Source organism: Gymnoscopelus braueri (genome assembly GCF_963280865.1).
Source record: "Gymnoscopelus braueri genome assembly, chromosome: 3".
NCBI classification, from domain to species: Eukaryota; Metazoa; Chordata; class Actinopteri; order Myctophiformes; family Myctophidae; genus Gymnoscopelus; species Gymnoscopelus braueri.
The window spans coordinates 3,186,264-3,258,352 of record NC_137612.1 but is presented as its reverse complement, the minus strand read 5'-3'; the positions used below and the strand labels follow the sequence as shown (position 1 = coordinate 3,258,352).

The 72,089-nt window shown below is 40.4% G+C and overlaps 7 protein-coding genes across 7 annotated transcripts in view; all 7 read left to right on the top strand.

The window, feature by feature from the left end:
• The window catches only part of LOC308082965 (sodium- and chloride-dependent GABA transporter 2-like), a gene marked incomplete at both ends in the record, with an annotated part of 21,295 nt that extends 7,018 nt beyond the window's left edge, over positions 1-14,277 (top strand). The window contains 14 exons of the mRNA XM_080425044.1: positions 6,206-6,412; positions 7,001-7,135; positions 7,948-8,088; positions 8,207-8,306; positions 8,405-8,537; positions 9,422-9,556; positions 9,820-9,923; positions 10,067-10,191; positions 10,289-10,401; positions 10,981-11,118; positions 11,388-11,490; positions 11,615-11,715; positions 13,358-13,528; positions 14,116-14,277. Of these exons, the coding sequence (XP_080281170.1) occupies positions 6,206-6,412; positions 7,001-7,135; positions 7,948-8,088; positions 8,207-8,306; positions 8,405-8,537; positions 9,422-9,556; positions 9,820-9,923; positions 10,067-10,191; positions 10,289-10,401; positions 10,981-11,118; positions 11,388-11,490; positions 11,615-11,715; positions 13,358-13,528; positions 14,116-14,277 (1,868 nt within the window). The remainder of the gene's footprint in view (positions 1-6,205; positions 6,413-7,000; positions 7,136-7,947; positions 8,089-8,206; positions 8,307-8,404; positions 8,538-9,421; positions 9,557-9,819; positions 9,924-10,066; positions 10,192-10,288; positions 10,402-10,980; positions 11,119-11,387; positions 11,491-11,614; positions 11,716-13,357; positions 13,529-14,115) is intronic.
• Positions 14,278-34,719: 20,442 nt separating this feature from the next.
• LOC308083092 (green-sensitive opsin-like) lies at positions 34,720-37,471 on the top strand (the record flags this gene model as incomplete). Its single annotated transcript, XM_080425227.1, has 5 exons — positions 34,720-35,083; positions 35,237-35,405; positions 35,507-35,672; positions 36,626-36,865; positions 37,376-37,471. The coding sequence occupies 5 exons, from the start codon at positions 34,720-34,722 to the stop codon at positions 37,469-37,471; spliced, it is 1,035 nt and encodes a 344-aa protein (XP_080281353.1).
• A 1,693-nt stretch (positions 37,472-39,164) lies between these two features.
• On the top strand, positions 39,165-41,904 carry LOC308083091 (green-sensitive opsin-like; the record flags this gene model as incomplete). The annotated part of the gene is made up of 5 exons (XM_080425226.1): positions 39,165-39,528; positions 39,681-39,849; positions 39,948-40,113; positions 41,076-41,315; positions 41,809-41,904. The coding sequence occupies 5 exons, from the start codon at positions 39,165-39,167 to the stop codon at positions 41,902-41,904; spliced, it is 1,035 nt and encodes a 344-aa protein (XP_080281352.1).
• Positions 41,905-45,933: 4,029 nt separating this feature from the next.
• Positions 45,934-48,678, top strand: LOC308083088 (green-sensitive opsin-like; the record flags this gene model as incomplete). The annotated part of the gene is made up of 5 exons (XM_080425223.1): positions 45,934-46,297; positions 46,450-46,618; positions 46,717-46,882; positions 47,845-48,084; positions 48,580-48,678. The coding sequence occupies 5 exons, from the start codon at positions 45,934-45,936 to the stop codon at positions 48,676-48,678; spliced, it is 1,038 nt and encodes a 345-aa protein (XP_080281349.1).
• Positions 48,679-50,603: 1,925 nt separating this feature from the next.
• LOC308083089 (green-sensitive opsin-like) lies at positions 50,604-52,719 on the top strand (the record flags this gene model as incomplete). Its single annotated transcript, XM_080425224.1, has 5 exons — positions 50,604-50,967; positions 51,091-51,259; positions 51,359-51,524; positions 51,751-51,990; positions 52,621-52,719. The coding sequence occupies 5 exons, from the start codon at positions 50,604-50,606 to the stop codon at positions 52,717-52,719; spliced, it is 1,038 nt and encodes a 345-aa protein (XP_080281350.1).
• Positions 52,720-60,814: 8,095 nt separating this feature from the next.
• On the top strand, positions 60,815-63,196 carry LOC308083090 (green-sensitive opsin-like; the record flags this gene model as incomplete). The annotated part of the gene is made up of 5 exons (XM_080425225.1): positions 60,815-61,178; positions 61,362-61,530; positions 61,634-61,799; positions 61,980-62,219; positions 63,098-63,196. 5 exons carry the CDS (start codon positions 60,815-60,817, stop codon positions 63,194-63,196), a joined length of 1,038 nt encoding a protein of 345 aa, XP_080281351.1.
• Positions 63,197-68,932: 5,736 nt separating this feature from the next.
• LOC308083085 (green-sensitive opsin-like) lies at positions 68,933-71,048 on the top strand (the record flags this gene model as incomplete). Its single annotated transcript, XM_080425220.1, has 5 exons — positions 68,933-69,296; positions 69,420-69,588; positions 69,688-69,853; positions 70,080-70,319; positions 70,950-71,048. 5 exons carry the CDS (start codon positions 68,933-68,935, stop codon positions 71,046-71,048), a joined length of 1,038 nt encoding a protein of 345 aa, XP_080281346.1.
• Positions 71,049-72,089: the final 1,041 nt, after the last annotated feature.

Below are 72,089 nucleotides of genomic sequence, written 5' to 3'. Positions count from 1 at the left end.
CCTAACCTAAAAGGTCTTCCCACGGCTATGCTCCCCATCTCTCTCTCTCCCCAGTTCCTGTCAGACTACTGTATAATATCAATAAAGGCAGAAAAAGCCAAAACAATTTAAATAAATCATATGATGTCAATCTCAACCAATCAGGATAGAATATAAAAAATCAAACAGATCTGTCTTGATCACATGACTATAGAGATCATGTCTACCGATTTGCGTGAAATTTGGATAAAATCTGAAGGAGTAATATTGAAGAAATTGTTTTACAGAAGTCGGCGCTATAACAGGCGCTATAACAGGCCCATGTGAAAGTTTGTGGCAGAGGTTCTGCTCTGGCATCCAGGGAGTGTGTGTGCACAGTTTCGCTGCGATCAAGCCAACGGTGCCAGAGATTAGCTGTACACTGTCAGATGGACACACACACACACACACACACACACACACACACACACACACACACACACACACACACACACACACACACACACACACACACACACACACACACACACGGACGGACGGACGGACGGACGGACGGACGGACGGACGGACGGACGGACGGACGGACGGACGGACGGACAGGTTGCAAAACATAATGCAGTGTTTCTCAACCTGTGAATTGGGATCCGCAGGGGGTCCCCATATGATTGTGGGGGTCCCCAGATGACAGTAAAGCGACAATGTAAGGACTTTTAAGACCTTTTTAAACAAAAAAAATATGATAAATCAAATGAAAAAAGACCATTACTGCATCAAAAGTAATCAACAAACTCTACTATAAAAACTGGTCAAACATTGGCAAAATTGTCAAATAAATATATTTTCAGCAATATTTATCTGTGGAACCAAGTCAAACTAAATGTAATGCCTCAACTCCTATGATTCCAAGTGCTTGTCAGGGTGGGGGGTCCCCAGTTCAAATATGATTTTTTGGGGGGATCACAGCCTGAAAAGGTTGAGAACCACTGACTAATGTGCCCATTCAATAGGTGTTTTTACCCACGGTTTTACCAGTTTTACGTGTGTGGAGGAACCTCCTCCTTCCAAGGTGTACCACCCCACCCTTTCCTTTCAAAGGAATACCTTGTGTTGGTTTCAATGGGGCATTTTAGTATCACATGGTCTAACTCTAGAGTTTCACTGCAACTTTAGATAGCCTGCACCATTTGAATGAATGAATGAATAAATACATAAATATAGCTGTTTTTATCTGAAATAAATATGAGCGAAGTAGTAGTAGTAGTAGTAGTAGTAGTAGTAGTAGTAGTAGTAGTAGTAGTAGTAGTAGTAGTAGTAGTAGTAGTAGTAGTGGTGGTGGTAGTAATAGTAGTAACAAAATGTGCAAGTTGAAGTTGATTCATCCTAATCCTGTACATGCATGTGCAGTGAAATGTTGGGGTGGAAAGACGATTCACAAAAATCGAGACCAGTGGTTCTCAACCTTTTCAGGCCACGACCCCCCAAAATAATCATATGTGAACTGGGGACCCCCCACCCCACCTTGACAAACACTTGGAATTGTGGGCATTACATTTAGTTTATACAGATACAGATAAATATTGTGAAAATAGCCAAACTACAAGCTGACAACGCTTGTAGATCGGCTATTTTCACAATATTTGCCTCTTACTTATGTAATATTTGACAATTTGGTATTAAAAAGGTCTTAAAAGTCATTCGATTGTCACTTTAGAAATGTGCAGATACCTTGTATACACTTATACTGTATGTTAGTTTGTTTACTTTTGAGTATCAAAACAATGTTGAAAATTAAGCTAATCATCTGGGGACCCCCCCAAAAATCATTTGGGGACCCCCCCCTGGGGTCCCGACCCACAGGTTGAGAACCACTGATCTAGACCACTACAACGCAGTGAGAAACCTAATCCAGTATTTGCGTGCTTTGTCCATCATGAAACGTAATGCCATGGGGGTGTCAACGAGAGAAGAAAACCTGTTTGCTGTCCCTCAACTTCCGCAGACCAAACTCTGTTTTAACCTTTAACCACTTAAACCCCATACGTTGTTGATCGGAGTCCCTCAGGGCTCAGTACTAGTGACTTTTCTGTTTTCGCTCTACATCTACATGCGTTGTGAGCTTGTCGATCTGCTATTTTCTGCCAAGGTTTTCCCAGAATATGCTGGGGTTTAATTTGTACCGTTAAAGGCAGTGTAAAGTGATATTCTTTGGTTAAAAACATTCATTCATTCATTTGTTTATTTGGACAGGACAATGCATATTAATGAACGTCAAGACGTAAATACACCGGATTTAGCAAAGATGCTAGTTTTCATCCGCAGTCCTCACAAAGAAACAGACATACAAACAGAGGGATACATTTGCAGGAATACATAACATTACATTGGGAAACATTACATTGGGAGACAGTGAATTCATTGGGGACATTATAGACAGACAAACATTAAATACATTAAAGGAAAAAAAGGGGGAGGTAAGTTGTGGGGGGAGGAGGGAGGGGATGGGCAAAAAGCACTTCTCGATGCCATGCCTCATTGTGAGGCATTGTATGGAGCGAGTGAAAAAAAAACGCCCTGGGTTGGAAGGGGGGGATGGGGGAGGGGGGCGGGAGTGGGGATAGGGGCAAGGGGGCGAAGGCGTGTGTTGCAGGATATGTTACTGTGTGTCTGTGTGTGTGCAGACATGTGTGTGTGTGTGTGTGTGTGTGTGTAACTCTGTGACATGTCCTTGGGCTTTCACCCATTTCAGAGCAGTCTCTAGCTGATGGCAGAGCTTATCGCATGTTGTTGTTGTGCGATAGCAGCGAATTTGAGGCTGCGTGAGACGTCCTTGAATGGCTTCCAAAAAAACAAAAGGTTTTTAGTTAAAAAGTTAAAACTCTATTTTCTGATAGTAATCAATGTTAGAGTGATTGTTCATTAACAGGGGTCTCCCTGTCTCTGATACACAGGGAAAACAATTCAGGTGGGTTCCCAACTTCAGCCAATCAGGAGAGGGTATACCCCCATTTATCAGCTTAAATGTTATAGTCTTCCAATTTCAATTCTGTCTGCTCACTTCCTTATGTCATCACTTTCAATTTCATTTATTTATCCTGTGTCCTGTAAAGGTCACACACCGACGATTATGCGAATATACGCAAAATTCGGACTCGTTCCGAATAATTAAAAGACGCTTTTTCACTTCGCTTTTTCGCTCCATGGAAGCTTGCATTGACTTTATAAGGTTTTAAAAAAAAACGTATTATTCGCATGAAAAAAATACGCCCCTGGTGTGTAAGGAGCTTAAGAGTTCTCTCTCCTGATTGAATAAAATTGGTACGCCACCTGAAACGTATGTAATTTAAATGTGGGGATACTGTTGTGTTCTTGAACAAACACTCTAGTCTACAGAGCATATAGAATATAGAGCTATTTAACACTTACTTTAATTTTTATCAGTTACGTATTGAAACTTCCCAACTCTATATAACAATATTGGATGATCTAATGCCATTATGTTTTTCAGGCAACTTGTCTTTTACCTTTAACAACTAGAGCCCTCCCATGTTGTGTATAATAGAAGCCGTTAACCCCATAGTGGTTATCTCCTTTATCTCAGCTAACATGAAAATACACTGAGGCTCTGCAAGAGAGAGAGAGAGAGAGAGAGAGAGAGAGAGAGACACACACACACACACACACACACACACACACACACACACACACACACACACACACACACACACACACACACACACACACACACACACACACACACACACACACACACACACACACACAGAGAGACACACAGAGACAGACAGACAGACAGACAGACAGACAGACAGACAGACAGACAGACAGACAGACAGACAGACAGCGAGAAAGTGGGTGTGTGTGTTTGTGTTTGTGTGTGTGTGTCTTTCAGTGTGCTTTTGTCATTCTCTATTTTGGGTTCAAGTGAAGACTTGGGAGGCCTCTATAGCTGCACCTCACAGAGATAGTACCGGCCAGCCATCACAGTTTCACTCTTGTTTGCTTGGAGTATCTTGCACACCATTTCTGAAGAGGACTCTCCAGTTACATGAGGTAAAGTAAAGAAGCGTTTGTCCGTTTGAGATCTAATCAAGTAAATTATAAAGTAAAAACAGTTGCTTGCTTGTCTAAAGTAGGCAGAGTTGTTCTTTGTATTTATATTTTACAATCATGTTAGACAAGCAAATGTTAATGAGCACATGCAGGCTTTTGCAAGCTAGATTAGAATTTGCAAACTCCCTGTGCACCTGCAATGTTGAAAATTGAGCACATAAATGTAGAGAAAAGCCTGAGGATGCAAATCAGGACATGCAAAGATAGAATGTCATTAGCTAAAACATGTGTAGCTATCGGAGGGCAGAGTAAGAAGTAACACATTTTTAAAACACATCATGAGATTCATTTTCATAGAGGAAATAAAGCCCACTTGTCACAGCCACAATAGTCCTCATACTGCTATCAAATATGTTTTAATGTAGCTTAGATGTAGGTGGTTTGCCATTACATTTTAGAACAACCTTCACATCACATCATGACAATATGGCAAAGAAGGGCCTTAAAGGGTTGTTTCACTTTCAAAAAAACTTTTGGTCATTTTATCGTCTACTCAGGCCTTTGTGATCCCCCCAGACAGTTTTTAAGTTGCTCGATTCAGTATTTAGATATTTGATATTCATTTTATCAGACACGCCCCCTTCCTATACAAACCCATTGTAACTTCAAACTCCACTTTAACCATGTTAGATTAATAAAAAACACCCGTCCTTGGTTCTGGTGACTCATAGCGCCCCCCTAATACGCGAGGGGGCCGTGTTTTTTCAATTACTTTTTTCATTTATTAAAAAAATAATAATTGGAAAATGAAAAAAATTAAATACAATAAAAAAAAAAAAAAAAAAAAATGAAAGAATGTATCGGAAAAACACGGCCCCCTCACGTATTAGGAGGGCAGGGTGAGTCACCAGAACCAAGGACGTGTCTGATAAAATGAATATCAAATATCTAAATACTGAATCGAGCAACTTAAAAACTGTCTGGGGGGTTCACAAAGGCCTGAGTAGATGATTAAAACGACCAAAAGTTTTTTTGAAAGTGAAATAACCCTTTAAGGCTTATTATGTGGGCCACTTATTACTAGGAAAAACACTGGGGAGAGGGCTTCCAAACTGAACTGAACAAAAATGTTTATTAGTGCTATTAACATAGTGCACAGAGTTCAAACAGGCAGTTTGACCTCAGCAAACTAATCTAATAGCAATAATAAACATAATCCCAATTCAATATATTTTTTCTACTGATTACTCAAACACCAAAAGTATAGAATATTATGCATTATTTGCTGAGAGACAGTTGAGAAGGAAATTACTTCAAGACTAATCTCGTCTTCGACTCTCAAACTGCAGACAGTGATAGAACATTGAGGATACACAAGCCCTAAATATCTAGGTATTTCAGCATTGTGGGTTCAAATTTGAAAGCCGACATTGGTAAGAATTACGCAGAGAAGAATTATATTAGATTTTCATATATTTGATTTTATTACTGCATACTGTACCACTTTGTAACACTGCTCTAAAGAGATACCGACTAAATTCGTCGAGGTGATAATATCTGTCTAGGTCAGGAAAACCTTTAACCCTGCTTATGAAACTGGGTGGAGAGTGATGGTACAGTTGAGTGGAGGGTGAGCTTGGATCCAGTGGTGTAAAGTAACATTTACATTACAGTAACATAACTAAGTACATTTACTCAAGTACTGCACTTAAGTACAATTTTGAGGTACTTTTACTTTACTGGAGTACTTCTACTCCACTACATCTCAGAGGCAAATATTATACTTTTACTCCACTACAATTATTTGAAAACTTTAGTTTCTACTAGTTACTTTGCAGATTTGGATTATTATTACAAAACATACATTACCCACTTCAGCCCTATATAAAATACATTTCGGCCATTTGAAAATAGCCGATTTACAAGCTCACAATTCGTCGCGATGCGACCCATTGTGAGCTTGTAGATCTGCTATTTTCTAAAGATTTTTATACATTTGAAAACTTGTGAAATGGGACATTCTGCATAATGAGTACTTTTACTTTTGTACTGCAGAACGCTGGGCATGAAAAAAGATTGCAATGAATAAATAATTTATACATAACAGAAAAAAATATATAGCACATTTTGTAAATCCTGACCCAATCCTTCCCTCCAGCTATGGCTGACATGGAGAAGAGTGACTCACAGCAGGTGAGCATGAAGCTGATGAACCCTGGCAGTGGTGTGGGCCATCCTCAGCCCAAACCTCAGGAGAGAGACCAATGGGCCAACAAAACGGAATTCTACCTGGCAGTAGCTGGACACATCGTTGGTTTGGGAAATGTCTGGAGGTTTCCATATCTTTGCTACAAAAATGGAGGAGGTATATTATTATAATTGTCTCAATGCTATTACTATCCCCAGTTCCCCAGTTCAAATAAGATTATTTTTGGGGGTCCCCAGTTCAAATAAGATAATTTTTGGGGGTCCCCAGTTCAAATATGATTATTTTGGGGGGTCACGGCCTGAAAAGGTTGAGAACCACTGATCTGAACTAGTGATTCTCAACAGGTTTGATCCAGGACGCTCAGCACCAATGAAGTGATAAACCAGTGTACTAGATCAGATAGTGTTCACTTATCTAAGTTGCTCTTGGTTCACGACCTTTGAAGAACTTCTCACAACCTATTTTTGGGTCATCATGAGTCATGACTCACTGGTTGGTGTTCTAGATGATAATGTCCTGTCAGTGAGCCCCATTTTAACTAGCCTGGTAAACCAGACCATCAAATGAAATGTGATTTCCGCGACCGGTGTGGTTTAGCAGGCCTCATTTTAACCACTTAAGCCCTACACTTCTTTAGAAAGAATAGTGACTATAGTAAAAAAAATACTGTAGCTATTATTATTATTATTTTTAAATATATTTTTGAAAAGATGTAATGTTTACCGGCTATATGACATTTCCCAGGTGTTTTCTTCATACCTTACATTCTGTTCCTGTTCACCTGTGGCATCCCTCTGTTCTTCTTGGAGACATCACTGGGTCAGTACACCAGTCAGGGTGGAATAACATGCTGGAGGAAAATATGCCCACTCTTTGAAGGTAACATTTCAATCTATTCAGGGTTATAGACTAGCATGACTTCAGATGATACCAGAACAATATAGTAATTTTAATACATAATTGAATGTTAAAGTTATTTACAGACTATTAATGAAAGAGCTTTGTCCCTGCGGCAAGAAATGTATCGCAATTTCCTCTGGTTGACTGCCATTCACCCTGTTTAGCTATCACTATTACCTTTTAAACAGCTCAACCGTAAAATGTGTAGCCTATCAAAACATTTGTTGACATTGTGCTCTAGATCAAAGATCTTTCAGGAGTGTAAGCTGTAACCTACTGAGCAACTACTATATTTCCCGACGTATGGACGTATTTTCCGTCTACGCCAAATCTCTTCACCAAAAAACGTGTAATTGTGAGCTTGTAAATCTGCTGTTTTTGGCTAGTGTTACCCCAAGAATATGGATGCTGGGGTTCAAGTGGTTAAGAACCATTGCCTTTAGACAGACTGTTAGCTCTGGATCATGATGATAATTCACCCGATCCAAGCTGTGATGGTTTATTTCAGTTTGCATTTCCTTTAAAAGTGTTCGGTTTGGGTGTATTTAGTCATTATTTGGGTCCAGGTTTGGGAAGGACTGAGTCAAAATCAGTATATCACTAGGAGGCACATTCTAGCTGTCCTGTATAATTGACCACATTCAAATGACGGCCATAGTGTTGGAATGTCATACAAAACAAGGGGGGTGGGACAGGGTGGCGTTTCCCCACCCCTCTAGTATGACGTAACAGCAAAATGGCTGCAGTGTGAATATGGCCCATGTTGATATGATGTACGTATTTCTCAATAGGCTTGGGATATGGAAGCCAAGTGGTTGTTTTATACACAGGAGTGTATTACATCATCATACTGGCCTGGGCGTTCCTCTTCCTTTTTTTCTCATTCAGTGCCGAGCTGCCTTGGGCAAACTGCCGGAACAGTTGGAACACAGGTAGTCACAATTAATTCCCAAAAACTATGAACAATTAAACTTTTTGTTTTCTTTTTGTTGTCCATCACCAATTCTGCTTAACTTGATCAAAGCATATCCTTTTATTTTGTCATGTAAGACGGCTGTTTCGAGACTGGCAAGAATCAATCAACTAATGAGCACCTCCTTAGAAGTACAGCATCTTCACCCAGAACATCTTCAGTCATAGAATTTTGGGAGTAAGTTAAAATAATGAAAGTAAACTGTATACTTTTGAGGACGGTTCTTCCGTGCTTCAACTGTTTAGGTTGAAATCCTAAACATACTTCTATTGCAGGAGAAGAATACTGGGCTTGTCTGGTGGGATTGAAGAAATTGGCAGTGTTCGATGGGACTTAGCACTTTGTCTACTGCTTGCCTGGATAATCTGTTACTTTTGTGTCTGGAAAGGAGTGAAGTCTACAGGAAAGGTAAGGCAGAATCCTTGCATTGTTTATATTATTATTATTATTATTATTGCTGTTGTTGTTGTTGCTGTTGTTATTATTATTGTCTCCGCCAGGCCAAAAGGCATGGCAGAGACTATGTTTTGCACCCTGTCCGCACCGTTGGCCCGGTTACTGCCAAACTGTGCACACACACTCCCTGGATGCCAATTCAGGACCTCTGCCTCGAACTTTTCAGATTGGCCTGTTATAGCACCACCAGGAGGCAGATTTGCGCAAAACACATTTTTGGATATTACTCCTACCGATTTTGTCCAAACATCACACAAATCGGTACACAGTATCTCTATAGTCATGTGATCAACAGGGATCTGTCTGATTTCCCATATTCTATCCTGATAGCCTAAGATTGGCTTCCGAAGTTTGCAGGATTGGTTTGTTTTGAACAAAATGCCTCAAATCATGAACGCAGCATGCAATTTCTGTGAAATTTTGCACGCAGATTCCCACTAGGTTGAGGAAGAAATGCCACCCTTTTCACATTGGCCTGTTATAGCGCCACCAGCAGGTCTAATTTAGCAAAACACATTTTTCGAACAAAATGCCTCAAATCATGAATGCAGTGAAAAGCCTAAGAAGAAATGGCACCCTTTTCACATTGGCCTCTTATAGCGCCACCAAGAGGCCACAATAACCTACCTGACCTGGCGGAGACCTGTGCTACAACCTATATCATCTGATGTAAGCTTTTATTGTCACATAAATTGGCATACTAAGGGTACAGAACAATGGAAGTCTTGCTTTAAAATAGAAATAAATGATAATGATGATTTAAGCAATGAGCTCAAAATACAAAACAGTGAACCTAAATGTGACACAGACATTAAATGAGATTGTGGTTCTCTCAGGTGGTTTACTTCACTGCAACCTTCCCATACCTGATGTTGGTGGTGTTGCTTATCCGTGGGTGCACGTTGCCAGGAGCCAAAGAAGGGATCATGTTCTACCTGTACCCTGATCCATCCCGCCTCACTGATCCAGAGGTGGTACATACAGTTAAACAAAGATTTTAGAGTTAGTGTGGAAGTGTCCTTGAGCGAGACACTGAACCCCTAATTGCTCCAGATGAGCAGGTTGGTGCCTTGCATGGTTTCCTCCGCCATCGGTGTGTGAATGTGTGTGTGAATGGGTGAACGTAATGCACAATCTATGTAAAGCGATTTAGATAAAAGCGCATATAAATGCACCATTTACCATTTACCACCTATACCATTTTTACGAAACTAACTTCTTCCAACATTTTCAGGTATGGATGGATGCTGGTAGCCAGATATTCTACTCCTATGGAGTTTGCACAGGGGTTTTGACAGCTTTAGGTAGCTACAACAGATACAGCAACAACTGCTACAGGTATTCCCTTTTGGTGTTATTGACATGAAATAAATGATTGTCTAAATAATTCATATAACCTCTACTTTAGTGCAATGTACTTACCTTCCACTTGGTGGACCTTAACGTGGTGATTTACTGATTGTCTTATTTTTCAATTACAGAGACTGTGTTTACTTGTGCCTGCTAAACAGTTTAACTAGTTTCATCGCTGGGTTTGCCATATTCTCCGTTCTTGGCTTCATGGCATATGAGCAGGGTATGGATATCTCAATGGTTGCTGAATCAGGTAGGATTTGACACTAATACACTATATAAACATGACTAGCAAGCAAAAGGGATACAACTGTCATGGTGTAATGGCATAATCTAATCACCCTTTGCAGGACCTGGCCTGGCGTTCATTGCCTACCCTCGTGCAGTGGCTATGATGCCAGTTCCTCAGCTATGGGCAATCTTCTTTTTCGTCATGATCATCCTCCTAGGATTAGACAGTGAGGTAAAACTAGAAATCAAGTCGTTTGAAATTGAATGTAATACTTCCGGTCGCGTATTTTGATTGGACAAATTCATCCCATGAGTGCCGAATATACAGTAAAGCAGCACAGGATTTGTTTACTGTAATGTATTCTAGAGTAGCTTACATTACCTGTAATTTAACCATCTAGTGGGTGCTGAACATTTATACTGTATGTTGCCTAGTGACATGTTGATGGAGTTCTTAAGGAACTACAGCATTTGTTGGTGGAGTCAAGTAAATACAAAAAAATAATGAACCAAATCTTAAAATGTTGTCTCCCATTACATGATAAATACTTTGTAGTAGAAGAACTGTTGTATAAACACAATATCACACTTGAGGTTGTGCTGTTGTACTGAATATCGGCACGGCTCTGATTACCTTTGACCGAATCACAGCTAGCCATGCTGATACACAATACTAAAGTCATGGCCTCCTATGATATTGCTTTTGGTTCAGCAGCATGCACTCCAGTAATGTGACTGGATATATGTTCATCTGTCATGAAGTTGTCATGAAATTGATTTGTAAGCAAAACAACCTCTTTCATTATTACAGTTTGTACAGTTTGAGGCCTTGGTCACAGCGATCTCCGACATGTATCCATCCTTCTTTAAACCCAGCTATCGACGTAAACTTCTTCTTCTTGGTATCAGTGTAGCAAGTTTCCTTATTGGCCTTCTGATGGTGACCGAGGTAAGAACATCAGATGATTTATCATTTATCACAATTCACACAATGACCATTTTTCGGGTATACGTCATACCTGGGAGGAGGGTTTCACACCCCTGAATGTGACGTATAAGAAAACATGGCCGCCATGTGAATATACAGTTATGGTCAATCAGTATTTTGACCATCACATGCAGGGCAGTGTTACAGTTGATACAATGATAACGACAAAGCCCTAGGTTTTTATAAGGGACGTTACTGAAAATACTCTGTATTTCTCTCTCTCTCTACAGGGTGGACTTTATGTGTTTCAGCTGTTCGACTATTATGCCTGCAGTGGAATGACACTACTGGTTTTTGCCATTTTGCAGTCAGCCTGTGTGGGATGGGTATATGGTGAGAAGCAAGATGTTTTTTTGATATGAAATAATGTCAATTACACAACACTATGGCAAAAGTTAATGAGAATGTTAATACAATGAGTGCATGAGACTGACATTACATTCATTACTTCCTCAAGGTGGGGATCGTCACTATGATAATATAAAGGACATGATTGGCTATCGGCCATGGCCTTACATGAAATACTGTTGGAAGTACTTCACGCCAGCTATCTGCATAGTAAGCATTTTTTTATTCGTATTTAAGCTTGGTTACTCAATAAAACTTCACAATCAATGACGCAGATGAATGTATTACCCTTGTTAGAATAAATCCCCATGTAATTCATAAGAATCCCATTGTGTAATGGCAGCCATGAAATGTTACATTTTTGGGGGGAAATCTAATGGGGTTCCCTTTGGAGGATTATAGATAGAGAGATACTTAATAAATTCCCGTAGGAAATTCCAGGGTATCCCGGCCATAGCTCATACGGGCATACAGTAAGCTGGTTAAAAAAAACTGAGAGAAGACAAATACAAAAATATACTATGAATAAGCATAAAGCATTGAAAAGGTGTCACTGGGAATAATAATCCTTTGCTATTGCACATAGCCCATCTGTAACTATAACTAGTCCAGTGCATAGGCCTGGTTGCACAAGCTGGTGCACACAGACCCTTAAATAACAAAAAACTAGTAGTCCAGTTCATAAGCCTATAGTGGCTGGTCGTGGAGTTAAAGAGCCTAGTTGCTGGTGGGACAAAAGTGTTCCTAAAGGGATAGTTCACCCAAATAATTACTTATTTTCTATCAATTACACACCATATGAAGCCTTGAATTCATGGAGATTCTTTAGTTTTTTTTGCATTCCTAAGCCAATAATTTGATGACCAGTGGAAAGATGCTAATGTCTCCGGTAGGAGACACAAAGTTGACACTTTGTGTCTCCTACCGGAGCCGACGCCGGTCATCAAATTATTGGCTTATAGGAATGTGACAAAAACAAAATAATCTCCATGAATTCTCCATGGGGTGTGTAATCGATATAAAAAAAAAATATTACACTTTGAGGATTATGCAAGATTGGGCAAAGCACAGTATAGGGAATACCTAATTTACCTATATATGGTTTAAGTGTTTAAACTGTTAGTTGACCGGAGTCCCGGTCAACTAACAGCTAACTAAAAACTAACTTTGACCAGAATCCCCCAGGGGTCCTTCTATGTCCAACCGTCCCCCCAGAATAGGGACACTTGTTTTTTTACAACCAAGGTTTATGTTTTAGCTTGTAATTAAAGTAAATAAAAGATGAGTGTTACATTTTTTTCATTTACTGCTTTCTATAGTTTTAGCAATTTTTTACAGTGGGCGGGGCATTCGGGTAGGTGGCTAAATATGTATTTTTTTACACAATAACCCGGCAATTTCTTTAATATTATTTACAGTAACTCTTCTAGCCCCTAATAACTCACATCTGGCCATCAAAGACCATGGGACCTTTTTTATTGTGTAAAAAAAGACATATTTACTTTAGCCACCTGCCCGAATGCCCCCGCCCACTGTAAAAAAAAGATCGCAAAAATTGCTAAAACTATAGAAGGCAGTAAATGAAGAAATTTTAACACTCATCTTTTATTTACTTTAATTACAAGCTAAAACATAAACCTTGGTTGTAAAAAAAACAAAGTTGTCCTTTAAGTGAAATAGCAGAATGTATCAAATTAATCTAGCTTATATATTTTTTCCGTTGAATAAACCACAACATAGGCACGAACGCCCTTTTGCAATGTCCTTTGTCACCAGTATGTGATTTCATCTTTGCTTCTCGCTCTTCTTACTCTATGTCTGAATCCCTGTGTATCTTTTGTTATTTCTCCAGTGCATCTTTCTGTTTTCCATGGTCAAATACACCCCTCTGAAATTCAACAACGTGTATGAATACCCCTGGTGGGGCTATGCCATCGGTGGATTCTTTACTCTCTCTTCAACACTTATGGTTCCCCTTTGGATGGTGTACAGTATGAGTGTCACCCCAGGGACCCTGCGACAGGTACTCACTAAAAAAACAACGACAACATTTTATCTGTTTTGTAAAGCAACTTTGAGTATTTAGAAAAGCGCTATATACTCTAAATGGCATTATTATTATCATTATTATTATTATGTTCACAACTAGAAAATGACCATGGCAACACAGAGCAGAGATGAAGTGATGACCATTACAAACCCTTTTAAGGATCCATTGCCAATGAGAGAATACACCTGAATACTGACTTCTGTTAAGAATTAATGTGATAAAAAGTTTAGTTTTATTTCGTGGTCATTTGGTGCCATGACACACCTGCATTGGAGGCTCCCTTAACAGTATGAGGATGTTACACATACTGTGATGCTAATACAACAATGAAAATATAACTCCATTGCAAAAAATGTTGTTGACAATTTGACTAATTAAGCCCTACGGTATACTTTGTCTTATGACAAATTGTGAAAATAGCCGATCTACAAGCATGTAGATGTGCTACTTTCGCTATTTCCGAAATGTTTTTCAAGAAAGAAAATGTAAGTTTAATTATTATTTCAATAATTAATGCAGATGCTAATGGTAAAAAAAAACTTCTTACTCTCCTTTGACAGCGAGTAAAAGCACTGTGCACTCCAGCAAAGGACCTACCTAATCCATCAACAAACAAGGCACTCAATTCTGAGGCATTCCACACTTTCACAGAGATGTGCACGCTGCGCATGTGCGAAACTCCAGTAGGAAACGGAAGTCAGGGAACAACTGACAACAGATAAACTGAGACGGTATTTGAAAAGCAAGTCATTCTGTCATGGTACTGACTTAAGTCTCAAATGCAGGAGAATGCCTGTATGTGAACCTAGAACAAGTTACATATAGCCTACAGCAAGGGTTCTCAAACTTCTTTATACCATGACCCCATATTATGAGGGAAATCTTTTGGCGACCCCATCTCTTTTATCTTTCTTACCGTTTCTTGATAATAAATCAAGTATTTCTTTGGTTGCCAATGCGCGACCCCAACGGCACCTTCACACGACCCCACTTTGGGTCGCGACCTATATTTTGAGATTCACTGGCCTGCAGTATTTAATGGAGAAAATGTGTGTGCTTGCCAAATGGAAATTATACCGTATAAGATAATGTTTTAAATGAAATGTATAAAGCTCAAATAAGCTGGGTATTAAAAAAATGTAAGTGATAATTTACGATTTAGGCATTTAGCAGATGCTCTTATCAAGAGCGGCTCACAATAAGGAAGGTAAATAGTCACGTACATAGGAGGCAGAGAGAGCAGTGTAGTGCCTCAAGAAACCCAGCATCTGTCCAAACAATATGCTATCTAAATCGCTATCTAAATTGATACTGCAGGATACCAGGTACACAAGGAACCTGGTGTCTGCCTAAAGAACGTGCATCTAAAATGCATTCTTAACATTTGTGGTCAAGAAAAACAGACTCTAGAAACAAAACGTGAGAACGAATGACCAAGTTATGCCTGATAGAGGCCATATCTTGGTCGTTCGTTAGCATCGATGGAGAGAGAAGGTGGCAAAAAAGGGGTACCGGAAGAGTGAAGGGCTATAGGTGAGGTGGAGTCTGAAGAGATGAGTCTTCAGATTACGACGGACAATTGTTAGTGAGTCTGCAGTTCTGACTGCAATGGGGAGTTTATTCCACTGTATTCCACTGATAAATAATGCACTGTCTCGAAAACTATAAAGAATATTGCTTAGAAAAGTCAAAGCATCATTCCCCATAATTAGTTGAACGTTTTGATCTGATGTACTGTATGTAATATGAAAACTGTAAGAGGTCATAGCATGAAAACAAATGGAAATATTAATAAGCATTAAACAATGATGAGTAACATGCAACATTTTCCCAGTTGATCAAACAGAACTAATGATACTGATATGCATAGATAGCTACCTGTATGGGGAAACACAGGTAAAGTGTATGACATGCATATGTCAATGTGGAAAGTGCTTTCATGTATGGGAAATGTAACTGATCTAAATGGCATTACTGTTATCGTCATCTGAATCCAAGTTGTTTATTATGGTGTTGTTTTAGAAGTGTGCTTTTTGTGCACACTGTTCCTTGGAATTACAATACATTCTAAGCTTTACATGATATGTTTACAAATTTATGAGAGCTAACCTCACCCAAGGGGATTTATTTTGTTATTTAAATAACGGGCTGAATGTTGAGTGGTTTTGGATTGAACGTTTCTTTTATGCAACTTTCTTTTATAAAGTTTTGTAATTTTGTGATAATTTATTTGTACAATTTCATTTTTTAACTACATCTGCATCAATGTAACATGATTTTAATATTAAAGAAAATACATTTAATTCAAAGTAAAATATTCACATGGTTCTGTACTATTGTAAGCTGCTGCGTGTCCTTGCATGGTTTCACTTTGAGTAATATTTATGATGACTCTTTCTAACATGATATTTGATATTTGATAACATCCTCACATTTTGTACTGAAGTAAAAGCACCAATACCACAATGTAGAAATACTCTGTTACAAGTAAAAGTCCTGAATTCAAAATTTACTTGAGTAAAAGAACATCAAAATGTACTTAAAGTACCAAAAGTAAAAGTACTCATTATGCAGAATGCCCCATTTCATAAGTTTTCTAAATGTATCAAAGTCTTTTTAAAATAGCAGATCTACAAGCTCACATCTACAAGTTGTGAGCTTGTAGATCGGCTATTTTCAAATAGAAGTATATATAGGGCTGAAGTGGTTAATGTGTGTTTTGTAATAATAATCAAAATCAACAAAGTAACTAGTAGGCCTAACTAAAGTCGAGTAAAACTACAATATTTGCCTCTGAGATGTAGTGGAGTAGAAGTAAAAGTGTTGCAAATTGGATATATTAATAATAGTAAAGTAAAAAATACCTGAAAATACTTGAGTACAAGTACTTTCCACCACTGTATTTTTCATTATGTTTGCAATATCATTTCATTAATTCATTTGGATCTTAATAGTTAGGTAGTTGATAAATGTTAGATAATTATGTATAGGTAATAATTAGTTAGTAGTAGACATACTACTACTTAGTAAGTAGAGTCCGTATTAGTAAGTGCTGCTTGTTTCTCAGAATAAAAATAAAAATGCTGGTCAAATTGACAACACTGTACATATTTTTCTTTTTGATTACAACTCGTTTATATGATGTTTTTGCATAGTATTGTATATTTGTCTGTCACTAAATGTTTCTATGAATTGAATACACAGGACCCCAATGGAAACAAGTCAGTGCCTTCTTGGGTTCAATCCTTTTAGCATTGTATTTGTATTAAACTGTACTTTCTGTGCTTTTTGCAAACTATTAATAAAGTATTCAATGAAACAATCAATCACTGCTTCGAAGCTGTAAATTAAAATGTGTTTTTGTCATTGATATCTTGTAAGCACTGGTGATAAGTGTAGTAATATGGCTGCACACAAGAGGGCAGTGCAAACAGTCCTGCAGAAGCCTACCTGCCCTGTAGTAAGGCAGAGGCAAGGAAAGACAAGTTTATTTGTAATGCACATTTCAACAACAATTCAAAGTGCTTAGAAAAAACATGAAGCATTAAGAGGGTGCAATAAAAATAGAAAGTAAAACATTATTATTATTATTTATTTTTTACCAAGAATTACAGTGTAGAAGAAATTATTATATTTAAAAAATTAAGTAAAAGGCAGCGGCAAACATTATTAAAACATTATTTGGCTTTGATTTGGAAGAACTAAAAGTTATTGAAAATATATATAGTTGATGCCTATACTGTGTTTCACTGCTGCTATGACACCTGTCTGTCTGTCTGTCTGTCTGTCTGTCTGTCTGTCTGTCTGCCTGCCTGCCTGCCTGCCTGCCTGCCTGCCTGCCTGCCTGCCTCTCTCTCTCTCTCTCTCTCTCTGTCTGTCTGTCTGTCTGTCTGTCTGTCTGTCTGTCTGTCTGTCTGTCTGTCTGTCTGTCTGTCTGTCTGTCTGTCTGTCTGTCTGTCTGTCTGTCTGTCTGTCTGTCTGTCTGTCTGTCTGTCTGTCTGTCTGTCTGCCTGCCTGTCTCTCTCTCTGTCTGTCTGTCTGCCTGCCTGTCTGCCTGCCTGCCTGCCTGCCTGCCTGCCTGCCTGTCTGCCTGCCTGCCTGCCTGCCTGCCTGTCTCTCAAGGGCTTTATTGGCATGAGAAAACATACGTTTACATTGCCAAAGCAGAAAGCATAATACAACAATACAGCAATACAATCAAAACAAAAAATATGTACATTTGAAAGTCAGAATCTTCAATAGATCAATTTCTATGTACCAAGATCACTGGGTGCAGGTATAGTGCCGGAATATACCCAATGATTAGTCTCTCTGCCTGCCTGCCTGCCTGCCTGCCTGCCTGCCTGCCTGCCTGCCTGCCTGCCTGCCTGCCTGCCTGCCTGCCTGCCTGCCTGCCTGCCTGCCTGCCTCTCTCTCTCTCTCTCTCTGTCTGTCTGTCTGTCTGTCTGTCTGTCTGTCTGTCTGTCTGTCTGTCTGTCTGTCTGTCTGTCTGTCTGTCTGTCTGTCTGTCTGCCTGCCTGCCTGCCTGTCTGTCTGTCTGTCTGTCTGTCTGTCTGTCTGTCTGTCTGTCTGTCTGTCTGTCTGTCTGTCTGTCTGTCTGTCTGTCTGTCTGTCTGTCTGTCTGTCTGTCTATCTATCTGGTCATGCTTATTAGCAATGCATGATGCAAGTACTTTTCAGCCAGAGTTTTTAAGCTTCCTTGTTCATTCCAAGTTGAGTTACAGTAAGTACACTGCCATCAATATAACTGATAGAATGCAGTTTATTATAGGGTCCAATCTTTTACCCCCACCTACTGGCCAAGATAACACATAGCACTTCAAGCGAGTGTACAGACACCAGAGGGTGCTTATCACTGTATTCCATGGTGGGGGAGTTTTCTTCAGTGGATAATATGGTATTTTGCACATGTAGGTCAAACTAGTTACCACAATGAATACATAAATTCCCCCAATGATTTATTTTCTATCAGAAGACTTTTGTTGATATTGTATTGTACAGGTTCTCAGGCAGGTTACTTATCCGGCTGAAGCCTCTTCCTCTGATGTATGAAATGTCTGTCAAGGAGGAACAAAGTGAGACCTGCTGGTCTGTTTACTGCATTTTCTGTCGGTCTGGATGTCATAAGAACTGAGATTAAGCGACATGTTCCCTCTGTTCGGTTCAAAACGTTTGACTGGACATTTATCATTTACAGTATTTGATGCAATCGTCTTTTTTGGGGGGCATGTGATAGTGTTTGTGTGATACCCACAGTGTGTGTGTGTGTGTGAGAGAGAGAGAGAGAGAGAGAGAGAGAGAGAGAGAGAGAGAGAGAGAGAGAGAGAGAGAGAGAGAGAGAGAGAATGTGACCCAACCACCTACCATCACCAAGCCTTAAAATGCCAAGAAGAGAACATCAGCAAGAGTCGCCTCAGTCAGCTGGTCCTGAGACTTACCTCCACCAACCCTCCCCTGACTCAAACAACCTCCACTAACCAAATGATCAAAATGCAACAAGGAAATGATATCACCTATTAGAGAAACACAACAAAAACCCAAAGTAAATTAGAATGCTATTTGTCCCTAAAGCGAGAATACACAGACTACCTGACCACTGATCCAACACTGAGAAAGACTTTGACCATGTACAGACTCAGAGACCATCACCTGGCAGCATAAACAGGCAGACACAACCAGAAGTGGCTGCCTAGAGAAGACAGACTGTGTTCACTCTGCTCTCAAGGCGAGGTGGAGACATGTCAGAGCTACACTTCCTGTTACAATGTGACAAATATAAAGACATCAGAGCATCATTCTGCCCTAAAATTAATGAAAATGTTAAATAATTTTAATCCACCATTAATAAGTCATCACTTCAATATGTTCTAGGAGAACGGTCTAAATGCAACCTTTTGGCTGCACAATATGTGTGGAGTTGTTGAGGGACAGACAGTGGACAGAAGAGCCAAGAACATCTGGCTAAACAAAGTCACCAACTGCTGCATATCACTGTTTATCATTGTCTCATTGTTTGATATTCACTTGTTTGAGAGAGAGAGAGAGAGAGAGAGAGAGAGAGAGAGAGAAGGATAATTCCTTTTAACAGGTCGTTCATGAAAGTCCTTGCGGTCTTGTTTCCAATGAGAACCTGTGAGCAATTAGGGGTTAAGAGTCTTGCTCAGGGACAAATTTCATTTCATCGACACATATGCTGGCCTGGCCTGGAATCGAACCTGGGGCAACCAGGGCCTCTGGCTCCCTAGGCGGACTCACTAACCACTCAGCTATGGCCGCCACGAATAGAAAGGAGAGAGAGAGATAGGAGAGAGAGATAGGAGAGAGCGAGAGAGAGAGCGAGAGCGAGAGCGAGAGCGAGAGAGAGAGAGAGAGAGAGAGAGAGAGAGAGCGAGAGAGAGAGAGAGAGCTGTCAGAGCGTAATCCTCTTGTGCACGAGAGTGTCTACCATGCTCTGGGTGACAGAGGGGGGGTTTACCAGGCTAGGTGACAGAGGGGGGGGGGTTTACCAGGCTAGGTGACAGAGACAGACAGTGATTACACCTGATGGGATAAAGACTCAGAGAAAGCAGTGTGGCTTCAGATTGGCCAGCTTCTTCACAGGTCAAAGGCCACAAGTTGTCACTGTTGCTTCTTCAACAACCTTGTAGAGGTATTTTCTTTTTCGTTCTTTCTTTTTATTCTGCATTTTGTAGATCAAGCACATGTTAAAGAGAGTACACTGGAGCGAGTCGTCTGATCGTAACTATTACTAGGGTCACTTGCAGGTTAATTCATCAGTGAGATTGACCGCATTGGCAGTAAAGGACAGTGGACAGTGCCAAATGAACACTAAAGGCCTATGGCCTCCAGCTCCTGGAGCTCACGTATGCAGTACTACTTTCTCCACCATAGCAATGGGCCCAGGCCCTTAAATAAGGCTGTAGTTCTCGTATTGGGGTCCGAGGGACCCCCGGGGGTTCGTTGAGGGGCTTCCAGGGGGGTCCCCAGCAAAACCAAAGCATCAAAACCAAAAATAAAGCATCAGTTTAACCATTTTATCATTACATATCTTGAAATCTTGAATAAAAAAAATGTGGCCCTCTGTATCAGTCCTGCTTTGCCCTGTCCATGTTTACTTTATAATAAATGACCACTTCACTGTATACATTACAGTATGCCTTATTTATTTACTTTAGCCCCCTATACTTTGTTGTATGACAGACCCCCCCCTACATTGTTTTTTTTCGACTCTGTACATATAGTGTTATTTTTTCTGTATTTTTGTGATGATTTTTGAACTGTTTGGTGCTATTATTATGTCTTTATGAATTGAATACAAGGACCTTAATGGAAACAAGACCGCAAGACGGACCTTTTAGACAAAGTGTTTTAACTGTACTTGTGCTGTTTTACATGTTTGCCTAATAAAATATATACATACATACATACATACATACATACACACACACACACACACACACACACACACACACACACACACACACACACACACACACACACACACACACACACACACACATACACACATACATACATACATACATACATACATACATACATACATACATATATATATATATATATATATAATTTAAAGTATAATTTGCCCTAAATAGGGATGCCTAGGTTGCTGCAAAATGTAATCACTTTACTCTTTTCACTGTAAAGTTTGCCTCCACAAGTGAGAAGAGTAAAAGGAAAATACTAAATACTAGTAATATAAAGTCTTAACTTAAATGGCGAGAAAGGTAAAGTATGATGGAAACATAAATGGCCAGTATAGTTCAGAATACCGTAGTAGTACAATATGTTCTGGCTCAATCACGTTTGTCTGGCTGACCTACTAACAGATTAACTTCAGTTCCTGTGTCTGTCACAGTTCCACCACACGTCCAGCGTTAAGCCCCTGTGTGCTGTAAGTCAAGGCTCTAATCCCTATTAACCTGTGGGTGACGTGTGACTTCAGGCACGCGTCAGACATCCTCTTGATCTTTGCCCCCAGGCATATGTAGGCCTCAAATCTGAATCCCAATTTTAGCTCAGCTAGTAGAGCAGTACCTCGCATCAGAGGCTCCATAATGAACGTTTACTCTTTTCATTCATACTGTAGTGCAATTTCAAAGTTGAAGTAAAGTGTAATAAAAAATAAATAAAGCATATAGTAGTGGCCTCTTTTTGTTGTTGTTAAAAAAAAAAGAGAAGTATTTACAGCGCAGTGATTCCTGCTGATACTGTGTCTTATCAACTTAGTTTAAAAGCTACAGAGAAGTGTTTCTGTACACATTTGTAAATGGAAACAAACTTAATTGTAAGGATAAATCTTTATTTTTTTCAGTCAATCACTACTAAAGAACGTATGGAAAACAATGATTCATTTACAATTGAGGCTGATAAATACAACATAAATGTACATTAGATATTGTATGAATTTTGTGTAATTATGACCATAATGTGCCATAATAAATGGTGCATTTTCTATATAGCGCTTTTATCCAAAGCGCTTTACATTGATTGTGCCATTAACCCATTCACACACACATTCATACACCGATGGCGGAGGAAACCATAATACTGACTTACTTTACTTGAAGGTGGCCTTTTACAGCGCAAAAGTGCAATATTTGCCTTTGAGGTGTAGTGGAGTAGAAGTGCAAAGTGAAAGAAAAAGCTTGTACTTTTACACAGGTAAATGTCGAATGGACTTTTACCTGTAACAGAGTATTTCTACAGATGCGAGTTCCTCTTCACTGTATTCGAGGGAAAACAGGTGTCACCTCCAGCACTGTCTTGACTCTTAATTAACATACTCAATGCCTCTGGTGTGCGTAGAAGGTGTGAATCCAATTTGTGAGGATTGAAGATTAGAAAGGGATAAACGCCCCCGGTTCAACGGCTTGTTACTGCCCGTTTTGGACGCAAAGCGGATAAACACAAGCTACTTGTTGTGGAAATCCCTCTTGGGGGGGGTATTGACATACTTACAGTGTGAAGAACTGTGACAGATGGTTTCCTGGTGCTATACATCCAGGCCATTTCCATCCCATGTCATGATATGATTAATGAACTTTCAGGACTTCAGGATTCAGGACTGGACATGGCCCCTGCTTGGCCAGCCTTCACAAATGGGGCAGTAGCCCAAACCCCCCACTGTGTGCTCGTGGAGAGGAGCAAACTATGGAGCACATCATTGAAGTTTGTTCTCTCCAAAGACTGAAAGGAGGATTAGTCACCTTCCATCCAGCAGACCAGGAGGCGACTGCATGCTTTGTTTAATAGTCAGGGAATAATGTCAAACCTTGGAATAAATTCCTTACCAAGAAATGTTCTTCACCAATGTATTTGTAAAGGTGTCTAGTAACACATCTCACACAGATTGAAATTCAATTTCCCTTGGGGAATTTGTGACAGCTGCTGAAAGTTGGGGTACCCACCATAACCTTATGCGGGAAATATTTAATACATTGAATTGAAGTAGCATGTGAGGAGTCAAACTAGTTGTTTTTTTTCCGATGATTCTGAATCCATTGCAAGCATTTGTTTTGCACCAAAACCACTCCTTGGCAGAAAATATTTCCAGCTCATTGCATAGGCTATGCGGTTTCTTTTGGGGGTTTTCTCTAAAAAAAATCCAATATGCCAAATCAACAAGTCATATCTATATTTCGTGCCCATTTTAGGAAACATTTCACCATTATAGCTACCTTGTTGTAGGCCAGGTCTCCCTTCTTCTCTCTAGAATAATAATAGAATAATTATTAATCTCAATGGGCAAGGCCATGAGTTTTGGAGGGGTTTAAGAAATGGGGTAGCATTGTGCAATAAATAATCCTAAAGGAAGAGTATATCAACAGGTTGAGTTGGAGAGAAGGTCAGACAGAATGATAAGCATGAGCATATTGTCCAGGTAGCTCAGTTGGAGCTCACCTTTAGACCACAAGGTCATAGTTAGGCACGCCAACCCAGTGTATGAGTTGATGAGATGATGGGTAAGGCGAAGAGAGGAGTGGCGATGGCTAGGTAAAGAGGATGAAAGGTTGGACACCAAGAAGGGAGAAAATTAATTACACCGATTGGCTAAACAGAGTTAAAAGGATGGGAAGGTTAAGATTAACATGTTAAGGTGATAAAGGTTAGAGATGGAAATGTTCTAGCAAGCAGTGACAGTGTGTTGAGAAGATGGAAGGAGTTCTTTTAGGGAACGGATGGAGGAAAGTGTCAGGAGCTATTTGTGACAGAAGGGCACCAGTGAGAGGGAAGATGTATAAGACGGTAGTGAGACTAGCCATGCTGTACGCCTTGGAAACGGTGGCACTGAGGAAAAGATGGGCGGCGCAGCTGGAGGTAGCAGAATTGAGGATGCTATGATTCTCATTAGAAGTGAAAAGGAAGGGCACTAAATTAGAGAATCAACCCAGGTTAGAAGGTTTGGGGATAAAGCAAGAGAGGCGAGGTTAAGATGGTTTCGACATCTGAAAAGGAGAGATGAGGGGTACATTGGGAGAAGGATAATGAAGATGTAGCTGCCAGGTAAGGGGCGAAGAGGAAGGCCAAAGAGGAGGTTTAAGGATGCAGTGAGAGAGGGCATGCAGTAACAGAGGAAGACACAGAAAACAAAACCAGATGGGGGGAAAATGTAATACATGAGATTTATTTTGCTTTAATCCCTGAATTTGCCTGCGAGCACAGTTGTATGGCGTGTTTTTGAAATGTTTTAATTTTGATGGTTATAAATGGTAACTCCTGTTTGAAAATGTTTTAAAAAACATACGATGGGAGTGCTATTTGGTGATTTGGTGACTGACCTCACAAAAGTATAGGCAAAGAGATGTTAAAATGCTAAATCAGTCTTAATATCCCTTGACTATAAGGACTTTGCATTCGCTAAGTAAATACATCTAAATAAATAAATGACTCTAAATAAATAAATCCTGACACTTTCTCTCCAAGTGTGGGTACATTTGTTCCATCTGTACAGTATGCAGAGTATAAGCGTGTTCAACAGTCCACAAAAGGTAACTTTCACTGGTATAATCCACAGTCCATGACGAAGAGCAAAAGTCCATCATATACACTATTTTCTAATAATTATTTGTATTATTTTATAAAGCATTATGCTATTTTAAAAGTCACTTCAATTCACATCAATTTTGTCAATTCAGAACCATGGCTTCCAATTATTAGTAATTGATCAGGCTATTTATAGGCCCAAAGAAGGCCATGCATATAAGGGCATATTTACTGCTGATGCAAGAGTGGTTCCCAAACGTTTTAGCTCGAGACTCAAAAGAGAAATGTCTGAGTCGGGACCCAAACTAGTGAAAATAGCATTGATTCGGGATGCATTGTGAACTTGAAGATATGCTATTTTCACTACTTCAGATTTTTTTTGTCTAATTTATGGAACATTTTTGAAAAACATTTGAAATAATAACAAACCAAAAAAAGTAAAGGGATATTTACTCGCAAACCATAAAAATGGGTCCGTTAGAAGAGGGAAACCATCTTTCAGGACCATGCAGATGGATTTGCAGAGAGTGATGAGTACCACTTGGAATGCTTGGGCCACCAAGAACTGTCCTGATGGAACTGGTCAACAGTTTGGTGCCAGCGCTGTAGCCGTCCCACACACCACATTCGCAGCTACTATCCAACTTCCGCTTTGTAGCCACTGGGCATTTTCAGAGGGAGCTTTAAGTTAACCCATTACTGTAAGAGCTGACGCCCAGGGCCAGATTAACCCTTCGTGGTCGGTGCCCCCCCCAGACGGGGGACGGGGGATGGGCTGTGCTTCAGCACCTAAAGCCCTTCCGTTTAGCTGGCACTGCTGAGGCCGATTCTACAAAATGTCTTCTAAATCCTAACAGTTTTTTGAAAAAAAAACTATGTCACTATATCAGTGGTTTTCAAACCTTTTCATGTCCAAGGACCCCCAAAATGATATGTATTTGGCCGTGGACCCCCGTCTCAAAATATTTTATTCTGTTGGACCCACAGAAGCAAAGATTTGAGTTACAAATGTTTGCTTTAAAAATATATACTATATTCAGAGATTTGCACACATTTTCGAGATTTTTCAAAAATAGCAGATATAGAAGCTCATAGCGCGGCACTCTGTGCCGCGCTATGAGCTTGTAGATCTGCTATTTTTGAATAGCCAAAGAAATCTAAAATGACACAGATGCTTTCCCGCTCTTAATAGGTCGAGGTGCTGTATGCACAGGTCCTATTTTTAAATAAATAAATGAATACAAATGTGTGTGTGTGTGTGTGCGTGTGCGTGTGCGTGTGCGTGTGTGTGCGTGTGCGTGTGCGTGTGCGTGTGCGTGTGTGTGTGTGTGTGTGTTAGTAGTAATAGGCAGACAGACAGACAGACAGACAGACAGACAGACAGACAGACAGACAGACAGACAGACAGACAGACAGGCCTTCTCTGTTCATAAGCCTGCCTAGTGTGGAAAAGGCTCTCCCGGAGTCTAGCTGCTCGAGGCCTTGAGGCTGTGCCTATAAGGCTGCCAGAAGGTAGCAGCTGAAAATGTAGTTGGAGTGTCTGGGGTCCTTACTGATTATTTGAAGATGTTTACAACATCATTATGCAGCATAATCATTTTAATTCTTCTAATTGTACACAAATGCTTTGGTACAATTTGACTAATAGCGACATATTGTCTTACTGTATGTTGGATCTCTATAAAAAGAAGAAGAAGGACATCACATCCCAAACCCAAAATTGGGCAGGTGCTGAGGTGCAGGATACAAGAAAACTATATCCTTGCACACTGTAGGGTTCCAATAACAGATGCTTAATTAATTAAGGGGGTTAATTAATTCAAGCTAAGTTAACCATGCTATTCTAACATTAAAGGGTAAGAAAGGTCCTAATTATCTAGACTCATTATTACATGCATTCATGGTAGTTTCTAAACCTATAATGTATAGAGAGGTCTGTGATACAGGAATTCTGTAGCATCACAAAACAGGATGCAAATTTTACCTCAACACCACCTTGAATTTAAAACGTTATGTTGCTTTTGATCATGAAAGTTCATATTGTATTGTAGCCTTTGACATGTTAACTATTCTCATTTATATCATTTCTACAATAACCCACTATAGGCAGCAGCTCAGCAGCAGGACTAAGCATCCATCCACTAAGCATCCACCCTATGCCAGCTATGCTGCCTGGATCTTCATGAACAAGGGAACTGCTTTCACTGCCGTGTCCATGGCTATCCCTGCATTCTTTGCTAAAAGCTCTTCCTTGTTCAACCCAATCATCTATGTACTGTTGAACAAACAGGTCAGTTATCTTACAGAACAGATTACTGCATTCACATACAGATCAGATGTTATTAACTTGTGGCAACTCCCACAGTATAAAAGAAAATAACCCCTTGACTTGTGATGGAAGTCAGCTACACAGTCCCCTTCAGTTAGGGCAAGTTGGAACAGATAACATTCACAATACTTAAGATGTGGCTCTCAATATTGCACACTAAGATTATGTTTACTGTTCTATGACCTGGTCAGATGATGATCATGTAACAGAACAGTTTGATTCATCTCCTCTTATTTGACCTTTTATTGTCTCCGCCGAAGGTGGAGAATATGTTTTCGCTTTGTGTGAGCAAACATTGTTAGCCAAGCTAACATTGGGCAAGCTCCACGTGACACGTGTCAATTCGTTGACACCAATGCCTCTGATTGGCTAGAGGGACGCGTGACGAAATAAAATTCTATAAATAGGTGTGTCACTTCAAAAAGCTCCTACTTTTTGAAGTGAGGTAAAACAGGATCAATCAGACTTGATTGGAACAGTACCTTCAGTAAGTCCAAGTCACCCGTCTGTGCGTGTGTGTTTCCCTCTGAGAACACCTAACATTGGTCAAGCAAAGGCGCAGAAGGCCAAAGCTAAGAAAGCATACTCATCTACAATTGTAACGTAGAAGAGGACTAGAGTTGAAATGATCCCACAACAAAGCCGAACTCTTAATACGTGTCAATATGTTGACATCAATGTCTCTGATTGGCTAGAGGGACGCATGACGAAATACAATCCTATAATAAAAAGGTGTGTCACTTCAAAAAGCCGTTTACGTTTTTGAAGCGAGGTAAGACAGGATCAATCAGTCTTGATTGGAACAGTATCTTCTAGTCCAAATCACCCGTCCGTGCGTGTGTGTGTCCCTTTGAGAACACCTGACATTGGTCAAGCAAAGGCGCAGAAGGCCAAAGCTATGAAAGCATACTCATCTACAACAGTAACACAGAAGAGGACTAGAGTTGAATTGATCCCACAACAAGACCGTAACGATAATATAATATAATTGCTATAGTCTGCTGGCGGAGACTTGTGCTCCGAGGAGCACATTTTCTAGTTAAGCATACATCTATGTAAAGCCTCTATTCACTCAATCAAACATTTTTTGTTTGTCCCATCAATTCTAAAACTGATAGGAGTCCTCCTTAATGTTGTAGTTATTTCATTGTTGCAAATATTAAATCGTTAGGATCTATTTGGTGCATTGTTCTCAGCTACCACTGCATCATTTTCTAAGAAAACTACTATAAACCAACTATTCTATTCTATTCTATTCTATTCTATTCTATCTGACTTCCCCCATTTGCTCTCCTTTCCAGTTCCGTAGCTGCATGCTGAGCACCATTGGAATGGGTGGCATGGTTGATGATGAGAGCTCATGAGTGTCTGCCAGCAAGACAGAAGTGTCCTCTGTGTCCACCGCCGGTTAAGAACAGAGATGTCATGGACATTTTCCTTTACGATATCTTCTTGATGCTGAATGATCGTCTTAATGGATTGAAAGAAATTTCAGTTTGGAAAAAAAGGACAAATGCAAATACCTAATCTCCAATGAATGGACATTATTCACACTTAACCACATGAAAGAGATCAACAGACGAAGCTACGCATTTGCTGTGGGATCAAAAATAATAAAGTATATCTGAAGAAGTGAAAGTGTATGCTGCTAACACTCAGATCCAAACTAATTTAATCCACCATAAACAATACACTTTGAAAATGTTACCAGAGACACTGTAGGGATTTCTAAAGATCAAAATCAAGCATATTAAATTATGTAAACATCTAAAAAAGAAAGACAATGTTCTTTTTTTTAAGGTAACAAATGTTTGGATGAACTTCAGATGTGACAGGCATTTTATCAATCAACTAACAATGAAGGGAAGGGTATAAATAAAAGGTATAACTCTAAAGAAGACTGTCCTTTAGAAACCTCAGTCATTCTTGTTATATGTTTCTGCGTACAATGGAATAGTCCCCACTCCTTTTGGTCACGGTATATTTGCCCTCTGCATTTAACCATCCTATAACAACTAGGAGCATTCTACGGCGCTCTGGGAGCAATTAGGGGTTAAGAGTCTTTCTCAGGGACACACATCACCTCATTGCTAGCCTGGCCTAGAATCAAACCTGGGACAACCAGGGCCTCTGGTTTCCTAAGCTGGCTCACTAACCAGGCAGGCTCACTAGCCACTCAGCTATGGCCGCCCGTCAATTATAAAAGAGTACACATTAATTTATACCTGTATGTGTATGGATGTGTTTAGATAATATATATAGTGTGTGTGTGTGTGTGTGTGTGTGTGTGTGTGTGTGTGTGTGTGTGTGTGTGTGTGTGTGTGTGTGTGTGTGCGTGTGCGTGCGTGCGTGCGCGTGTGCGTGTGCGTGTGTGTGTGTGTGTGTGTGTGTGTGTGCCTCTCTGTCAGCCCTGAGTGCTAAGCTAATTAGCTATCTATTGACTCAATTAGCACTGCAAACATGTCTAGTCAAACAGTGCAGTTTGTGATTGATTGAATAAAACCAATATGGAGAACAGAACCGAAGGCAATTTGGAAAAAAGGGCAAATGCAAATACCTGACCTTTGATCAAAGGACATAGTTATTCACACTTACCCACATGAAAGAGATCAACAGATGAAGCTGCACATTTGGTGGTGCTGGCTGTGGGATCACAGTGGCCCGTTTTGTACAGAATGCCTCAAATCATGAACGCAGCCTTTGATTGCCCTGAAACTTTGCACGCACATTCCCACTACGCCAAGGGAGAAATGTCACCCTACATTTTTCAAATTGGCCTCATGGTGGCGCTATAACAGGCAGATTCACATGGCCGATAACTCTTGAACTGTAGGTTGTACAATAAAAAGGATTTTCCCTTGGATTCCTTGGATCATTACGGAACTCTCCAAAGCCACGCCCATTTCCACTCGACAAGTTTTCCACCATGTTGCTTTTTCTTTGCAAAATACAGTTTTTGCTACTACTGAGGTTTTGTCCAAACCTCACCCAAATTGATACACCTTATCTCTGTAGTCATGTGATCAAGTTGTATCTGTCAGATTTTTCGGATTCTATTTTGATTGACTACGATTAGTTTAGAGGGGCGGCCATAGCTGAGTGGTTAGTGAGCCCGCCTAGGGAGCCAGAGGCCCTGGTTGCCCCCGGTTCGATTCCAGGCCAGGCCAGCATATGTGTCGATGAAATGAAATTTGTCCCTGAGCAAGACTCTTAATTGCTCACAGGCCCTCATTGGAAACAAGACTGCAAGGACTTTCATGAACGACCTGTTAAAAGGAATTATCCTTTTAGCAAGTATGCTGGAGGGGCTTGTTTTGCACAACTACAACCACCACTCTACCGATCGGCGGGAAACTTTGCACACACACTCCAAGTAGGCCAAGACAGAATTTCCACCCAATAGTGTTTCAAATCGGCCTGTTATAGCGCCACCATAAGACTGATTTCTGTGCAACCATTTTTTAAATGTTATTATGATAGATTCTGTCCAAGCAAGTAGGTACACATTATCTCTGTAGTTATGTTATTAAGACGTATTTGTCAGATTTCGTATATTTCATTTTGATCGGCTACAACTGCCTACAACTGCCCCATTTTTGTCAAACCACCTCATTGTGCCACTACACAAACCACTTCACGTATTGTCCTATAACTCTTGAACCGTAGGTTGTATAATCATCATCTTTTCTTCCCTCTATTCCTTGCATCATGATGCAACTCTCCATACAGGCTCCGTGTGATTTATTTTCTGTGCCTGTTTGTCAGTCTGTCTGTGCATCTGTGTGTGTTTGTGAGCAGCTAATGTTATCTACCGTTGGATTGGAAATAAATAGGCCACGCCAGTAACAAAAAAACTCATCTTATACATATGACACTACAACACTTTCATTATGTAAACCATGCACAATAAAAACAACCCAAAAATAACAATGATTTTGAAACAAAACCTCCATGTCAGGGTCCAACTGTGTATATGTCACTCCCCACCCAATCTGGGAACCCACGTGTAGAGACCGGAAGTCGGCCTGTTCACTCTCCTTCAGCCCTCCTCTTTCGGTGGTGCTCCTTTGTTTACATACCTAATAGCAACAAATCTACACGTTGTAATGGGAGTTGCAGACAGAATCAGCTGCGGCGCACTGAATCTGTCTTGAGAGATTACTCCCCACCTAATATCCATCGCAGCTGAACCCATCACCATGAAACACCACAACTAGGCCACTAAAGAACCTCCACCCAAAGAATGCCTGACTATAACACTAGGTATAACAAGCCACTTTAATACCTATACAATTAACAGTAACTAATACACAAAACTACACAAAATCAATCGCTGACTGACTACAATGTCCTACATGTACCATTTTCTACTAAACACAATTTTTGCAACTGCTCATACACCTTTTCTACACTCACACAAATCAACATTATTGGGTCTGTGCAATCATTTCATCAACATTGATCCCTCAATTTCTACAGATGCCACTCACCTATATAATGACATTGCTGGCCCACAATATCTGGCCTGGCGGAGACCTATGCTCCGAGGAGCACATTTGTCTAGTTTGTCGTCGTTCTGTCTGGGTCTGCCGCTTGCCTACAGAGGAATAGCTACTTAAGCCGCTGTTTGCTTACAGAGGGATAACACTTTATTTATATAGCACCTTTCATGACATGAATGCAGAGCAAAAAACAATAATACAAAAATAAATATAAATACTTTAACAATAACCCAAAAAGAAGAGCAAAAGCAAAAACAACATTAAAACCATTTGAAATAATGGCAAAACATAATGGCATTAATATAATGGCCAATACAAAACATGCAGTGAATCAAGTAAAACAGTGACCTCCTGATTGCATCAGATAACAACCTTCTCTCTGTACTGGTTTTGTTGGACCTCAGTGCTGCATTTGATACTATCGATCACCATATTTTGTTGCAGAGACTAGAGCATTTGGTTGGCATTAAGGGTGCTGCATTGAACTGGTTTGAGTCTTATCTGTCTGACAGATTTCAGTTTGTAAGCGTTAACGATACACCTTCAGTACGTGAAAAGGTTAAATACGGAGTCCCACAAGGCTCTGTACTTGGACCAATACTATTTACTCTATATATGCTCCCTTTAGGTGAGATAATTAGGAAACACTGTATACATTTCCACTGTTATGCAGATGATACACAATTATATCTATCGATGAAGCCAGATGAAACGGATCAACTGGCTAAACTTCAAGCATGTCTTATAGACATCAAGAGTTGGATGACCCGTAATTACCTACTCCTCAACTCGGACAAAACTGAATTTATTGTACTTGGCCCTAAGCACCTCAGAGATAAATTAGCTGATGATAATTTTACCCTAGATGGTATTACCTTGACCTCCAAGGCCACTGTAAAGAATCTGGGAGTCACATTTGACCAAGATATGTCCTTTCAGTCCCACATAAAACAAATTTCAAGAAATGCCTTTTTTCACCTGCGTAATATTGCAAAAGTTAGGCACATTCTGTCCCAAAATGATGCAGAAAAACTTGTTCACCCATTTGTTACTTCTAGGCTGGACTATTGCAACGCTTTACCAAGTAAGTCCCTAAATAGCCTGCAGCTAGTCCAGAATGCCGCTGCGCGCATACTGACAGGAACCAGAAGAAGAGATCCTATCACTCCTTCATTGGCCTCTTTGCACTGGCTCCCGGTTAAATACAGAATAGAGTTTAAAGTTCTCCTCCTCACATACAAGGCTCTCAATGGACAGGCACCAGTATATCTCAAAGAACTCATCGAGCCCTATAAACCAGCCAGAACACCATTGCGTCCACAGTATGAAAAAATGCTTACGGCTCCAGGAAACCCCAAAAAAGCTAGAACAGGAGGCAGAGCATTTAAGTTTCAGGCACCTCAGCTGTGGAACCTTCTCCCAGTCTCAGTCCGTGAAGCAGACACACTCTGTATATTTAAGACTAGATTAAAAACCTTTCTCTATGATAAAGCCTATAGCCGAAGTATATAGACTCAGTCACCCTATAGTCATCCTCTCTCCCCTCTCCTTCCCCACCTCCCCCCTTTCTCCTCTCTCCTCTCGTCCTCTCTCTTCTCGTCCTCCCTTTTGTTTGTGTGGGTTTGTGTCCCATTGGTACAATTGTAATTAACCCTGTACGGATTCACGCTCTATTAAGGCCTGCCACTAATTCTACACCCGGGGACCCGCTCCCCGGAGTTTCTTTTGTCTCCCACGTCGCAGTCCCATGGACTGTCACTACGGACTGTCACTACGGACCCCCAGCTGCGGCTCAAGACTGTGACTGCGGACCGGGCCTCTCCATGGAGCACGACCGTGGATTTCTACTACACTACACTATACTGTATATGATCTTAACATACATACTGCATACACATTATTGCTGTAATATATTATATTATCATATACTATCTTACACTATTATATTTGCTACTATTGTTATTGTTACTACTTGTACTGTATCTCTTTCTGTCTCTCCCTCTCTCTCTTCTTTCCCCCGACACGGTCGAGGCAGAAGGCCGCCACCCTAGAGCCTAGGGTCTGCCTGACGTTTCTTCCAGTTAAGGGGGAGTTTTTTGTTGCCATTGTCGCAAAATTGCTTGCTCAGGGTGGGATTGTCGGGTCTCTTCTCTACATGTAAAGTGTCTTGAGACAACTTGTTGTGATTTGACACTTTAATAAAATTGAATTGAATTAAATTGAACAGTGAAGACATGAATAACAACACAGAGATTTAGAAAAAAAATCAACTAAAAGCAAGCATGAAGAAATAAGTCTTCAGCTGTGCTTTAAAGCTGTCCGCAGAGGCTGCCTGTCTTAGGTGTAATGGGAGATAGCTGCTTAATAACTACACAGAGGGTCTAAACTCACAGGAGTGGACATAATTTATTTTCAGACTAATTGACTTCCCTTGCTAGGACATTACATTCAGACATATCAGCATACAGTCATATATAAATATAACTGAAGAAAGATGAATACTAAATTAATAATAGATAAATAAATAGCCTAAAAGGAATATAAATTGTATTTCCGTTACAGGTGTCAAGGTGTGTTTCTACGCTGGTCGTGTGGTCGGCATTCAACCCATTTAGACCGGTAGTAACATGCACGTTTATTGGTGAATTAGGCTCTCTCCTCCCCCTTCAGCCAACAGGCATTTTCTAGATCAATTATCCTACTGTGGGATGGAGGACGGCTGATTTAAGCAGCCTGAGTAGACGATAAAATGACCCAATTTTCTTTTTACAGCAACGATAAATACGTAAAAAAAAATGAAAAAAACATTGTTAATTTCCATATGATGTTTTCAATAGCTACAGGGAGCCACAAGGGAAGGGTTTAAGAGGCGCAGGTTGTAGACCCCTGCTTTAATGGTATACTCGCCCATACTTATCCATGCATGCAAAGCCAATCAGTACAGTACACCAGTGGCCTGGTCTTGACCTGATATGTGATATGATAAACCATAAGAAGATTTACAGTAAGGGCTGAGATTTACTGTAGATTAATTGTGTGTGTGTGTGTGTGTGTGTGTGTGTGTGTGTGTGTGTGTGTGTGTGTGTGTGTGTGTGTGTGTGTGTGTGTGTGTGGTGGGCCATGATCAGGTCAACTGTTATGTGGTATGATGACCTTAAGGTTTACAATGTTTAAGGAAAACATTATTTAATCCACCAGATTAAGTCCATGTGAGAGTAACCAAAGGTATAAAACTCGCTCCTTTGGCAAACACAGTTACCTAATGGTCTGGCACTGCTCACATCTATTGTCAAACAGTGCACAGTCTGTGATTGCATACAATCAAGATGGAGAACGGCACAGAAGGCAATAACTTCTATATTCCCATGAACAACAGGACTGGGCTTGTGCGGAATCCTTATCAATATCCTCAGTATTACTTGGCAGATCCAATTTTTTTCTATATGCTTGCAGCATGGATGTTTTTCCTGATCTGTTTGGGCTTCCCCATCAATTTTTTAACATTGTTTGTTACTGCTACTAACAAGAAGCTCCAAGCACCTCTCAACTTCATTCTCGTAAACTTGGCTGCAGCTGGATTGATCATGGTAATTTTTGGATTCACCGTCACCTTTGTCACTTGTTTGTTTGGTTACTTTGTTTTTGGACCACTGGGTTGCGTCATTGAGGGCTTCATGTCTACACTTGGAGGTATGAAATATGACTTGTATTGTACCTGTCAAAGCATACAGGTCTTTAATTGTGTATTGCCTCAAACCTTTTCTTGAGTTGCCAAGAGAACTGTGAAAGCTCATTGGACATACACGTATGTGTAATAAACATTTATTTTCTATTAACTAACAGGTCAAGTTTCTCTGTGGTCATTGGTGGTGCTGGCTGTTGAAAGATACATTGTTGTGTGTAAACCGATGGGAAGCTTCAAATTCACTGCTGCTCACGCTGGAGCTGGAGTTGCTTTCAGCTGGGTCATGGCTGCCTCCTGTGCTATCCCTCCACTTGTTGGTTGGTCCAGGTAAGTTCAAATTAATGACCCATGGATCATCGATCGCAGAATGTGTGTCATTGGCTTCCTAATGTTCACTGCTCTCTATTGACTCAATTAATGATTTTCAGATTCATTCCTGAGGGCATACAGGCCTCCTGTGGACCAGACTACTACACCACCGCTCCAGGATTCAACAATGAATCATATGTCATGTACCTGTTCAGCTGCCATTTCTGCGTTCCAGTTGTCACAATCCTCTTCACCTATGGAAGCCTTGTGCTGACAGTCAAAGCGGTAAGATTAATTGTTACATACAGTACAAAATAATGCTAGTTTTGTTGGTGTCCAAAATGTCCCAAAATATGTTTTTCTAAATCTATAAGCACTAAGAAAACCTGATATAAAAACTAGGCTTGGAAATAGGTTTCTTTTGATCATGAAAGTTCATAGAATACCAAAACGCTCGCCCCAAAACACAGTCGCCCCGGGGCAAATCCGGCAGTATTCACATGGTATTCCTAAACGTAACCTCAGTAAAACGGTGCCAAAACCTAACCTTATTCCTAAACTTATCCTCAGTAAAACAATGGCTAACCCTAAAACTTATTTCTAACCTTATCCTCAGTAAAACAAATACAAGAACCGCTGGTCCGTGAAAAAAAATGGGGGCTAGCGTGTTTTGGGGCCTTCCGGTTACCAGTTCATATTGTACTGCAGCCTTTGACATGACTGGCTGCCTGTCAAATAAAGAATACACTTGAAAATGCTCCTCATCAGCTAAAAGGCACTCCACAACCTGCTCCCCCCTACCTCTGACCTCCTCGAGCCACATATGTCCCATCCCGTTCCCTCAGGTCCAGTGATACCGGCCTCCTGCAGGGTCTTCTCTGTGGCTGCCCCCTCCCTCTGAGGCACTCCTCAAACGCATCAGAGATGCCCCCTCCCTCCCTCACTTACCTTCAAAACCGCCCTGAAAACCCACCTGTTCACAATTGCCTTTGCGAGTTGACTTTGTATCAACTCTTGTTTTTAGTATTTTATTGCTTTTATTTCTTTCTTACTTGCTTATCTTAGTTTTTTTTCTTTATAAAGTTGTTGTTGTTACTTACCCTCTCCCCCTGGCCCGCCCACACACATGTAAAGCGACTTTGGGTACTTGTGCTATATGCTATATAAATTCCAGGTATTATTATTATTATTATGTGAACTATTCTTATTTCTATCATTTCTGGCTTAATCTATTTTAGGCAGCAGCTCAGCAGCAGGACTCAGCATCCACCCAGAAAGCTGAGAAGGAAGTCACACGCATGTGTGTCCTTATGGTTTTGGGATTCTTGTTTGCTTGGACACCCTATGCCAGCTATGCTGCCTATCTCTTCTTCAACAAGGGAATTGCTTTCTCTGCTATTTCCATGGCTATCCCTGCCTTCTTTGCAAAAAGCTCTGCCTTGGTCAATCCAATCATCTATGTACTGTTTAACAAACAGGTCAGATATGTTACAGACCAGATTACTGCGTTCACATACTTTACTACCAGTATGTTATAGATCAGTTATTAAGTTTGGTGACTCACACAGTATGAAAAAAAAGGTTTGATTCTAGACCTCAGCAATGTGTTGAAGTGTCCCTGAGTAAGACACTTAACCCCCCCTCCCCAAACACACACAGGATATAGGTATATTAAATAAAAGTTTCAATTAATTAAGATTATGTTTACTGTTCTTTAATGTATCTCCTCTTATTCTGACATTAAATGCCCAGATTTATAGCTTTCAGAGAATTCACTCACTCAGAAACATTTTCTGCTGAACAGTTCACCAATCCTGAAACTAATTGGAGTCCTCCTTAGTGCTGTAGTTAGTGTATTGTGACAAATGTTCAATTGTTAGAATCTATTTGGTGCATTGTTCTGAGCTACCACTGCATCATTGTCTAAGCAAACTACTATAAATCACCTCACTTCAAATCTGACTTCCCCCATTTGCTATCTTTTCCAGTTCCGTAGCTGCATGCTGAGCACCATTGGAATGGGTGGCATGGTTGAAGATGCTGAGATGTCTACCAGCAAGACAGAAGTGTCCACTACATCTTAAGAACAGAGATGCCATCAGTATTATGGACATTTTCCTTTATGATATCTACTTGATTCTGAACGATCATCTTCATGGAAATATCTTTCTTCAATTCCGGAAAAAGGACAAATGCAAATGCCTGACCTGCAATGAATGGACATAGTGTGACTGTAATTTGTGACCCAACAGCAAATGCGTAGCTTCATCTGATGATCTCTGTCACGTAGCTTCATCTGATGATCTCTGTCATGTGACATGACAGAGATCATCAGATGAAGCTTTGCATTTGCTGTTGGGTCACATATAATAAAGTATATCGCTCCGATCCAAACTAATTTAATCCACCATTGAGACAAAACATTTTGAAATTGACACCAGACACTCTATAAGGGACCTTTTTTAGGTAAACATTTTTTGGATTTGATGAATGGATGAACTTCAGATGTGACTGACAATGAATATGTTTATGTTATTGAGGGGCTGACATATTTGTTGGCCTACAGTATGTCAGAATATTCTGTATATATTTTATAAATAAGAAAAGTCTAGAAATAAATAAATGCATGCATTAAATGATTTACTTGTTGTCTAGATATTTCATTCTGAGCACAAAATATCCCTTTTTTTAGGAGAGCTCCAAAACTAAAGGCTATGTCATGTCACATAATGTAATGTAATGTATTGAAAAATGTGTGGCACTTGCTATGCTTTAAGTGAAAACATGTAATTAAGCTTACAGAGGAGGCTTTGCCATTTTCCTTGAAAACCACACAGAGAATTCCCCTACCACTGGTGGGCCAAGTCAAGGAAGAGCTGCAGTGCATGGAGATTCTGGGCGTCATCAGCCGTGTGGTGGGGCCGACCGACTGGTGCGCCGGCATGGTGGTCGTGCCAAAAAAGGACAGTAAAAAAGTGTGATTGTTTGTGGACCTGACCGGCTTAAACAAATATGTGTGCCGTGAAAAGTACATTTTGTCGTCAGTAGAACAGAGCCTTGGAACACTTGCTGGAGCAAAGATGTTCAGTAAATTGGATGCCAACATGGGCTTCTGGCAGGTTCCACTGACAGAGGAATCAGCCAAATACACCACATTCATTACACCCTTTGGGCGGTTTCACTTTAACCGTCTTCCATTCGGCATTGCCTCAGCACTCGAACATTTTCAGTGCGTGATGGCTGAGGTCATAGAGGGGCTGGAGGGTGTGGTCTGCCACATTGATGACCTGCTGGTGTGGGGGCGAGACCAGGGGGAGCACAACGCTCCAATCCATGCTGTGCTACGATGTGTAGAGAAAGCAAGGCAGACGCCAGGTCTTGACCTGATATGTGATATAATGACCCTAAAGTTCTTAAGAAGACTTAAGGGCTGAGATTTAGATTAATTGTGTGTGTGTGTGTGTGTGTGTGTGTGCGCATGTGTGTGTGTGTGTGTGTGTGTGTGTGTGTGTGTGTGTGTGTGTGTGTGTGTGTGTGTGTGTGTGTGTGTGTGTGTGTGTGTGTGTGGTGGGCCAGATCCCAGGTCACCTGTTATGTGGTATGTTAACCTTAAGGTTTTTAGAAGACTCAATGTTTAATCCACCAGATTAAGTCCATGTGAGAGTACAACCCAAGGGTATAAAACTCACACCTTTAGCAAGCACAGTTACCTAATGGTCTGGCACTGCTCACATCTTTTGTCAAACAGTGCACAGTCTGTGATTGCATACAATCAAGATGGAGAACGGCACAGAAGGCAATAACTTCTATATTCCCATGAACAACAGGACTGGGCTGGTGCGGAGTCCTTTTCTTTATCCTCAGTATTACTTGGCAGATCCAATTTTTTTCTATATGCTTGCAGCATGGATGTTATTCCTGATCGGTTTTGGCTTCCCCATCAATTTTTTAACATTGTTTGTTACTTTTACCAACAAGAAGCTCCAAGCACCTCTCAACTTCATTCTCGTAAACTTGGCTGCAGCTGGATTGATCATGGTCTGTTTTGGATTCACCATCACCTTTGTCACTTGTATTAATGGTTACTTTGTTTTTGGACCAATGGGTTGCGTCTTTGAGGGCTTCATGGCTACAATGGGAGGTATGAAATATGACTTGTATTGTAACTGTCAAAGCATACAGGTCTTTAATTGTGTATTGCTTCAAACCTTTGTTTGAGTTGCCAAGAGAACTGGAAAGCTCATTGGACCTACACGTATGTGTAATAAACATTTATTTTCTATTTACTTACAGGTCAAGTTTCTCTGTGGTCATTGGTGGTGCTGGCTGTTGAAAGATACATTGTAGTGTGCAAACCGATGGGAAGCTTCAAATTCACTTCTGCTCACGCTGGAGCTGGAGTTGCTTTCAGCTGGGTCATGGCTGCCGCCTGTGCTGTCCCTCCACTTGTTGGTTGGTCCAGGTAAGTTCAAATTAATGACCCATGGATCATCCATGTCAGAATGTATGTCATTGGCTTCCTAATCACTGCTCTCTATTGACTCAATTAATGATTTTCAGATACATTCCTGAGGGCATACAGGCCTCCTGTGGACCAGACTACTACACCACCGCTCCAGGATTCAACAATGAATCATATGTCATGTACATGTTCAGCTGCCACTTCTTTGTTCCAGTTTGCACAATCCTCTTCACCTATGGAAGCCTTGTGCTGACAGTCAAAGCGGTAAGATTGATTGTTACATACAGTACAAAATAATGCTAGTTTTGTTGGTGTCCAAAATGTCCCAAAATATGTTTTTCTAAATCTATAAGCACTAAGAAAACCTGAAATTACAACTAGATTTGGAAATAGGTTTCTTTTGATGATGAAAGTTCATAGAATACCAAAACGCTCGCCCCAAAACACAGTCGCCCCGGGGCAAATCCGGCAGTATTTACATGGTATTCCTAAACGTAACCTCAGTAAAACGGTGCCAAAACCTAACCTTATTCCTAAACTTAGCCTCAGTAAAACAATGGCTAACCCTAAAACCTATTTCTAACCTTATCCTCAGTAAAACAAATACAAGAACCGCTGGTCCGTGAAAGAAAATGGGGGCTAGAGTGTTTTGGGGTGAGCCTTCCGGTTACCAGTTCATATTGTACTGCAGCCTTTGACATGACTGGCTGCCTGTCAAACAAAGAATCCACTTGAAAATGTTCCTCATCAGCTAAAAGGCACTCCACAACCTGCTCCCCCCTACCTCTGACCTCCTCGAGCCACATATGTCCCATCCCGTTCCCTCAGGTCCAGTGATGCCGGCCTCCTGCCGGGTCTTCTCTGTGGCTGCCCCCTCCCTCTGGAAGGCACTCCTCAAACGCATCAGAGATGCCCCCTCCCTCCCTTACCTTCAAAACCGCCCTGAAAACCCACCTGTTCACAATTGCCTTTCCGAGTTGACTTTGTATCAACTCTTGTTTTTAGTATTTTATTGCTTTTATTTATTTCTTACTTGCTTATCTTAGTTTTTTTCTTTATAAAGTTGTTGTTGTTACTTACCCTCTCCCCCTGGCCCGCCCACACACATGTAAAGCGACTTTGGTTACTTAGAAAAGTGCTACATAAATTCCAGGTATTATTATTATTACAATTATTATTATGTGAACTATTCTTATTTTTATCATTTCTGGCTTAATCTATTTTAGGCAGCAGCTCAGCAGCAGGACTCAGCATCCACCCAGAAAGCTGAGAAGGAAGTCACACGCATGTGTGTGCTTATGGTTCTCGGATTCTTGTTTGCTTGGACACCCTATGCCAGCTATGCTGCCTATCTCTTCATGAACAAGGGAATTGCTTTCTCTGCTATTTCCATGGCTGTCCCTGCCTTCTTTGCAAAAAGCGCTGCCTTGTTCAATCCAGTTATCTATGTACTGTTTAACAAACAGGTAAGATATATTACAGACCAGATTACTGCGTTCACATACTTTACTACCAGTATGTTATAGATCAGTTATTAAGTTTGGTGACTCACACAGTATGAAAAAAAAGGTTTGATTCTAGACCTCAGCAATGTGTCGAAGTGTCCCTGAGCAAGACACCCCCCCCATGGAATATAGGTATATTAAAAAAAGGTTTCAATTAATTAAGATTATGTTTACTGTTCTTTAATTTATCTCCTCTTATTCTGACATTAAATGCCCAGATTTATAGCTTTCAGAGAATCCACTCACTCTGAAACATTTTCTGCTGAACAGTTCATCAATCCTGAAACTAATTGGAGTCCTCCTTAGTGCTGTAGTTAGTGTATTGTGACAAATGTTCAATTGTTAGAATCTATTTGGTGCATTGTTCTGAGCTACCACTGCATCATTGTCTAAGCAAACTACTATAAACCACCTCACTTCACATCTGACTTTCCCCATTTGCTCTCCTTTCCAGTTCCGTAGCTGCATGCTGAGCACCATTGGAATGGGTGGCATGGTTGAAGATGCTGAGATGTCTACCAGCAAGACAGAAGTGTCCACTACATCTTAAGAACAGAGATGCCATCAGTATTATGGACATTTTCCTTTATGATATCTACTTGATTCTGAATGATCATCTTCATGGAAATATCTTTCTTCAATTCCGGAAAAAGGACAAATGCAAATGCCTGACCTGCAATGAATGGACATAGTGTGACTGTAATTTGTAACCCAACAGCAAATGCGTAGCTTCATCTGATGATCTCTGTCACGTAGCTTCATCTGATGATCTCTGTCATGTGACATGACAGAGATCATCAGATGAAGCTACGCATTTGCTGTAGGGTCACAGATAATAAAGTATATCTGAAGTGAAAGTGTATGCTAACACTCAGATCCAAACTAATTTAATCCACCATTGAGACAAAACATTTTGAAATTGATACCAGACACTCTATAAGGGACCTTTTTTAGGTAAAAAATGTTTGGATTTGATGAATGGATGAACTTCAGATGTGACTGACAATGAATATGTTTATGTTATTGAGGGGCTGACATATTTGTTGGCCTACAGTATGTCAGAATATTCTGTATATATTTTATAAATAAGAAAAGTCTAGAAATAAATAAATGCATGCATTAAATGATTTACTTGTTGTCTACATATTTCATTCTGAGCACAAAATATCCCTTTTTTAGGAGAGCTCCAATACTAAAGGCTATGTCATGCTGTGATCATGAAAGTTCATAGAATACCAAAACGCTCGCGCATTCGCCCCAGGGCAAATGCGGCAGTATTCAAATGGTATTCCTAAACGTAACCTCAGTAAAACGGTGCCAAAACCTAACCTTATTCCTAAACGTATCCTCAGTAAAACAATGGCTAACCCTAAAACTTATTTCTAACCTTATCCTCAGTAAAACAAATACAAGAATACAAGAACCGCTGGTCAGTGAAAAAAAATGGGGTGTTTTGGGGTGAGCCTTCCGGTTACCAGTTCATATTGTACTGCAGCCTTTGACATGACTGGCTGCCTGTCAAACAAAGAATCCACTTGAAAATGCTCCTCATCAGCTAAAAGGCACTCCACAACCTGCTCCCCCCTACCTCTGACCTCCTCGAGCCACATATGTCCCATCCCGTTCCCTCAGGTCCAGTGATGCCGGCCTCCTGCAGGGTCTTCTCTGTGGCTGCCCCCTCCCTCTGAGGCACTCCTCAAACGCATCAGAGATGCCCCCTCCCTCCCTCCCTTACCTTCAAAACCGCCCTGAAAACCCACCTGTTCACAATTGCCTTTCCGAGTTGACTTTGTATCAACTCTTGTTTTTTAGTATTTTATTGCTTTTATTTATTTCTTACTTGCTTATCTCATTTTTTTTATAAAGTTCTTTATAAAGTTGTTGTTGTTACTTACCCTCTCCACCTGGCCCGCCCACACACATGTAAAGCGACTTTGGTTACTTAGAAAAGTGCTACATAAATTCCAGGTATTATTATGATTATTATGTGAACTATTCTTATTTCTATCATTTCTGGCTTAAACTATTTTAGGCAGCAGCTCAGCAGCAGGACTCAGCATCCACCCAGAAAGCTGAGAAGGAAGTCATGTGTGTGCTTATGGTTTTCGGATTCTTGTTTGCTTGGACACCCTATGCCAGCTATGCTGCCTATCTCTTCTTCAACAAGGGAATTGCTTTCTCTGCTATTTCCATGGCTATCCCTGCCTTCTTTGCAAAAAGCGCTGCCTTGATCAATCCAGTTATCTATGTACTGTTTAACAAACAGGTAAGATATATTACAGACCAGATTACTGCGTTCACATACTTTACTACCAGTATGTTATAGATCAGTTATTAAGTTTGGTGACTCACACAGTATGAAAAAAAGGTTTGATTCTAGACCTCAGCAATGTGTCGAAGTGTCCCTGAGCTAGACACCCCCCCCATGGTATATAGGTATATTAAAAAAAGGTTTCAATTAATTAAGATTATGTTTACTGTTCTTTAATGTATCTCCTCTTATTCTGACATTAAATGCCCAGATTTATAGCTTTCAGAGAATCCACTCACTCTGAAACATTTTCTGCTGAACAGTTCATCAATCCTGAAACTAATTGGAGTCCTCCTTAGTGCTGTAGTTAGTGTATTGTGACAAATGTTCAATTGTTAGAATCTATTTGGTGCATTGTTCTGAGCTACCACTGCATCATTGTCTAAGCAAACTACTATAAACCACTTCACTTCACATCTGACTTTCCCCATTTGCTCTCCTTTCCAGTTCCGTAGCTGCATGATGAGCACCATTGGAATGGGTGGCTCGGTTGATGATGCTGAGATGTCTACCAGCAAGACAGAAGTGTCCACTACATCTTAAGAACAGAGATGCCATCAGTATTATGGACATTTTCCTTTATGATATCTACTTGATTCTGAATGATCATCTTCATGGAAATATCTTTCTTCAATTCCGGAAAAAGGACACATGCAAATGCCTGACCTGCAATGAATGGACATAGTGTGACTGTAATTTGTAACCCAACAGCAAATGCGTAGCTTCATCTGATGATCTCTGTCACGTAGCTTCATCTGATGATCTCTGTCACGTAGCTTCATCTGATGATCTCTGTCATGTGACATGACAGAGATCATCAGATGAAGCTACGCATTTGCTGTTGGGTCACAGATAATAAAGTATATCTGAAGAAGTGAAAGTGTATGCTAACACTCAGATCCAAACTAATTTAATCCACCATTGAGACAAAACATTTTGAAATTGATACCAGACACTCTATAAGGGACCTTTTTTAGGTAAAAAATGTTTGGATTTGATGAATGGATGAACTTCAGATGTGACTGACAATGAATATGTTTATGTTATTGAGGGGCTGACATATTTGTTGGCCTACTGTATGTCAGAATATTCTGTATATATTTTATAAATAAGAAAAGTCTAGAAATAAATAAATGCATGCATTAAATGATTTACTTGTTGTCTACATATTTCATTCTGAGCACAAAATATCCCTTTTTTAGGAGAGCTCCAATACTAAAGGCTATGTCATGTCACATAATGTAATGTAATGTATTGAAAAATGTGTGGCACTTGCTATGTTTAAAGTGAAAACATGTAATTAAGCTTACAGAGGAGGCTTTGCCATTTTCCTTGAAAACCCCACAGAGAATTCCACTACCACTGGTGGGCCAAGTCAAGGAAGAGCTGCAGTGCATGGAGATTCTGGGCGTCATCAGCCGTGTGGTGGAGCCGACCGACTGGTGTGCCGGCATGGTGGTCGTGCCAAAAAAAGGACAGTAAAAAAGTGCGCTTGTGTTTGGACCTGACCGGCTTAAACAAATATGTGTGCCGTGAAAAGTACATTTTGCCGTCAGTAGAACAGAGCCTTGGAACACTTGCTGGAGCAAAGATGTTCAGTAAATTGGATGCCAACATGGGCTTCTGGCAGGTTCCACTGACAGAGGAATCAGCCAAATACACCACATTCATTACACCCTTTGGGCGGTTTCACTTTAACCGTCTTCCATTCGGCATTGCCTCAGCAATGCCGAATGGAAGGTCTTGACCTGCCAGGTCTTGACCTGATATGTGATATGACGACCCATAAGGCCCAAAGGCTAAGAAGACTTAAGGGCTGAGATTTAGATTATGTGTGTGGGCGTGTGTGTTTGTGTATGCGTGTTGTTTGTTGTTGGCCCATGGCCAATACTTGACCTGGTATGTGATATCATGACCTAAAGATCTTAAGAAGATTTAAGGGCTCAGATTTAGATTATTTGTGTGTGTGTGTGTGTGTGTGTGTGTGTGTGTGTGTGTGTGTGTGTGTGTGTGTGTGTGTGTGTGTGTGTGTGTGTGTGTTTGTGTTTGTGTGTGGTGGGACAGATTCCAGGTCACCTGTTATTTGGTATGAAGACCACCTTAATCTGATGATTTCTGATGACCTGCCAATTTCTAATCCTCCAGATTAGGTCCATGTGAGAGTAACCAAAAGGTATAAAACTCGCACCTTTGACAGTTACCTAATGGTCTGGCACTGCTCACATCTTTTGTCAAACAGTGCACAGTCTGTGATTGCATACAATCAAGATGGAGAACGGCACAGAAGGCAATAACTTCTATATTCCCATGAACAACAGGACTGGGCTTGTGCGGAGTCCTTTTCTTTATCCTCAGTATTACTTGGCAGATCCAATTTTTTTCTATATGCTTGCAGCATACATGTTTTTCCTGATCTGTTTTGGCTTCCCCATCAATTTTTTAACATTGTTGGTTACTGTGCAGAACAAGAAGCTCCAAGCACCTCTCAACTTCATTCTCGTAAACTTGGCTGCAGCTGGATTGATCATGGTCTTATTTGGATTCACCATCACCTTTGTCACTTGTTTGAATGGTTACTTTGTTTTTGGACCAATGGGTTGCGTCTTTGAGGGCTTCATGGCTACAATGGGAGGTATGAAATATGACTTGTATTGTAACTGTCAAAGCATACAGGTCTTTAATTGTGTATTGCTTCAAACCTTTGTTTGAGTTGCCAAGAGAACTGGAAAGCTCATTGGACCTACACGTATGTGTAATAAACATTTATTTTCTATTTACTTACAGGTCAAGTTTCTCTGTGGTCATTGGTGGTGCTGGCTGTTGAAAGATACATTGTAGTGTGCAAACCGATGGGAAGCTTCAAATTCACTACCGCTCACGCTGGAGCTGGAGTTGCTTTCAGCTGGGTCATGGCTGCCGCCTGTGCTGTCCCTCCACTTGTTGGTTGGTCCAGGTAAGTTCAAATTAATGACCCATGGATCATCCATGGCAGAATGTATGTCATTGGCTTCCTAATCACTGCTCTCTATTGACTCAATTAATGATTTTCAGATACATTCCTGAGGGCATACAGGCCTCCTGTGGACCAGACTACTACACCACCGCTCCAGGATTCAACAATGAATCATATGTCATGTACATGTTCAGCTGCCACTTCTTTGTTCCAGTTTGCACAATCCTCTTCACCTATGGAAGCCTTGTGCTGACAGTCAAAGCGGTAAGATTGATTGTTACATACAGTACAAAATAATGCTAGTTTTGTTGGTGTCCAAAATGTCCCAAAATATGTTTTTCTAAATCTATAAGCACTAAGAAAACCTGAAATTACAACTAGATTTGGAAATAGGTTACTTTTGATCATGAAAGTTCATAGAATACCAAAACGCTCCCGCATTCGCCCCAGGGCAAATGCGGCAGTATTCACATGGTATTCCTAAACGTAACCTCAGTAAAACGGTGCCAAAACCTAACCTTATTCCTAAACTTATCCTCAGTAAAACAATGGCTAACCCTAAAACTTATTTCTAACCTTATCCTCAGTAAAACAAATACAAGAATACAAGAACCGCTGGTCAGTGAAAAAAAATGGGGGCTATAGTGTTTTGGGGTGAGCCTTCCGTTACCAGTTCATATTGTACTGCAGCCTCTGACATGACTGGCTGCCTGTCAAACAAAGAATCCACTTGAAAATGCTCCTCATCAGCTAAAAGGCACTCCACAACCTGGCTCCCCCCTACCTCTGACCTCCTCGAGCCACATATGTCCCATCCCGTTCCCTCAGGTCCAGTGATGCCGGCCTCCTGCCGGGTCTTCTCTGTGGCTGCCCCCTCCCTCTGAGGCACTCCTCAAACGCATCAGAGATGCCCCCTCCCTCCCTTACCTTCAAAACCGCCCTGAAAACCCACCTGTTCACAATTGCCTTTCCGAGTTGACTTTGTATCAACTCTTGTTTTTAGTATTTTATTGCTTTTATTTCTTTCTTACTTGCTTATCTTAGTTTTTTTTCTTTATAAAGTTGTTATTGTTACTTACCCTCTCCCCCTGGCCCGCCCACACACATGTAAAGCGACTTTGGTTACTTAAAAAAGTGCTATATAAATTCCAGGTATTATTATTATTATTATTATTATTATTGTGAACTATTCTTATTTCTATCATTTCTGGCTTAATCTATTTTAGGCAGCAGCTCAGCAGCAGGACTCAGCATCCACCCAGAAAGCTGAGAAGGAAGTCACACGCATGTGTGTGCTTATGGTTTTGGGATTCTTGTTTGCTTGGACACCCTATGCCAGCTATGCTGCCTATCTCTTCATGAACAAGGGAATTGCTTTCTCTGCTATTTCCATGGCTGTCCCTGCCTTCTTTGCAAAAAGCGCTGCCTTGATCAATCCAGTTATCTATGTACTGTTTAACAAACAGGTAAGATATATTACAGACCAGATTACTGCGTTCACATACTTTACTACCAGTATGTTATAGATCAGTTATTAAGTTTGGTGACTCACACAGTATGAAAAAAAGGTTTGATTCTAGACCTCAGCAATGTGTGGAAGTGTCCCTGAGCAAGACACCCCCCCCCCCATGGTATATAGGTATATCAAAAAAAAGTTTCAATTCATTAAGATTATGTTTACTATTCTTTAATGTATCTCCTCTTATTCTGACATTAAATGCCCAGATTTATAATTTTCAGAGAATCCACTCACTCAGAAACATTTTCTGCTGAACAGTTCATCAATCCTGAAACTAATTGGAGTCCTCCTTAGTGCTGTAGTTAGTGTATTGTGACAAATGTTCAATTGTTAGAATCTATTTGGTGCATTGTTCTGAGCTACCACTGCATCATTGTCTAAGAAAACTACTATAAACCACCTCACTTCACATCTGACTTCCCCCATTTGCTATCTTTTCCAGTTCCGTAGCTGCATGATGAGCACCATTGGAATGGGTGGCATGGTTGATGATGAGACCTCAGTGTCTGCCAGCAAGACAGAAGTGTCCACTACATCTTAAGAACAGAGATGCCATCAGTATTATGGACATTTTCCTTTATGATATCTACTTGATTCTGAATGATCATCTTCATGGAAATATCTTTCTTCAATTCCGGAAAAAGGACAAATGCAAATGCCTGACCTGCAATGAATGGACATAGTGTGACTGTAATTTGTGACCCAACAGCAAATGCGTAGCTTCATCTGATGATCTCTGTCACGTAGCTTCATCTGATGATCTCTGTCATGTGACATGACAGAGATCATCAGATGAAGCTACGCATTTGCTGTAGGGTCACAGATAATAAAGTATATCTGAAGTGAAAGTGTATGCTAACACTCAGATCCAAACTAATTTAATCCACCATTGAGACAAAACATTTTGAAATTGATACCAGACACTCTATAAGGGACTTTTTTTTAGATAAAAAATGTTTGGATTTCATGAATGGATGAACTTCAGATGTGACTGAAAATGAATATGTTTATGTCATTGAGGGGCTGACATATTTGTTGACCTACTGTATGTCAGAATATTCTGTATATATTTTATAAATAAGAAAAGTCTAGAAATAAATAAATGCATGCATTAAATGATTTACTTGTTGTCTACATATTTCATCCTGAACACAAAATATCCCTTTTTTAGGAGAGCTCTAAAGGCTACGTCACGTCACATGCCACTTGGTGATAAATGTAAGTGATGTATTGAAAAATGTGTGGCACTTGCTATGTTTAAAGTGAAAACATGTAATTAAGCTTACAGAGGAGGCTTTGCCATTTTCCTTGAAAACCCCACAGAGAATTCCACTACCAATGGTGGGCCAAGTCAAGGAAGAGCTGCAGTGCATGGAGATTCTGGGCGTCATCAGCCGTGTGGTGGGGCCGACCGACTGGTGCACCGGCATGGTGGTCGTGCCCAAAAAGGACAGTAAAAAAGTGCGCTTGTGTGTGGACCTGACCGGCTTAAACAAATATGTGTGCCGTGAAAAGTACATTTTGCCGTCAGTAGAACAGAGCCTTGGAACACTTGCTGGAGCAAAGATATTCAGTAAATTGGATGCCAACATGGGCTTCTGGCAGGTTCCACTGACAGAGGAATCAGCCAAATACACCACATTCATTACACCCTTTGGGCGGTTTCACTTTCATGTCTTCCATTTGGCATTGCCTCAGCACTCGAACATTTTCAGTGCATGATGGCTGAGGTCATAGAGGGGCTGGAGGGTGTGGTCTGCCACATTGACGACTTGATGGTGTGGGTGGCGAGACGAGGGGGAGCAAAACGCTCCACTCCATGCTGTGCTACAATGTGTATGGACCCCTTTGAGTTCTAAACTGTTTTTCTGTAATTGTGGCCTCCAATTTGCATATTTTGGAGTAAGCTTAACACTAATTACATTAAGAATACCTTACACACATTCTCTGACCCTCAGAACATAGATATAGACACTTTATTTGACAGTTTTGCTTGCTTTGTTATAGAGTTATTGAAGAAATAGTTCAAAATTGGCAGCCAATTTGTTATGCAAATTTTGCTTGGGTACCATGTGTTTCAGATTCAGCACCCTAGAGTTATGTAAAATGGCCTTGTTTCCCCCCTTTTACCCCAAAATGCCTCTAACCTCAAAGAAGGAGAAGGCCTTTTTTCTGAATTGGCCTTTGACCAAGATACAGGAAAACTAATACCTTAGGGCTTGAGGGGGCTTAGAAGTCAGGGGTTAATTAAGTTATGGTAAGGTTAAGGCCGTGTAAATTTTTCTTGTTTTCCCACAACACAATTAAGGTATTAAGGTTAAAGGTACAAGTCCTAATTGTTCTTGTTTGAAAGCACTGTTCGAAAGGTATAAAACGCACCCGCTTTGCAACATCATTGCAGAGTGGTTTAGCACGGCACACACTTCTTGTCAAACAGTGCACAGTCTGTGACTGCATACAGCCAAGATGGAGAACGGCACCGAAGGCAATAACTTCTATATTCCGATGAACAACAGGACCGGGCTTGTGCGGAGTCCTTTTCTTTATCCTCAGTATTATTTGGCACCAAAAATGGCTTTCTATGCACTTGCAGCCTACATGTTTTTCCTGATCAGTTTTGGCTTCCCCATCAACGGTTTGACATTGTTGGTTACTGCTCAGAACAAGAAGCTCCGTCAACCTCTCAACTTCATTATCGTAAACTTGGCTGCAGCTGGTATGATCATGGTCCTTTTTGGATTCACCATCACCATCTGCAGTGCTATGAACGGCTACTTTATTTTTGGACCAATGGGTTGCGCCATTGAGGGCTTCATGGCTACACTTGGAGGTATAACATTTGACTTGTATAGTATGTATAAATGCACACTGGTCTTTCAATTGGTATTGCCTGTCAAGGTCTTGTGCATTTTTCCAACTGAGAGCTAAACATTTCTTTTCTATTGACTTACAGGTCAAGTTTCTCTGTGGTCATTGGTGGTGCTGGCTGTTGAAAGATACATTGTTGTGTGCAAACCTATGGGAAGTTTCAAGTTCACAAACGCTCATGCTGGAGCTGGAGTTGCTTTCAGCTGGGTCATGGCCATGGCCTGTGCTGCCCCTCCACTTGTTGGCTGGTCCAGGTAAGTTCAACTGAATGTCTCAGAGGTCATCAATCGCAGAATGTACAGTATGTGCCTTTCTAATCACTGCTCTCTATTGACTCAATTAATAATGATCAGATACATTCCTGAGGGGATGCAGTGCTCCTGTGGACCAGACTACTACACCAACGCTCCAGGATTCAACAATGAATCATACGTCATGTACATGTTCAGCTGCCACTTCTGTGTTCCAGTTGTCACAATCTTCTTCACCTATGGAAGCCTTGTGCTGACAGTCAAAGCAGTAAGACTTGTTATTACGTACAATCATGGTCGTTTCTAAATCCTAATGTAGAGGTCTGTGATACAGGAATTCTGTAGCATCACAAAACAGGACGCACATTTTACCTCAATACCACCTTGAATTTAAAACTTTGTTACTTTTTTGATCATGAAAGTTCATATTGTACTGTAGCCTTTGACATGTTAACTATTCTCATTTCTATCATTTCTGCAATAATTCAATTCAGGCAGCAGCTCAGCAGCAGGACTCAGCATCCACCCAGAAAGCTGAGAAGGAAGTCACACGCATGTGTTGTCTTATGGTTGTGGGATTCTTGGTTGCTTGGTGTCCCTATGCCAGCTATGCTGCCTATCTCTTCCTGAACAAGGGAACTGCTTTCACTGCCGTGTCCATGGCTATCCCTGCCTTCTTTGCTAAAAGCTCTTCCTTGTTCAACCCAATCATCTATGTACTGCTAAACAAACAGGTCAGTTATCTTACAGACCAGATTCCTGCATTCACATACAGATCAGATGTTATTAACTTGTGGCAACTCCCACAGTATAAAAGATACTAACCCCTTGACTTGTGATGGAAGTCAGCTACACAGTCCCCTTCAGTTAGGGCAAGTTGGAAGAGATAACATTCACAATACTTAAGAATGTTTTCTAGTTACTACTATTAGAACATCTTTCCCCTCAGACTTTATCTCCAGTTACTGCATTTATGAATTTGTGTTTAATCAAACATTGTTGCCATTCTGGAACCATAATGATGCAATTAAGATTATGTTTATTGTTCTATGACCACTGATCATGTAACAGAACAGTTTGATCCATCTCTCCTCTTATTTGACATTTTCATAAGCATAAACGCCCAGGCCTCTATCTTTGAGTGAATTCACTTGATAAAAAAAAAAAAAAAAGTTTGTCCCATCAATTCTAAAACACAAGTCCTCCTTAATGTTGTAGTTATTATATTGTTGCAAATGTTAAATCGTTAGGATCTACTGTATTTGGTGCATTGTTCTCAGCTACCACTGCATCATTTTCTAAGAAAACTACTAAACCAACTATTCTATTCTAATATGACTTCCTCCATTTGCTCTCCTTTCCAGTTCCGTAGCTGCATGCTGAGCACCATTGGAATGGGTGGCTCGGTTGATGATGAGACCTCAGTGTCTGCCAGCAAGACAGAAGTGTCCACTACATCTTAAGAACAGAGATGTCATCTCTACTATGGACATTTTCCTTCATAAAGTCTACTTGATTCTGAATGATCGGACCTCCAATGAATGGACATAGTTATTCGCACTTCACCACACGAAAGAGATCAACGGACGAAGCTACGCATTTGCTGTGGGATCAAAAAATATAAAAGTATATCTGAAGAAGTGAAAGTGTATGCTAACACTCAGATCCAAACTAATGTAATCCACCATTTAAACAATACACTTTGAAAATGTTACCAGAGACACTGTAGGGAATTCTCAGGATCGAAATCAAGCATATTAAATTATGTAAAATCTCAAAAAGAAGGACAAAGTTAACTTTTTTTAAGGTAACAAATGTTTGGATGTGATGAATGGATGAACTTCAGATGTGACAGGAAATTAATCTGTATTTTTATGTCATTTGGCCTATGTCAGAACTTTCTGTATATATTTTATAAATATTAAAAGTCTAGAAATAGGTTAATAAATGCATGCATGAAAAGAAAACACATTTGTTGTTGTTTACTGCTGATTCTAAACACAAACTAGAAAAAGTGGTCCTCGGAGCACAGGTCTCCGCCAGGTCAGGCAGGTTATTGTGGCCTCCTGGTGGTGCTTTAATAGGCCAATGTGAAAAGGGTGCCATTTCTGCTTAGGCCTTGCACGGCACTCGGACAATGCGTTCATGATTTGAGGCATTTTGTTCCAAAAATTTGTTTTGCTAAATTATACCTGCTACTGCATGTGAATCTTAGCCAATCAGGATGGAATATGAAAAATCGAACAGATCCGTCTTGAACACGTGACTATAGAGATCATGTGTACCGATTTGCGTGAACTTTGGATAAAATGGGAAGGAGAAATATTTAAAAAATCTTTTACATAAGGCAGGCTAGGGGTTAAGAGTCTTGCTCAGGGACACACATCACCAAATTGCCGGCCTGGGACAACCAGGGCCTCTGGCTTACTAGACGGGCTCACTAACCAGGCAGGCTCACTATGTGTGTGTGTGTGTGTGTGTGTGTGTGTGTGTGTGTGTGTGTGTGTGTGTGTGTGTGTGTGTGTGTGTGTGTGTGTGTGTGTGTGTGTGTGTGTGTGTGTGTGTGTGTGTGTGTGTGTGTGTGTGTGTGTGCGTGCGTGCGTGCGTGCGTGCGTGCGTGTGTGTGTGTGCGTGTGTGTGTGTGTGTCGTTCATAAGTCTATTTACTGCAGGTGTACTGGAGTCTTCTGCTTGAGACTTTGAGGCTGTGCAACCACTTAGCAGAAGGTAGCAGCTGAAACAGTCCATGGTTGGAGTGTATGTGGTCCTTACTAATTGTTTAGATAAATAGATCGATAGAGCATTTTATCTGCATCAATTAAAAAGCAAACAATGCACCTTAAGAGCGCCAACATAGATCAAGTCACAAAAAGCCGAAGCTGGTTGCCATTATTTTCCATGAAGATGTTTACAATACCATTGAGCAGCATAATCCTTTTTCTTCTTCAAATTGTACGCAAAAGCTTTTGTAGACTTTCAATTATAGCAACATATTGTCCCGTGTTGCCTCTCTGTCAGCCTTGAGTGCTAAGTTAATTACAAGTCTATTGACTGAAATGACCATGGTTCATGGATTTGTGAGAGGTCAATTAATTAGCAAAAGAGGTAGGTTTATCAGCAAATTAACCTTGCTATTCTGACCGTTTAGGTTAAGAAAAGTGCTATTAATCTTATTGAGTCGATTTAAAAGTACTGTCTGAAAAGTATAAAACCCATACCCATTTCAAACTCAGTTCCAATGAATTTGCCTATGAAGTTGCCTATGAATTGAATACCAAGGCCCTCATTGGAAACTAGTCCGCAAGGACTTTTATGAACGGACCTGTTAGACAAAGTATTTTAAATGTAACTGTGCTGTTTTACATTTTTTGCATAATAAAATATTCAATCAATCAATCAATCCAGACGAGTGGTTTAGCACTGCAAGCATGTCTACTCAAACAGTGCACAGTTTGAGATCGCATAACACCAATATGGAGAACGGAACCGAAGGCAATTTGGAGAAAGGGACAAATGCAAATATCTGACCTTTAATCAAAGGATATAGTTATTCACACTTACCCATATGAAAGAGATCAACAGATGAAGGTGCGCATTTGGTGGCTGTGGGATCACAGTGGCCCGTTTTGTACAGAATACCTAAAATCATGAACGCAGCCTTTGATTGCCCTGAAACTTTGCACGCACATTCCCACTAGGCCAAGGGAGAAATGCCACCCTACATCAAACTTCAAATTGGCCTCATGGTGGCGCTATAAGTAGGTACAAATTATCTCTGTAGTTATGTCATTAAGACGTATTTGTCAGATTTCTTATATTCCATTTTGATTGGCTACAACTGCCTTCCAAAGTATGCAGGGTTGGTATCTTTTAGCAAAAAATGCCACAGTGTGTTATTTTCCACACATGCAATGTAACTTTGCATGCACATTCTCACTAGGCCAAGGAATAACCTCCACCCAATCTTTTCAAACCACCTCATTGTGCCACAATCCACTTCACGCATTGTCCTATAACTCTTGAACCGTAGGTTGTATAATAATCATCTTTTCTTCCCTCTATTCCTTGCATCATGATGCAACTCCCCATACATATACATACATATGTGCCTGTTTGTCAATCTGTCTGTGCGTCTGTGTGTGTTTGTGAACAGCATTGAATTGATCATAATGAAATCCCAGTAAGCCAAGGAAGAAATTCTGGCCCTATAATTGACCTCATGGTGGCGCTATAACAGCCAGTTTCACATTATGGCCTCTAACACTTGGATATACAATACAGAAGGCAATGTACCCTGGACTCCTTGCATTATGACACAACTCTTCCTAAATAGTGCCCCAGCTATTTTTGTCCACTGAAGTTCCTGCCTGTTGCAGTTCCTTTAAAACACATTTTTTGCAAATACTCCTAAAAATGTTGCCAAATAGTCACACAAATTGGGAAGCATTTTCATTAAAGTCATGTGATCACAATCAGTCACATTTGTCAGATTACATTCTGAATGCGCACAACTGCTTTAGCAACATGAGAAAACAAATATTTCTTCCATAAAACATACAAACACACCTTTTGCATATCAAAACCTAAGTAGTTAGGACATGGACAAATGAAAGCAAGGAACAACTGAGAGCATGCCTGGACTGTACAGATTGGGACACCTTTAGAGATGGTTCATTGGACGAAGTAACCACAGTTACAAATGATTACATTAATTTTTGTGTACAGCTGGTTGTTCCTACAAAAGAAATTAAAATCTATCCGAACAATAAATCTTATGTGACCAAGGACATAAAGAATGTTATAAATGAAAGGAAAACAGCCTTCATAAACAAAGATTTCGGTGCACTCAAATTGACAGAAAAAAAGCTAAAAACAAAAATGAGGCAGGCAAAATTGGCACATAGACAGCATCTAGAGGATGCGTTCAAAGCCAAAAATCACAAAAAGGCGTGGGATACTATGAAATCCATGACGGGAATGTCATCCCCAACAAAACCTATTGTGACAGATAATGAACTTGGCTTTTCTAATGACCTAAATACTTTCTTTGCTAGATTCGAATCATTAGGTGATTCCTCTAAGTGCACTGAAATACTTAAGGCTGTAACACCTGCCCCCTCAGACAGAATTATCATCACTGAAGAGGATGTCAGAAAAGTGTTTTGGTGTACTAACACAAGGAAGGCTAATGGGCCGGACGAGTGCAGTGCTTTCCTCCTCAAAAACTTCGCATCTGAGTTGGCTCCTGTGTGGCAACCAATATTTCAAACCTCTGTAGACACACACATAATTCCTCTGTGTTGGAAAACCTCACACATAAAACCACTACCCAAAATCCGATGTCCAAAAGAACATAAGGATTATAGACCCATAGCTCTCACTTCAGTGATCATGAAATCACTGGAAAGAATACTGTTGCAACATCTTGTAAGTATAACTAAAGACAAATTCGACCCCTGTCAGTTTGCTTATAAGAAAGGTTGCGGTACAGAGGATGCGGTTGTCACACTGGTCCACTTCATTACAAAACACCTAGATAAGTCTAATAAGAATCATGCAAGGGTGCTGTTCTTAGACTTCTCTTCAGCTTTCAATACAATACAGTCTGATATTCTGGTGTCAAAGATGGTACAGTTGGAACTGAATCCATACTTAATTCACTGGTATGCTTCCTTCCTTACTAACAGAGTACAGAGGGTGAAAGTGAACAGAACCCTCTCCGCAGCATTAACTACTAATGTTGGTGCTCCCCAGGGTTGTGTAAGCTCAGCTGTACTTTTCACCCTTTATACTGACAGCTGTCGTACTGAGGAATGTCTGTCTGAATGTCGCACTGACAAACCAGACCAATACATTCTAAAGTACTCTGATGATACAGTTTTGATTTCTCTTTTGGATAGTTCCAGTGATCCTGGACTGCACCAACACAGAGTAAATAAGGTGGTGGAGTGGAGTGATAACAACGCTCTTATCATTAACACAAAAAAGACAGAGGAGATTGTTTTTGGTGCCCCACTAGAGATACACAGATCCCCCATTACTATTCATAGTGAACAGATCAACCAGGTATGTTCGTATACATACCTAGGAGTAGTAATTGACCACCTTCTGTCATGGAAAGACCAGATTGAATCAGTGGGTAAGAAGACAAAGCAAAGAGTCTATTTCCTTCGCCGCCTGAGATCTTTTGGTGCTAGTAGACAGATTCTTCTTTTGTTTTTCACTTCTGTTATTATGAGTGTTCTTCAGTACTGTAGTACCACCTGGTATGGATGTCTGTCTGTAGCCTTAAAGTCACAACTGCTGCAGCAACTGAACATTTGTTCAAAGATTGTTGGACAACCACTTCAGAGGCTCTATACATCTACGTATAATGACAGTATGATAAGGTTGGCAAGGAATATCACTTCAAACACAAGCCATGCTTTGTATGGAGAATATAGGTTGCTGCCTTCAGGAAGGAGATACAGTGTTCCTACATACAATAAGGTCAAACTGAAGAGGTCCTTTGTCCATCAGACGACATTGAGGCTTAATCAGGAGTTGTAGGCTTGGGGTAGGCTGAGAGGTGGACATTGCTCTTGTCTTTGTATGTCTTTATGTATGTATTCTGTTTTGTTTTCTTATGTCATGTTTATTGTTGCATACATGGCTGCTGTGTCGCAAGACAAATTTCAGTGTGAACTGACAATAAAGTATTATCGTATCGTAAAACCATTACCCCACCCACACCCACTTTTTCTAAATAAAAAGGAAGTCAGACACAGGCCTTAAAATAAATACACCACACGTTCAGCCAGTAACAAAAAAAAACACATCTTATAAATATGACATTACAACACTTTTATTATGTAAACCATGCACAATAAATACCACAAATAACAAAAGGATTTTGCACCAAAACATCCATATCAGTGTCCAACTATGTATACGTATGTCACTTCCCACAAAATCTGGGAACCCATCAGCAACAAAAAAAAAGCGATGCATTGTGAGCTTGTAGATCTGCTATTTTCAAAAGATTTTTATACATTTGAAAACTTTTAATGGGGCATTGGGACATTCTGCATTATGGGTACTTTTACTTTTGGTACTTTAAGTACATTTTGATGGCAATACTTTTGTACTTTTGAGCTGTCACTCACTTTCAAGACCCTCCCCGTAGCCCGCACCGCCTTCTGCCTTGAGCACCATGGTGCTTCCTGAGTCTTGGGACGGTCCGCCTTCGACTCACCCGATTGGACAGAGGGGGAAAATCAGCTCCTGCCTCCAGCAGTTTTATGCTTCAAATGGACAAGTCGCGTAGAGCGGATAAACGCAAGGTCTGCGCGACATGCCGACAGATCCGCTCTTGTGTGAATCCACGCATTTGCATTGACAAAGCATTGGCAGATTCCGCCCCGGAGGTAAAATAAAAGTGCGGTGGGAGCGCGCCCTAACAGAGTATTTCTACATTGCAGTATTGATACTTTTACTTAAGTAAAACATTTGAGTACTTTTTCCACCACTGCCAATCTAGTTTGTGTCCCTAAGCCAGTATAAGTATAAGGTGGAAGAGAGGTGAAGAGGATAGTGCAGGCGTGGCGGAACAGATGGAGGAAAGTGCTCAGTTAATGACAGAAGGATACCAGCAAGAGTGAGAGGGAAGATGTACTAAACCAGCCAATGGCAGCCATGCTGTACGGCTTGGAAACAATGGCAGCCATGCTGTACGGCTTGGAAAGAATGGCAGCCATGCTGTACGGCTTGGAAACAATGGCAGCCATGCTGTACGGCTTGGAAACAATGGCAGCCATGCTGTACGGCTTGGAAACAATGGCAGCCATGCTGTACGGCTTGGAAACAATGGCAGCCATGCTGTACGTCTTGGAAACAATGGCACAGATGAAAAGACAGGAGGCGTAGCTGGAGGTGGCCTGAATTGAGGATGCTACTGAACGTCTTCTCCAGTGGTGGAAAAAGTACTCAAATGTTTTACTTAAATAAAAGTATCAATACTGCAATGTAGAAGTACTCTGTTAGAAGTAAAAGTCAGGAACTAAAAATGTACTTGAGTAAAAGTACAAAAGTATTGGTATCAAAATGTACTTAAAGTACCATAAGTAAAAGTTAAAATGTTGAAAATAGCAGATCTACAAGCTCACTACGTGTCGCGATGCGACGTGTTGTGAGCTTGTAGATCGGCTATTTTCAAATAGCCTATGTATGAAATAGGGCTAAAGTGGTTAATGTATGTTTTATAATAATGTATATCTGCAAAGTAACTAATAACTAAAGTTTTCAAATAATTGTAGTGGAGTAAAAGTACAATATTTGCCGCTGAGATGTAGAGGAGTAGAAGTAAAAGTATAAACAATTGGAAATACTCCAGTAAAGTAAAAGTACCTCAAAATTGTACTTAAAGGTAGGGTAAGTGATATTTTTTGGTTAAAACAAAAAGTATTTTGTTAAAAGGTTAAAATACTATATTCTGATAGTAATCATTGCTATAGAGTGTTTTTTCAGTAACAGATGTCTCCCTGTCTCTCCAGCTCTTTAATAAACAGAAAATACATTTTTCGGTAGGTGTCAAAATCTCAGCCAATCAGGAGAAAGTACCCATTTTTAAGCGTAACTTGTATAGTGTTCCAGTTCCAATTTTGTCTGCTCATTTCTTAGTGTCATCACTTCCAATTTCACTTGTTTAATCTGTATCCTGATTGAGTTCTCTGTCCTGGTTGGATAAAATTGGAAATGAAACTGAAACGAAAATGCATTTTCTGTTTAATAAAGAGGTGGAGAGACAAGGAGACTCCTAATACTGAACAAACACTCTATAGCAATGAGTACTATCAGAATATACAGCTATTTAACAATTATTTTAACCAACGCAAATCACTTACCCTACCTCTAAGTACAGTACTTGAGTAAATGTACTTAGTTACTTTACACCACTGCAATGCGTTTATATTTAACTTTCTAAGTCATTATAAAATGATTTATAATGTGTTATTATAAAGCATTATGATAACTTATGAGTGCTTATACCGTAACTATAATTATACAGTGTTATTAGAATGCATTGTAAGTATGTTCATAACACATGGGATGCATAGCAAGTGTTACTATCATAAGTAAGCCTTTCCGAGCCCTGAGGCGCATAGGGCAGGAGCCTATCTCCTGTTTCCTTAGCGTGAGTCAGCTTGATGTGCAAGTACACCCCCTGGACATGACACTAGTATGTCGCAGGGACTTACCCCAATCCGACCCTTGATGCTGAGTGCCAAGTAGGGAGGCACTGGGTCCCATTATTAGAGTCTTTGGTGTGACCCGGCCGGGGATCGAACCCAGACCTCCCAGTCTCAGGGCGGACACTCACAACCTCACACCACAAGGCCACAAGGCCAACCTCACACCTCAAGGCCACAAGGCCTCCAATAATCTAATTTAGTCAATTTGAGAGTAACACCCCTAGCGTTATAAAACTCACATCTTTGGCGAAGTCAGTTGCAGAGTGATTTAGCACTGCACACACGTCTAGTGAAACAGTGCACAGTCTGTGACTGCATACACCGTCAAGATGGATTACGGCTTCGAAGGACAAAACTACTATATTCCCATGAACAACAGGAGTGGGCTTGTGCGGAGTCCTTTTCTTTATCCTCAGTATTACTTGGCAGATCCAATTCTTTACAAATGCCTTGCTCTCTACATGGTTTTCATGATCGGTTGTGGATTCCCTATCAATGGAATAACATTGTATGTTTCTGCTACTAACAAGAAGCTCCGTCAACCTCTCAACTACATTATCATGAACTTGGCTTTCGCTGGTATGATCATGGTCTGTTTTGGATTCACCATCACCATCACCAGTGCTATTAATGGCTACTTTATTACAGGACCAAATTTTTGCGCCATGGAGGGCTTCATGGCTACATTTGGAGGTATAATATTTGACTTGTTGAGTACCTGTAAATGCATACTAGTCTTTCATTGCATGTTGCCTGTCAAGATATTATTCAAATTTCCAAACCCTCAAACCTTTGTTTGAGTTGCCAAGAGAACTGTGAAAGCTCATTGGACCTACACGTATGTGTTATAAACATTTGTTTTCTATTTACTTATAGGTGAAATTGCTCTGTGGTCATTGGTGGTTCTGGCTGTTGAAAGATACATTGTTGTGTGCAAACCTATGGGAAGCTTCAAGTTCACATCCACTCATGCTGTGGCTGGAGTGGTTTTCAGCTGGTTCATGGCTGCCACCTGTGCCGTCCCTCCACTTTTTGGCTGGTCCAGGTAAGTTCAACTGAATGTCCCAGAGGTCATCCATCGCAGAATGTATGTACAGTAAGTGGTTTTCTAATCACTGCTCTCTATTGACTCATTTGATGATTTTCAGATACCTTCCTGAGGGGATGCAGTGCTCCTGTGGACCAGACTACTACACCCGTGCTCCAGGATTCAACAATGAATCATACATCATTTACATGTTTGTCGTTCACTGGTTTATTCCACTTATCGTACTCTTCTTCACCTATGGAAGCCTTGTATTGACAGTCAAAGCAGTAAGACTCATTATTACTTACAGTACAACATCATGCTAGTTTCTCTAAATCTATAAGTACCAAGCAACATTGAAATTAAAACTAGGCTTGGGAACAGGTTTCTTTTGATCATGGAAGTTCACATTGTGCTGTAGCCTGTGATATGTCAGCTATTCTCATTTCTGTCATAATCCATTTTAGGCAGCAGCTCAGCAGCAGGACTCAGCATCCACCCAGAAAGCTGAGAGGGAAGTCACCCGCATGTGTGTGCTTATGGTTTTGGGATATATAGTTCAGTGGACACCCTATGCCACCTATACTGGCATTATCTTCTTAAACAAGGGAATGGAATTCACTGCTCTTGGCATGGCTGTCCCTGCCTTCTTTGCAAAAAGCTCTGCCCTCATTAATCCAATTATCTATGTACTCTATAACAAACAGGTATGTTATTTTACATTCACTTACTCAACTATGTTACAGATATTATTAACAGTTATTAAAGGTAGAGTAAGTGATTTTCTTTGGTTACATAGTTAAATAGCTCTATATTCTGATAATCATTGCTGTAGAGTGTTTGTTCAGTATCAAGTGTTTCCATGTCTCTCCAGCTCTTTATTAAACAGAAAATAAATTTTGAGGTCGGGATACCAATTGCATCCAATCAGGATAGAGAACTTAGTCGGGATACAGATTAAACAAGTCATATTGGAAGTGATGTCACAAAGAAATGAGCAGACAAAATTGGAACTGGGACAATCTGAAAATGGGTACTCTCTCCTGATTGGCTGAAATGTTGTCACCTACCTGAAAATGTATCTTCTGTTTATTTTTAAAGAGCTGGAGAGACAGGGAGACCCCTGTGACTGAAAAAACTGTTTATAGCAATGATTACTACCAGAATATAGAGCTTTAACCATTTAACAAAAGGTTTTAGTTTTAACAAAAAATATCACTTACCTTACCTTTAACTTTGGCAATTCCCACTTTGGCAACTCTTATTACTGCATTTATGAATTGAACAACACAAGCCGTTTTATCTTCATATATTATTGCCATTATGGAACCCTAATCATGCAATTAAGATTATGTTTACTCTTCTATGACTGGTCAGATCATGTAACAGAATAGTTTGATTCATCTCCTCTTATTATTAGTCCATCGGTCCTCGATCTAATAAGAGTCCACTTTAGTGTTGTAGTTATTGTATTGTGGAAAATGTTAAATGGTTAAAATGTTACTACCACTAGATATTTTTCTACGCAAACTACTATAAACCAACTCACTTCACATCTGACTTCCCCATTTGTTCTCTTTTCCAGTTCCGTAGCTGCATTATGGCCACCCTTGGAATGAGTGGCTCGGTTGATGATGAGACCTCAGTGTCTGCCAGCAAGACAGAAGTGTCCACTACATCTTAAGAACAGAGATGTCATCTGTACTATGGACATTTTCCTTCATAAAGTCTACTTGATTCTGAATGAACGTCTTCATGGACTGAAATACTGTACATTTCAATTTGGGAAAAAATTCAAATACCTGACTTGCAATGAATGGACATAGTTATTCACACTTTACCACATGGCAGAGATCAACAGATGAAGCTACGCATTTGCTGTGGGATCAAAATAAATAAAGTATATCTGAAGATGTGAAAGTGTTAAGGCTCAGATCCAAACTGCTTCAACTCACCACTGAGATAAAAACGCTTTGATACCAGAGACTCTGTAAGGAATTCTCAGCATCACGATCAATGGATGGACTTCAGATGTGAATGGAAATGAATCTGTATTTTTATGTCATTGTGGGGCTATCATATTTGTTGGCTTACTGTATTCTGTATATATTTTATAAATAACAAAAGTCTAGAAATAGATTAATAAATGCATGCATGAAAAGATGTATTTGTTGTCTATATATTTGATTCTAACTACAAAAGACCCCCTCTTTAGGAGAGCCTCTAGTCTAAACTAAAGGCCAGCTACATCACATCACTACAAAAATAACACTTGGTCGATTTTGTACTGAAAAATGTATAAACTAGAAAAAAGTGCAGGCCAGGTAGTAGAAGTCAATCTTAGCCAATCAGGATGAAATACGAAAAAGCAGGTCCGCCTTGATGACATGACTATAGAGATAATGTGTACCAATTTGCATGATGTTTGGACAAAATCTGAGGAATAGCAAAAAAATTGTACAGTACATACATACAGGATGGTTGAGCAGGCCTTCTATTGTCAGTGGAGGATGAGTGTCTGAATATAGGTGCCACTTCTGGTGACATGACTGCCAATATAGGTGCTTATTTATACAGCATAAATCTCTTATCTCTCTCTCTCCATATATACATAAAAGTAAAAGTACTATAATGTTTGAAAATAGCAGATCTACAAACTACAAGGTCACGTTGTGACCTTGTAGATCGGCTATTTTCAAATAGCCTAGGTATCAAATTGGGCTAAAGTGGTTATATATGTTTTATAATGTAATAATGTATATCTGCAAAGTAACTAGTAACTAAAGTTTTCAAATAATTGTAGTGGAATAAAAGTACAATATTTGCCTCTGAGATGTAATGGGGTAGAAGTAAAAGTATAGACAATTGGAAATACCCCAGTAAAGTAAAAGTACCTCAAAATTGTACTTAAGTACAGTACTTGAGTAAGTGACTTAGTTACTCTACACCACTGCAATGCGTTTATATTTAACTTTCTAAGTCATTAGAAGAGCCACAGAGTGGCCGGGTAGTGTGAACTGGAGAACCGCAATGTTCCCAGTTTGATCCCGGGCTGGGGCACTCCCCTAGAGTTAGTGTCGAAGTGTCCTTGAGCAAGACGCTGAACCCCTAATCGCTCCCGATGAGCAGGTTGGTGCCTTGCATGGTTTCCTCCGCCATCGGTGTATGAATGTGTGTGTGAATGGGTTAATGGCACAATCAATGTAAAGCGCTTCGGATAGAAGCGCTATATAAATGCACCATTTACCATTATAAAATGATTTATAATGTGTTATCATAAAGCATTATGATAACTTATGAGTGCTTATACCGTAACTATAATTATACAGTGTTATTAGAATGCATTATAAGTATGTTCATAATACATGGGATGCATAGCAAGTGTTACTATCATAAGTAAGCCTTGCCGAGCCCTGTGGCGCATAGGGCAGGAGCCTATCTCCTGTTTCCTTAGCGTGAGTCAGCTTGATATGCAAGTACACCCCCTGGACAAGACACTAGTATGTCCCAGGGACTTACCCCAATCCGACCCTTGATGCTGAGTGCCAAGTAGGGAGGCACTGGGTCCCATTATTAGAGTCTTTGGTGTGACCCGGCCGGGGATCGAACCCAGACCTCCCAGTCTCAGGGCGGACACTCACAACCTCACACCACAAGGCCACACGGCCAACCTCACACCACAAGGCCACACGGCCAACCTCACACCTCAAGGCCACAAGGCTTCCAATAATCTAATTTAGTCAATTTGAAAGTAACACCCCTAGCGGTATAAAACTCACATCTTTGGCGAAGTCAGTTGCAGAGTGATTTAGCACTGCACACACGTCTAGTGAAACAGTGCACAGTCTGTGACTGCATATACTGTCAAGATGGATTACGGCTTCGAAGGATAGGGAACTTAGTCAGGATACAAATTAAACAAGTGATATTGGAAATGAACTAGAAAAATGTGCAGGCCAGGACGGGGGATCTTAGTATAATCTGAGATTCAATTGGAATCGACTTCTGAAAAGTCTATTTGACTGATTTTCCTTTCAGACCCCAAATAAAACTTTGCTTAGTATTTTGACGTCTTTTGATTTGGGACTGACACTGAAAAAAACTCTTAACACATCGGGTGCCAAACACGGTCTGAACCGTGTTTTCACAGAGTAGCGCTTTGGTGCCGAACACGGTCTGAACCGTGTTTGGTGTCTTTTTGTTTTTTTTGTTTTTTTCCACACGGGAGGGGCTGGAGCAGCTCTGGAATCACCTGTGGTGATTCTGAGAAGGATAGGCCAGATGGATCACCGTGTCAAAAAACATGGCGCCCATCCGCTTCCGTTCTATCTCCTTATCTAAAACCCCTATAACTCCGAAACTTTTTACGCTGGGGAAAACGACTCATTTTGTATGCACGATCGCTCCGCCATTGTTACTCGTGTGAGGGATGTTATCGTTCCAGGCGTTAGCCAGGACCATCGGGCAAAATGGAGGCATGCATTTTTTTTCACATTTTGCACGTCGTGGAGTCTACAGCTTAAACAGCGCTGCGCAGCTCAACGGTGAGATTTCTGGCACCGAACGTAATCTGTTATTATAAAATGCTGGCACCCAATGTGTTAAAAAAGGTTTTTGACATCTTTTCATCCCAGAACAAAAATCAAAGAATGGCTTTATTTTTCCAATATTCTAGCCCACCAAAAAATCAGGAAAATTGTCAAATCTTCTGATATTCTGATTAGTATTTTGGTATTTTTTTATTTGGGACTGAAACTGAAAAATGCTCTTAAAAAAGTTTTTTGCCATTTTTTCATCCCAGAACAAAAATCAAAGAATGGCTTAATTCTTTCAATTTTCGAGCCCACCAAAAAAATTGGAAAATGCTCAAATTTTCTGATATTCTGATTAGTATTTTGGCATTTTTTTATTTGGGACTGACAAAAGGAAAAAGCTCTTTATTTGTCTTTGTTTTTCTTAATTCATCTGGAATCTAAAAGCCTGAAATGGTTATTATTTGAAATGTCAGTCATCTTTTATTCAACCTTTTTCATCAAAACAAAAAAGTCACGTGACCACGTGTAAAATCACGTGGTCTTTGTCCTTCAAAATAAAAGTTGTAGTCTAACATGCAAGCAATAGGATAGATAGATAGATAGTTCGCGATTCATGTGAGGAATATAACAAATACGTCAGCTGCCTCAGCTGGTGCCATTGACTTGGCAGAGAACCCCCCAGGACATCAGACATGGCATGGAGGATGCAGTTGAAGGGCTTAGTATCAGCACTAAACTTTGAGCCTGGTGATCCATAGGCCCAGCAGTGAGCAGGACCTCAAAGTGAACTGTGGTCAGTAGCATATCGGCCAAGGGCCTCAACACTAAATGAGAAGAAAATGGAATCAAGTTGGGAGATTTTCTTTTTTATAAGACTAGACCTGTGCCCGTCGGTCACTGGCCTACTTGGGAACGATGCAAGTTGTGAACAATGAAAATAGGGAATGCATGCCCCGCCCTGTTATGCAATACTAGCCCTGAAACATGACTGTCATACCATGACAGTCATGGTGCCGAGTCCCCCTGGTCTAAAGTTGTGTTCGATTTTTTCACATTGCCATCTCTCACATAAACATAAACGTTCAGATTTCAAATATAAAGTGCTTACACCGAGCCACGGATGTTACAAGGTGATGCGGACCGCGATGAGTACCCGTATCTCCCGTATTGTTCAATAAAAAGCATTTTAATCCCATCGCCGGCCATTTTCTTTTTTTGATTTTTTTTGTTTTGTAATGTATCAGAGTGCAATACACCTCCCAACCATTAGTGTCGCATGGTTGAAAGTATCGGAGACAATTTGGAGAAAATGGCCGGCGATGGGATTAAAATGCTTTTTATTGAACAATACGAGAGATACGGGTACTCATCGCGGTCCGCATCGCCTTGTAACATCCGTGGCTCGGTGGTAAGCACTTTATATTTGAAATCTGAACGTTTATGTTTATGTGAGAGATGGCAATGTGAAAAAATCGAACACAACTTTAGACCAGGGGGACTCGGCACCATGACGCTTGTATACAAGCGTCATGTGAACCATGGCTAATGCAATACCTGTTATACCCGTTGTCATAGCACCCGTTTTACCGTCTGTCTGTCCATGTCCCTTTTGTGCCGACAAGAGGTTTGGGCCCTCACATCTAGATGTCAGTTGTTCCTCTCCCCTCCTCTATCCTCCTCTCCCCTCCTCTCCTCTCCTCTCCTCTCCTCCCTCCCCTCCCCTCCCCTCCCTCCCTTCCCCCGCTCCCCTCCCCTCTCCTCTGCCCTCTGCCCTGCGCCTCCTCCCCTCCCCTCGTCTCTCAAGCTGAGAGTCCCGATCACTGGGGAAAGAAGCCTAAGTATTAGCCAGAGCACTGATCAATAGTCTGTGGCAAGTTTGGAGGCAGGTGAAGTGATCGTGTGCTGACCAAGCCCAGAAAGGCATTTCAATTATATAGTGGTGGTAATATATATGGAGATCCCTGATGTTATCAGTATATGCCCATATATGGGTATGGCCATATATGGTTATATGGGGCGGTGTTGACAGTTCTGGAAAGTCCTTGTGCAGTGGGTCTGTGGAGATTTTTTCTGCAAGACACTTGATTGTCTGTCTGTCTGTCTGTCTGTCTGTCAGTCAATTCTATTGCTTGCATGTTAGACTAGAACTTTCATTTTGAAGGACAAAGACCACATGATTTGACACGTGGTCACGTGACTTGTTTTTATGAAAAAGGATGAATAAAAGATGACTGACATTTAAAATATAACCATTTCAGAGTTTTAGATTCCAGATGAATTAAGAAAAACAAAGACAATTGAATGACCTTTTACCTTTGTCAGTCAAAAATCAAAAATTTAGCATTTTCCAGATTTTTTTGTGGGCTAGAAAATTGTAAAAATGAAGCCATTCTTTTATTTTTGTTCTGGTAAAAAAAAAATGGCAAAAACCTTTTATAAGAGCTTTTAGCATTGTCAGTCCCAAATCAAAAAATGCCAAAATACTAATCACAAAATCACAAAAATGAACCAATTTCTTATTTTGGTTCTGAAACAAAAATCAGAAAAATATACTTTTTTGAAGTCAATTCCAATTGACGCTCAGATTATACTAAGATCCCCTGACCAAACACAATGAATGTAGAGCCCTTCCATCCTGCGTTAGAAAGAATTTGAACTAGGGATGAACTTATTCTTAATCCTCCAGTAATCTAAGTAGATTTCTGTTGTTTTCCCACAACACAATTAAGGTATTAAGGTATTAAGGTTAAAGGTACAAGTCCTACTTGAAAGCACTGTTCGAAAGGTATAAAACGCACACGCTTTGCAACATCATTGCAGAGTGGTTTAGCACGGCACACACTTCTTGTCAAACAGTGCACAGTCTGTGACTGCATACAGCCAAGATGGAGAACGGCACCGAAGGCAATAACTTCTATATTCCGATGAACAACAGGACCGGGCTTGTGCGGAGTCCTTTTCTTTATCCTCAGTATTATTTGGCGCCAAAAATGGCTTTCTATGCACTTGCAGCCTACATGTTTTTCCTGATCAGTTTTGGCTTCCCCATCAACGGTTTGACATTGTTGGTTACTGCTCAGAACAAGAAGCTCCGTCAACCTCTCAACTTCATTATCGTAAACTTGGCTGCAGCTGGTATGATCATGGTCCTTTTTGGATTCACCATCACCATCTGCAGTGCTATGAACGGCTACTTTATTTTTGGACCAATGGGTTGCGCCATTGAGGGCTTCATGGCTACACTTGGAGGTATAACATTTGACTTGTATAGTATGTATAAATGCACACTGGTCTTTCAATTGGTATTGCCTGTCAAGGTCTTGTGCATTTTTCCAACTGAGAGCTAAACATTTCTTTTCTATTGACTTACAGGTCAAGTTTCTCTGTGGTCATTGGTGGTGCTGGCTGTTGAAAGATACATTGTTGTGTGCAAACCTATGGGAAGTTTCAAGTTCACAAACGCTCATGCTGGAGCTGGAGTTGCTTTCAGCTGGGTCATGGCCATGGCCTGTGCTGCCCCTCCACTTGTTGGCTGGTCCAGGTAAGTTCAACTGAATGTCTCAGAGGTCATCAATCGCAGAATGTACAGTATGTGCCTTTCTAATCACTGCTCTCTATTGACTCAATTAATAATGATCAGATACATTCCTGAGGGGATGCAGTGCTCCTGTGGACCAGACTACTACACCAACGCTCCAGGATTCAACAATGAATCATACGTCATGTACATGTTCAGCTGCCACTTCTGTGTTCCAGTTGTCACAATCTTCTTCACCTATGGAAGCCTTGTGCTGACAGTCAAAGCAGTAAGACTTGTTATTACGTACAATCATGGTCGTTTCTAAATCCTAATGTAGAGGTCTGTGATACAGGAATTCTGTAGCATCACAAAACAGGACGCACATTTTACCTCAATACCACCTTGAATTTAAAACTTTGTTACTTTTTTGATCATGAAAGTTCATATTGTACTGTAGCCTTTGACATGTTAACTATTCTCATTTCTATCATTTCTGCAATAATTCAATTCAGGCAGCAGCTCAGCAGCAGGACTCAGCATCCACCCAGAAAGCTGAGAAGGAAGTCACACGCATGTGTTGTCTTATGGTTGTGGGATTCTTGGTTGCTTGGTGTCCCTATGCCAGCTATGCTGCCTATCTCTTCCTGAACAAGGGAACTGCTTTCACTGCCGTGTCCATGGCTATCCCTGCCTTCTTTGCTAAAAGCTCTTCCTTGTTCAACCCAATCATCTATGTACTGCTAAACAAACAGGTCAGTTATCTTACAGACCAGATTACTGCATTCACATACAGATCAGATGTTATTAACTTGTGGCAACTCCCACAGTATAAAAGATACTAACCCCTTGACTTGTGATGGAAGTCAGCTACACAGTCCCCTTCAGTTAGGGCAAGTTGGAAGAGATAACATTCACAATACTTAAAAATGTTTTCTAGTTACTACTATTAGAACATCTTTCCCCTCAGACTTTATCTCCAGTTGCTGCATTTATGAATTTGTGTTTAATCAAACATTGTTGCCATTCTGGAACCATAATGATGCAATTAAGATTATGTTTATTGTTCTATGACCACTGATCATGTAACAGAACAGTTTGATCCATCTCTCCTCTTATTTGACATTTTCATAAGCATAAACGCCCAGGCCTCTATCTTTGAGTGAATTCACTTGATTAAAAAAAAATCCCATGTCCCATCAATTCTAAAACTAACACGAGTCCTCCTTAATGTTGTAGTTATTATATTGTTGCAAATGTTAAATCGTTAGGATCTACTGTATTTGGTGCATTGTTCTCAGCTACCACTGCATCATTTTCTAAGAAAACTACTAAACCAACTATTCTATTCTAATATGACTTCCTCCATTTGCTCTCCTTTCCAGTTCCGTAGCTGCATGCTGAGCACCATTGGAATGGGTGGCTCGGTTGATGATGAGACCTCAGTGTCTGCCAGCAAGACAGAAGTGTCCACTACATCTTAAGAACAGAGATGTCATCTCTACTATGGACATTTTCCTTCATAAAGTCTACTTGATTCTGAATGATCGGACCTCCAATGAATGGACATAGTTATTCACACTTAACCACATGAAAGAGATCAACGGACGAAGCTACGCATTTGCTGTGGGATCAAAAAATATAAAAGTATATCTGAAGAAGTGAAAGTGTATGCTAACACTCAGATCCAAACTAATGTAATCCACCATTTAAACAATACACTTTGAAAATGTTACCAGAGACACTGTAGGGAATTCTCAGGATCGAAATCAAGCATATTAAATTATGTAAAATCTCAAAAAGAAGGACAAAGTTAACTTTTTTTAAGGTAACAAATGTTTGGATGTGATGAATGGATGAACTTCAGATGTGACAGGAAATGAATCTGTATTTTTATGTCATTTGGCCTATGTCAGAACTTTCTGTATATATTTTATAAATATTAAAAGTCTAGAAATAGGTTAATAAATGCATGCATGAAAAGAAAACACATTTGTTGTTGCTTACTGCTGATTCTAAACACAAACTAGAAAAAGTGGTCCTCGGAGCACAGGTCTCCGCCAGGTCAGGTAGGTTATTGTGGCCTCCTGGTGGCGCTATAATAGGCCAATTTGAAAAGGGTGCCATTTCTGCTTAGGCCTTGCACGGCACTCGGACAATGCGTTCATGATTTGAGGCATTTTGTTCCAAAAATGTGTTTTGCTAAATTATACCTGCTACTGCAAACTTTAGATGTGAATCTTAGCCAATCAGGATGGAATATGATCAGGAATCCGTCTTGATCGCATGACTATAGAGATCATGTGTACCGATTTGCGTGAAATTTGGATAAAATGGGAAGAAGTAATTAAATTTTTTTTTTTTACATAAGTCGGCCTCCTTTTGGTGCTATAAAAGGCAGATGTGAAAAATGCGGGGCAAAGGTTTGGCCTTGACCTGTAGGGAGTGTACATACAAAGTTTTACACCGCTGGGTGCAGTTAGAGGTAAAAACACAAATTGGCCTGTTATAGTGCCACCATGAGG